The sequence below is a fragment of the Tachyglossus aculeatus genome, chromosome 1 (genome assembly GCF_015852505.1).
Source record: "Tachyglossus aculeatus isolate mTacAcu1 chromosome 1, mTacAcu1.pri, whole genome shotgun sequence".
Classification (NCBI taxonomy): Eukaryota; Metazoa; Chordata; class Mammalia; order Monotremata; family Tachyglossidae; genus Tachyglossus; species Tachyglossus aculeatus.
Genome location: NC_052066.1, coordinates 27,766,732 through 27,838,820, shown reverse-complemented (window position 1 = coordinate 27,838,820; position 72,089 = coordinate 27,766,732). Strand labels below are relative to the sequence as shown.

Genomic DNA, 72,089 nt, shown 5'->3' with positions numbered 1-72,089 from the left:
AGTCAAGTGACTTGCCCAAAGTCACACAGCTTGACAACTGGTGGAGCCGGCATTTGAACCCATGACCACTGACTCCAAAGCCCGGGCTCTTTCCACTGAGGCATGCTGCTTCTCTATGATTGTTGTTACTACAGTGTGGCTCAATGGAAAGAGCCCGGGCTTTGGAGTCAGAGATCATGGGTTCAAATCCCAGCTCCGCCAATTGTCAGCTGTGTGACTTTTGGCAAGTCACTTGACTTCTCTGTGCCTCAGTTACCTCATCTGTAAAATGGGGATTAAGACTGTGAGGCCCACGTGGGACAACCTCATCACCTTGTAACGTCCCCAGCGCTTAGAACAGTGCTTTGCGCATAGTAAGCGCTTAATAAATGCCATTATTATTATTATTATTAATATTACAGAGCTCTGCATACAGTAAGTGCTTGGTATGATTGAATGAATGAATTATTATTCTTACCTGATGTCTACCCCAGAGCTTAGAACAGTGCCTGACACATAGTAGGGGTTTAACAAATAACTGCGAATGAATGAATGAATGAAATACCATAAAAAATAGTGTAGACCATGGAATGCAGTACCTACAGGGTGGGTGACAGTGCTGAGCCCTGCCATCAGTAGGACTACCACCTGTAGGCTCCTGGGCCTTTCCTAGTGGCTCAGTGGGGTAGTCTCAGAAGTCCATCTTGATCAGGTCGTCATCATCATCATCATCAATCATATTTATTGAGCGTTTACTGTGTGCAGAGAACTGTACTAAGCGCTTGGGAAGTACAAATTGGCAACATATAAAGACAGTCCCTACCCAACAGTGGGCTCACAGTCTAAAAGGGGGAGACAGAGAACAAAACCAAACATACTAACAGAATAAAATAAATAGAATAGATATGTCTATTGAAACATAATAATCTTTCTCACTAAACCCTTGGCTCTATCTTTCACTCAGCTCATTCACTCATTCATTCAATCGCATTTATTGAGCACTTACTGCGTGCAGAGCACTGTACTAAGGGCTTGGGAGAGTGCAACAAGAAACAGACGCATTCTCTGTCCACAATGAGCGGACAGTCTAGAGGAGGGTAGACAGACATTAATGGAAACAATTTACAGATGCGTATAATAAGTGCTGTGGGACTGGGAGGAGGGATGAAAAAGGGAGCAAGTCAGGGAGATGCAGAGGGGAGCGGGAGAAGAGGAAAGAGGGGGTTTAGTCAGGGAAGGCTTCTTGGAGGTGATGTGCCCTCGATAAGGCTTTGAAGAGGAGAGGGTTCCTTTCATCTCACCTTTCTCCATCTTTCGAACCCCACGTGGAAGCCGAGGATTGAACAAGATGGCCTGTGGAGCCCACTGTTGGGTAGGGACTGTCTCTATATGTTGCCAATTTGTACTTCCCAAGAGCTTAGTACAGTGCTCTGCACATAGTAAGCGCTCAATAAATACGATTGATGATGATTGATGATGGAGGGCCTTGGCTCTCTTATAGAGCAGGGGCATAGGTTCATTGAGCTGGGCAGCAGCCTGCAGGAACTCCATAAATTCTTGTGGCGTGACTTGCTGAATTGCAGCTCTACCAGAGCAGCAGGCACAGTTAATGATCAGCCGGAGAGAGCCGTGTCCCTTGGGCTCCAACCATCTCCAGGAAGCAGGAAACCTTAATAAGCCTCCAAATGGCTTGTTGGAAAATACCACTTCAGCGGGTGGGGACTCTGGCTTGCTTATGGCAAAGGTGGCATTTTCATTTTCCTCACCCGTGCAGCTGTTGCCCACGCCGAAGGGAAAAATGCCTTCTTCTGGTGGGGAAGTTAACGATTGTCAGCTGGGCATTCCCACTGCTCCGAAGGAAAATGGGAGATTGAACCATTCATTCATTCAGTCGTATTCAAGCGCTTAGTACAGTGCTCTGCACACAGTAAGTGCTCAATAAATATGATTGAGCGCTAACTGTGTGCAGAGCACTGTACTAAGCAATTGAGAAGGACAAGTCAGCAACACATAGAGATGGTCCCTACCCAACAACGGGCTCACAGTCTAGAAGGGGGAGACAGACGACAAAACAAAACATGTAGACAGGTGTCAAAATCGTCAGAACAAATAGAATTATAACTATATGCACAATCAGGAAATGGGCGGTAATCAAAGTGAATGAGTAGGGCCACACAGGCTGATAAACTCTGGTTGAGAGACAGGGGTGCACAAGGCCTCATTTCATTAAGTCCTGAACAAGAAGAAATGGATCGAAACTGTTGCCAGAGATATTTGGGTTATTATGAATCGATCAATCCTATTTATTGAGCACTTACCATGTGCAGAGCATTAATAACCATAGCAATTGTGGTATTTGTGCTCCGCACACGGTAAGCTTTCAATAAATATGATTGAATGAATGAATGAATTTGTTAAGCACTTGGTGTGTGCATATAGCTATTATTCTATTTGTTCTGACGATTTTGACACCTGTCTACGTGTTTTGTTTTGTTGTCTGTCTCCCACTTCTAGACTGTAATCCCATTGTTGGGTAGGGACCATCTCTATATGTTGCCGACTTGTACTTCCCGAGCGTTTAGTACAGTGCTCTGCACACAGTAAGCGCTCAATAAATACCATTGAATGAATGAATTTATCAAGAGCCCATTCTGTGCCCAGAACACTGCTAAACACTGGGGAAGTTAAAAACCATCAGGTAAGACACAGTTCCTCTCTCGCATTAGGCTCACAGTCTGAGCAGAAGAAGAGGTATTTAACCCCAATCAATCAATCAACCAATCAATGGCATTTATTGAGCACTGACTGTATGCAGAGCCCTGTACTAAGTTCTTCAGAGGGTAGCGCTTTGCACATAGTAAGTGTTTAATAAATGCCATCATTATCATTATTATTATAATACAGTAGAGTTGGCAGAATCAATCCCTCCCCACCAAGAACTAACAGTCTAGAGAAGAGGTAGACTTTAAAATAAATTACAAATAGGGGAAGCAGCAGAGAATAGCTGTATATCCCCTTCTGGACCATAAGCTCATTGTGGGCAATTATAATAATAATAATAATAATAATAATAACAATAATAATAATAATTAATGTCATTTGTTAAGTGTTTACTAAGTGCCAGATGCTATACTAAGCTCTGGGGTGGATACAAGCAAATTAGATTGGACACAGTCCTTGTCTCATGTGGGGCTTACAATCTTAGTCCCCATTTTACAGATGAGGGAACTGAGGCCCAGAGAATTGAAGTGACTGGGCCAAGGTCACACAGCAGGCAAGTGGGGGAGCAGGGATTAGAACCCATGACCTCCTGACTCCCAACCTATTGCTCTATCCACTCTGCCATGCTGCTTCCCTAGGGAATGGCACTGCCAACTCTGCTATTTTGTACTCTCCCAGGGGCTTGGTACAGTGCTCTGCACACAGTAAGCGCTCAATAAATACAGATTCATTCATTCATTCAATCGTATTTATTGAGTGCTTACTGTGTGCAGAGCACTGTACTAAGCGTTTGGGAAGTATGATTGATTGAACTGAGGCACAGGCAAGATGAAGGATCTGCCTGAAGTCACACAGCAGGCAAATGTGGATTCAGAGGACCTTGGTTCTAATCCCAGCTCAGCCGCTTTTCTTCTGTGTGACCTTGGGCAAGTCATTATCTTTTCTGTGCCTCGGTTACCTCATCTGTAAAATGGGGATTAAATCCTACTCCCTCCTATTTAGACCATGAGCTCCACATGCGACAGGGACTGTATCCAACCCGATTAACTTGTATCTACCCCAGTGCTAAGGACAGTGTTTGACATTTAGTGAGCACCTAACAAATACTGTTATTAATATTATAATTATTAGGAAGGGATATGCATAGATTCATTCATTCAATCGTATTTATTGAGCACTTACTGTGTGCAGAGCACTGTACTAAGTACTTGGGAAGTACAAGTTGGCAACATATAGAGACGGTCCCTACCCAACAGCGGGCTCACGGTCTAGAAGGATTGTCTAGAAGCAGCATGGTGTAGTGAATAGAACAGGGGCATGGGAGTCTGAAGGTCATGGGTTCTAATCCCAGCTCCACCATGTGTCTGCTGTGTGACCTTGGACAAGTAACTTCACTTCTCCGCCTCAGTTACCGAGCTTTGGAGTCAGAGGTCATGTGTTCAAATCCTGACTCTGCCAATTATCAGCTGTGTGACTTTGGGCAAGTCACTTAAATTCTCTGTGCCTCAGTTACCTCATCTGTAAAATGGGGATTAAGACTGTGAGCCCCACTTGGGACAACCTGATCGCCTTGTATACCCCCAGCACTTGGAACAGTGCTTTGCACATAGTGAGCACTTAACAAATACCATCATTATTATTATTGTTATTATTTATTTTACTTGTACATATTTACTATTCTATTTATTTTGTTAATGATGTGCATTTAGCTTTAATTCTATTTATTCTGATGACTTGACACCTGTCCACCTGTTTTGTTTTGTTGTCTGTCTCCCTCTTCTAGACTGTGAGCCCGTTGTTGGGTAGGGACCGTCTCTATATGTCACCAACTTGTACTTCCCAAGTGCTTAGTAGAGTGCTCTGCACACAGTAAGTGCTCAATAAATAATAATAATAATAATAATAATAATAATGGCATTTATTAAGCGCTTACTATGTGCAAAGCACTGTTCTAAGCTTTGGGGAGGTTACAAGGTGATCAGGTTGTCCCACTGGGGCTCACAGTCTTAATCCCCATTTTGCAGATGAGGGAACTGAGGCACAGAGAAGTTAAGTGACTTGCCCAAAGTCACACAGCTGGCAATTGGCGGAACCAGGATTTGAATCCCTGACCATTTCAATAAATCCGATTGAATGAATGAATGAATCTGTAAAATGGAGATTGAGACTGTGAACCCCATGTGGGATAGGGACTGTGTTCAACGTGATTTGCTTGTATCCACCCCAGCACTTACAACAGTGCCTGGTACATAGTAAGTGCTTAACAAATACCACACTTATATAAGCAGCGTGGCTCAGTGGAAAGAGCCCAGGCTTTGGAGTCAGAGGTCATGGGTTCAAATCCCAGCTCTGCCAATTGTCAGCCATGTGACTTTGGGCAAGTCACTTCACTTCTCTGGGCCTCAGTTACCTCATCTGTAAAATGGAGGATGAAGACTGTGAGCTCCCCATGGGACAACTTGATCATCATCATCATCATCAATCATATTTATTGAGCGCTTACTATGTGCAGAGCACTGTACTAAGCGCTTGGGAAGTACAAATTGGCAACATATAGAGACAGTCCCTACCCAACAGCGGGCTCACAGTCTAGAAGGGGGAGACAGAGAACAAAACCAAACATACTAACAAAATAAAATAAATAGAATAGATATGTACAAATAAAATAAATAAATAAATAATCAATCAATCAATCAATCGTATTTATTGAGCGCTTACTATGTGCAGAGGACTGTACTAAGCGCTTGGGAAGTACAAATTGGCAACATCTAGAGACAGTCCCTACCCAACAGTGGGCTCACAGTCTAAAAGGGGGAGACAGAGAACAAAACCAAGCGTACTAACAAAATAAAATAAATAGAATAGATATGTACAAATAAAATAAATAAATAAATAGAGTAATAAATATGTACAAACATATATACATATATACAGGTGCTGTGGGGAAGGGAAGGAGGTAAGATGAGGGGGATGGAGAGGGGTACGAGGGGGAGAGGATCACTTGATCACCTTGTAACCTCCCCAGTGCTTAGAACAGCGCTTTGCATATAGTAAGTGCTTAATAAATGCCATTATTATTATTTATATCATTATTGTTATTATTATAAGAGCGAGCAACAGGTTAGGAGAAGATTGAGGAATCTCTTGAAAGTGAAGTAACTTTCCCAAGGTCACACAGCAGACCAGTAACGGAGCTGAGATTAGAACTCGGGTCATTCGAACTCCCATTTCCATGCTCTATCCACTAAGCCATGCTGCTTCCCTGGCTTGGCCTCTTTTTGTGTATCTAGCAGATTCCGGCTCAGTGGCAAGAGCCCGGGCTTGGGGGACAGAGGTCATGGGTTCAAATCCCAGCTCCGCCACTTGTCTGCTGTGTGACCTTGGGCAAATCACTTCACTTCTCAGCCTCGGTTACCTCATCTGTAAAATGGAGATTGAGACTGTGAGCCCCACGTGGGACAGGGACTGTGTCCAACCTGATTTGCTTGTATCCACCCCAGCGCTTAGAACAGTGCCTGGCACATAGTAAGTGCTTAACAAATACCATAATTATGTAAGACCCTGGAGCAGGAACCCTGGAGTCTGCTTCAGAGCCCTGAGCTCGCTGGCTTCGGCTCTCATCTAGGCCGTGAGAAGCAGCCTGGGCCTGCCAGTTAGTAGGTCCGAGTTCTAACCTGGCTCCATCACTTGCCTGCTGTGTGACCTTCCCAGACTGAGCCCCCTCCTTCCTCTCTCCCTCCTCCCCCTCCCCATCCTCCCCACCTTACCTCCTTCCCCTCCCCACAGCACCTGTATATATGTATATATGTTTGTACGGATTTATTACTCTATTTATTTACTTCACTTGTACATATTTATTCTATTTATTTTATGTTGTTAATATGTTTTGTTTTGTTGTCTGTCTCCCCCTTCTAGACTGTGAGCCCCCTGTTGGGTAGGGACCATCTCTATATGTTGCCAGCTTGTACTTCCCAAGCGCTTAGTACAGTGCTCTGCACACAGTAAGCGCTCAATAAATACAATTGAATGAATGAATGAATGAATGACCTTGGGTGAGTCACTTTACTTCTCTGGGCCTTAGTTCCCTCATCTGTAAAATCTGTCTCTCTATGTTGCCAACTTGTACTTCACAAGCGCTTAGTACAGTGCTCTGCACACAGTAAGCGCTCAATAAATACGATTGATTGATTAAGGCTGTGAGCCCCATGTGGTTCAAGGACTGCATCTGACCCAATTATCTTGTATCCAACCTAGCGCTTAATGTGCTCAGTGGAAAGAGCCCAGGCTTTAGAGTCAGAGATCATGGGTTCAAATCCCGGCACCACCAATTGTCAGCTGTATGACTTTGGGCAAGTCACTTCACTTCTCTGGGCCTCAGTTACCTCATCTGTAAAATAGGGATGAAGACTGTGAGCCCCCCATGGGACAACCTGATCACCTTGTAACCTCCCCAGCACTTAGAACAGTGCTTTGCACATAGTGAGCACCTTAATAAATGCCATCATTATTATTATTATTACACAGTAAACGCTTAACAAATATCACAGTTATCTCCTCCAAGAGGCCTTCCCTGACTAAGCCCGCCTTTCCTCTTCTCCCCTTCCTGCCCCACAGCATTTGAGTATATATGCACATATCTATAATTCAATTTATTTATATTGATGCCCATTTACTTGTTTTGTTGTGTATATATCTATAATTCCATTTATTTATATTGATGCATGTTTAGTTGTTTTGATGTCTGTCTCCCCCCTTCTAGACTATGGGAAGGGATTATCTCTATTGCTGAATTGTACTTTCTAAGCACTTAGTACAGTGCTCTGCACACAGTAAGCACTCAATAAATATGATTGAATGAATGAATAAAAGCGTGGGTGAGTGGGGATTGGAAATGGGGTGTGGAGGGAGAGAGGTGTGGAGGTTGTGGGAGTTTGGGTGTGTAGGGTTGAGGGTGTGTGGATGTTGTTGGGGGATGGAGAGTTGTGAGAGTGTAGGGTGCGAGGGTGTAGGGGAGGTGTGGAAATAAGGGCGAGGGTTACCTAATCTGTAAAGAAAGGGGATTAAGAGTGTGAGCCCAGTGTGGGACAGACATGATGTCCAACCTGATTAACTTGAATCTATCCCAGTGCTTAGAACAGCGCTTAATAAATACCTTAATAAATACCCTGATTATTTATTATTATCATTTAGTAAATATGGCACCCAAAGTGGATAGACAGAATAATAATAATGCGAGTCAGAATAACAATAATAATAATAATGATGGTATTTGTTAAGCGCTTACTATGTACAGAGCACTGTTCTAAGCACTGGGGAGGTTACAAGGTGATCAGGTTGTCCCCCGGGGGGCTCACAGTTTTAATCCTCATTTTACAGATGAGGTAACTGAGGCACAGAGAAGTGAAGTGACTTGCCCAAAGTCACACAGCTGACAGTTGGGGACTTCTGAAAGTTTCAGGTGAGGATATCATCCTTTGTGTAGACAGTGATTGGCTCAGAATAAGCATTTGATGAATACTGTTTTTTATGGTATTTGCTAAGTGCTTACTAGGTTCATTCATTCATTCAATCATATTTATTGAGTGCTTACTGTGTGCAGAGCACTGTACTAAGCCCTTGGGAAGTACAAGTTGGCAACATATAGAAACGGTCTCCATCCAACAGTGGGCTCACAGTCTAGAAGGGGGAGACAGACAACAAAACAAAACATATTAACAAAATAAAATAAATAGAATAAATATGTACAAGTAAAATAAATTAATAGAGCAATAAATACGTACAAACATATATACATATATAGAGGTGCTGTGGGGAGGGGAAGGAGGTAAGATGGGGGGATGAGGAGGAGGAGGAGGAGGGGGAGAGGAAGGAGGGAGCTCAGTGTGGGAAGGCCTCCTGGAGGAGGTGAGCTCTCAGTAGGGCTTTGAAGGGAGGAAGAAAGCTAGCTTGGCGGATGTGCGGAGGGAGGGCATTCCAGGCCAGGGGGAGGACATGGGCACTGTACTAAATGCTGGGATAGATATGAGTTAATCATGTTGGACACTGTTCATGTCCCATTGGGGCTCACAGTAATAATAATAATAATAATAATGGCATTTATTAAGCACTTACTATGTGCAAAGCACTGTTCTAAGCACTGGGGAGGTTACAAGGTGATCAGGTTGTCCCACAGGAGGCTCACAGTTTTAATCCCCATTTTCCAGATGAGGTAACTGAGGCACAGAGAAGTTAAGTGACTTGCCCAAAGTCACACCGCTGACAATTGGCAGAGCTGGGATTTGAAGGATTTGAACCCATGACCTCTGACTCCAAAGCCCGTGCTCTTTCCACTGAGCCACGCTGCTTCTCATTAGTAATCCCCATTTTACAGATGAAATAACTGAGGCCCAGAGAATAATAATAATAATTATAATAATAATAATAATAATAATGGCATTTATTAAGTGCTTACTATGTGCAAAGTACTGTTCTGAGTGCTGAGAAGTGAAGTAACTTGCCCAGGGTCACACAGCAGACACGTCTTGGAGCCAGGATTAGAACCCTGGTCCTTCTAACTCCCAGGCCCATTCTGCAGTGGTATTTGCCAAATGCAGAAATAAGCACTGGGGTAGATGCAAGCTAGTCAGATTAGAGACAGTCCCTGTCCCTCATGGGGTTCTCAGTCTTAATCCCCATTTTGCTGACGAGGGAACTGAGGCCCAGAGAAGTGAAGTGACTTGGCCAGGGTCACACAACAGACACTTGGCAGAGCCAGGATTAGAACCCTGGTCCTCCTGACTCCCAAGCCCAGGTTTTATCCACCAGGCCATGCTGTTGTCTGTCTCCCCCTTCTAGACTGTGAGCCCGTTGTTGGGTAGGGACCGTCTCTGTGTGTTGCCGACTTGTACTTCCCAAGCGCTTAGTACAGTGCTCTGCACACAGTAAGCACTCAATAAATATTATTGAATGAGTGAATGCTGCTTCTGCTACCTTTGATTGGTGGGATGTGTACCCTAGTTACTGTATTGTACTCTCCCAAGAGCTTAGTACAATGCTCTGCACAGTGTATGTGTTCAATAAATACAACGAATGAATGAATGAATGACTACTACTTCTTAGGCTGGTGGATAGACAGAGTGAGTGCTAGTTCTGATGGTATTGACACCTGTCTACATGTTTTGTTTTGTTGTCTGTCTCCCACTTCTAGACTACGAGCCTGTCGTTGGGTAGGGACCATCTCTATATGTTGCCGACTTGTACTTCCCAAGTGCTTAGTACAGTGTTCTGCACACAGTAAGTGCTCAATAAATACGATTGAAAGAATGAATGGTTCTGAGTACTGAGCACTCTAACAATAATAATAATAATAATTATGGTGCTTGTTAAGTGCTTACTGTGTGCCAAGCACTGTTCTAAGCTCTGGGGTTCATACAAGACAGGTTGGACTCAGTCCCTGTTCCACATAGGACTCACATTCTTAATCCCCATTTTACAGATGAGGTAACTGAGGCTCAGAGAAGTGAAGTAACTTGCCCAAGATCACACAGCAGACATGTGGCAGAGCTGGGGTTAGAGCCTGTGACCTTCTGACTCCTAGGCCTGGGCTCTATCCATTAAGCCACTGATTCCCAGTAAGCAAAGGACAGGTGACAGGATTCATTCATTCATTCACACAGTCGTATTTATTTATTTTTAATTTTTATGGCATTTATTAAGCACTTACTATGTGCAAAGAACTGCTCTAAGCACTGGGGAGTTTACAAAGTGATCAGGTTGTCCCATGGGGGGCTCACAGTCTTCATCCCCATTTTACAGATGAGGTAACTGAGGCCCAGAGAAGTGAAGTGACTTGCCCAAAGTCATACAGCTGACAATTGGCAGAGCCGGGATTTGAACCCATGACCTCTGACTCCGAAGCCTGGGTTCTTTCCACTGAGCCATGCTGCTTCTCTGAGCACTACTGTGTGCAGAGCACTGTACTAAGCACTTGGGAGTGTACACTATAACAATAAGCAGACAGAATGGCCAGTTCAATCTGTTCACTTACACACTTATCCAAGTCCATAAGCCCACAACACCCTCCCTTGAATTGGTACCAAGGCTGGATAAGGAAATTGTAGTCCTTCCTCCTCCGGGCAGTGGGGATTTACAGCCGCAGCAACATGACCCTTGACCTCTGACTGAGCCATTCCCAGACCTTCCCAGACTGAGCCCCTTCCTTCCTCTCCCCCTCGTCCCCCTCTCCATCCCCCCATCTTACCTCCTTCTCTTCCCCACAGCACCTGTATATATGTATATATGTTTGTACATATTTATTACTCTATTTATTTATTTATTTTATTTGTACATATCTATTCTATTTATTTTATTTTGTTAGTACGCTTGGTTTTGTTCTCTGTCTCCCCCTTTTAGACTGTGAGCCCACTGTTGGGTAGGGACTGTCTCTATATGTTGCCAATTTGTACTTCCCAAGCGCTTAGTACAGTGCTCTGCACATAGTAAGCGCTCAATAAATACGATTGATGATGATGATGATGATGACCCTTGACCTCTCTCTCCACTCGGTGAACAGATGGACTCACTCGTGCCTGCTGACCCTCCATTAGGGCCTTTGGTGTCCCCCTCTACCTTCCCACCATGCCGCCACCCCTTGGGATCTCATCATCATCATCATCATCATCTATCTTATTTATTGAGCGCTTACTATGTGCAGAGCACTGTACTAAGCGCCTGGGAAGTACAAATTGGCAACATATAGAGACAGTCCCTACCCAACAGTGGGCTCACAGTCTAAAAGGGGGAGACAGAGAACAAAACCAAACATACTAACAAAATAAAATAAATAGAATAGATATGTACAAGTAAAATAAATAAATAAATAAATAAATAGAGTAATAAATATGTACAAACATATATACATATATCCAGGTGCTGTGGGGAAGGGAAGGAGGTAAGATAAAGGGATGGAGAGGGGGACAAGGGGGAGAGGAAGGAAGGGGCTCAGTCTGGGAAGGGCTCCTGATTCTGTCCTCTCCTGGCTCTCCTCCTATCTCCTATTTCCTTAGAGAAGCAGCGTGGCTCAGTGGAAAGAGCCCGGGCTTTGGAGTCAGAGGTCATGGGTTCAAATCCCAGCTCTGCCACTTGTCAGCTGTGTGACTTTGGGCAAGTCACTTCTCTGGGCCTCAGTTACCTCATCTGTAAAATGGGGATGAAGACTGTGAGCCGCCCATGGGACAACCTGATCACCTTGTAACCTCCCCAGCGCTTAGAACAGTGCTTTGCACATAGTAAGCACTTAATAAAAAATGCCATCAAAAAAAGTGTCATCATCTCTCTGGCCACTCATTCTCAGTCTTTTTCATAGGCCCCTCCTGACTGCCTCCCACGCACTAGCTGTGGGGGTTCCTCAAGGCTCATTTCTGGGTCCCCTTCTATTCTCCATCTAAACCCACTCCCTTGGAGGACTCATTCACTCTCATGGTTTCAATTACCATGCCTACGCGGGTGATTCCCTAATCTACATCTCCAGACTTGATCTCTCTCCCTCTCTGCAGTCTCGCATTTCCTCCTGCCTTCAAGACATCCCTACTTGGCTGTCCTCCCGTCACTTCAAACTTAATATGGCTAAAGCTGAACTTCCTATCTTCCCACCCAAACCCTGTTCTCCCGCTCACTTTCCCATCACTGTACACAGCAGCACCATCCTTTGTGCCTCATAAGCCTGTAACCTTGGTGTTATCCTTGACTCCTCTCTCTCATTCACTCCATGTATTCAATCTTTCACTAAATTCTGTTGGTTCAATCTTCACAACGTGCTAAAATCCACCCTATCCTCTCTATCCAAATTGCTACCATGTTAATATCCTTGACTCCTCTCTCTCATTCATTCCATATATTCAATCTTTCACTAAATTCTGTTGGTTCAATCTTCACAACATGCTAAAATCCACCCTATCCTCTCTATCCAAATTGCTACCATGTTAGTCCAATCACTTAATCCAAGGAGGCTGATGCGGTAATCTGCCTTGATTACTGCATCAGCCTCCTTGTTAACCTCCTTGCCTCCTGTCTCTCCCTAGTCCAGTACAAACTCCACTGTGCTACCCAGGTCATTTTTAATAATAATAATAATAATAATAATGACATTTATTAAGCACTTACTATGTACAAAGCAGTGTACTAAGCACTGGGGAGGTTACAAGGTGATCACGTTGTCCCAAGGGCGGGCTCACAGTCTTAATCCCTATTTTACAGATGTGGTAACTGAGGCCCAGAAAAGCGAAGTGATTTGCCCAAAGTCACACAACTGACAGTTGGTGGAGCTGGGATTTGAACCCATGACCTCTGACTCCAAAGCCCAAGCTCTTTCCACTGCGCCACGCTGCTTCTCTTATTTTTCTACATAAAACATTCAGGTCATGTTTCCCCACTCCTCAAGAACCTCCAGTGGTTGCCCATCTACCTCCGCTTCAAACAGAAACTCCTCACCACAGGTTTTAAAGCACTCAATCCCCTTGCCCCCTCCTATCTCACCTCGCTACTCTTCTACTACAACCCAGCCCAAAAAAGTTCGCTCCTCTAATGCCAACCTACTCACTGTACCTCGATGTTGTCTATCTCGCTTCCCAGTCTCTCACCCATGTCCTGACTCTGGCATGGAATGCCTTCCCATTTCATATCTGACAGACACATACTCTCCCCACATTCAAAGTCTTTTTGAAGGCACATCTTCTCCTAACTAAGCCCTCATTTCCTTTTTCCCCAATCTGTTCTGTGTCACCTTTGAGGGATTATCTCTATTTGTTGCCAAATTGTACTTTCCAAGTGCTTAGTACAGTGCTCTGCACACAGAAAGTGCTCAATAAATATGATTGAATGAATGAATTCACCACCCCCACCAGCCCTACAGCTGTAAGGTTATGTACATATCCACAATTTATTTATTTATATTAATGTCTGTCTCCTCCTCTGGACTGTAAACTCTCTGTGGGCAGGAAATATGTCTGTTATATTGTTGTGTTGTACTCTCCCAAGCGCTTAGTACAGTGCGCTGCACACAGTAAGCACTTAAGAGAAGCAATGAGGCTCAGTGGAAAGAGCCCGGGCTTGGGAGTCAGAAGTCGTGGGTTCTAATCCCGCCTCCACCACTTGTCAGCTGTGTGATTTTGGGCAAGTCGCTTAACTTCTCTGTGTCTGTTCCCTCATCTGTAAAATGGGGATTGACTGTGAGCCCCACATGGGACAAGCTGATTGCCATGTATCTACCCCAGCACTTAGAATAGTGCTTGGCACATAGTAAACACTTAACAAATACCATCCTCATTATTATTATTAATAAATACAATTGATAGCTTGATTGTTCCCTCCCTCACCCTCCTCCACATCACGGAGGGGCCTCCATCCCATCTGCCTCACACTATCCTGGCGGAATGGAGAGAAGCAGCCGCAACCTGGTGCCACCCCTAACAGCATCTTATGAAGGTTTTGGCCACAGGTGTGACTGTGGACTCTTTAGTCACGTGGAGCCTGAAATTCTGCTCCACTATACCGAAGATTAATGTTAGGAAGGCTTGCTATGAAGAGCCTGGAAAAAGTCATGAAATGTGCTGATGTAACAATTGCCACAACAATACAAATTGTCAACTCTTTGGTGTTTCTAGTGACAATGTAGGGATCCGTAAGTTGGACAGCAAAAAAACCAGGATAGAAAGAACATCGATTCTTTTGAAATGTGGCGGTGGAGAAGGCTTTTGCGAATGCCACGGACTGCCCAAAAGACAAACAGATGGATTTTGGAGCAAATTAAACCAATGTGATCTTTGGAAGGCCAAATGACTCGACATAGATTAACTTATTTTGGACACGTAATCGGGAGAACTAATACTCTGGAGAAGACACTAAGGCTAGGAAAAGTTCAGGGAAAATGTGGAAGAGGCAGACCGGCAGCTAGATGGACGACGATAACGGAAAAAACATTAGAAAGGTTGTGGATTATGGCAGGACAGGACGTTCTGGAGAAAGTATATCCATGGAATCGCTTTGATTCGGAAACAACTCAACGGCACTTAATAATAACAGCCGCTGCAACCTATTGTTTTAATTTCTGAGTGCCTGTCTTTGTCTTTTATGTTTTAGTGTTTTATTTCATCTCTTCTTCTGTGTCTGTGTTCAGTTTTAGATTGTGAGCCTCCTGGGGGCCAGGGACTTTGTCTAATTTCCACCTCTGTAGTCTTTCCCGGCACTTCATCTAACACTTTATTAAATAAGTGTTTAATAAATATTACTATTACTAATATATTACTATTATTAATGTTCAATGCAAAGGTTTTGCCTCAATTAGATCTTATTATAGTAATGATTATGGTAGCTGTTGAGGGCTTACTATGTGCCAAGCACCATTCTAAGTGCTGGAGTGGAAATGAGCAACTCGGGTTGGACACGCTCCCTGTCCCAAATGGGGTTCACATTCTTAACCCTCATTTTACAGATAAACAGGCCCAGAGAAGTGAAATGACTTGCCCAAGGTCACACAGCAGACATGTGGCAGAGGTTGCATTAGAACTCACCCTCCACTCCTCTGGCACTAACCTCCTCACCGTACTTCGTTCTCGCCTGTCCCACTGTCGACCCCTGGTCCATGTCATCCCCCTGGCCTGTAATGCCATCCCTCCACATATCCACCAAGCTAGCTCTCTTCCTCGCGTCAAAGCCCTACTGAGAGCTCACCTCCTCCAAGAGGCCTTCCCAGACTGAGCCCCCTTTTTCCTCTCCTCCTCCCCATCCCCCCTGCCCTACCTCCTTCCCCTCCCCACATCACTTGCATATATGCAACTATATCTCAACTATCATCTCTATGCTGATGACACCCAAATCTACATCTCTGCTCCTGCTCTCTCTTCCTCCCTCCAGGCTCACATCTCCTCCTGCCTTCAGGACATCTCCATCTGGATGTCTGCCCGCCATCTAAAACTCAACATGTCCAAGACTGAACTCCTTGTCATCCCTCCCAAACCCTGCCCTCTCCCTGACTTTGCCACCACTGTTGACGGCACCACCATCCTTCCCGTCTCACAAGCCCACAACCTTGGTGTCATCCTCGACTCTGCTCTCCCGTTCACCCCTCACATCCAATCCGTCACCAAAACCTGCCGGTCCCACCTCCACAACATTGCCAGGATCCACCCTTTCCTCTCCATCCAAACTGCTACCTGCTCGTTCATGCTCTCATCCTATCCCCTCTGGATTACTGCATCAGCCTCCTCTCCTACCTCCCATCCTCCTGTCTCTCCCCACTTCAATCCATACTTCACGCCACTGCCCGGATCGTCCTTTTGAAGAAACACTCTGGGCATGCCATGTTACTCCCCTCCTCAAAAATCTCCAGTGGCTACCAATCAGTCTGCGCATCAGGCAGAAACTCCTCACCCTGGGCTTCAAGGCTGTCCATCCCCTCGCCCCCTCCTACCTCACCTCCCTTCTGTACTTCTCCAGCCCAGCCGGCACCCTCCGCTCCTCTGCCACCACTAACCTCCTCACCGTGCCTCGTTCTTGCCTGTCCCGCCATCGACCCCCGGCCCACGTCCTCCCCCTGGCCCGGAATGCCCTCCCTCCACACATCTGCCAAGCTAGCTCTCTTCCTCCCTTCGAGGCCCTACTGAGAGCTCACCTCTTCCAGGGGGCCTTCCCAGACTGACCCCCCTCCTTCCTCTTCCCCTCCTCCCCCTCCCCATCCGCCTGCCTTACCTCCTTCCCTTCCCCACAGCACCTGTATATATGTATAATATGTTTGTGCTTATTTATTACTCTATTTTATTTGTACATATTTATTCTATTTATTTTATTTTGTTAATATGTTTTGTTTTGTTCTCTGTCTCCCCCTTTTAGACTGTGAGCCCACTGTTGGGTAGGGACTGTCTCTATATGTTGCCAACTTGTACTTCCCAAGCGCTTAGTACAGTGCTCTGCACACAGTAAGCGTTCAATAAATACAATTGAATGAATGAATGAATGAATGTATTTGTACAGATTTATTACTCTATTTTACTTGTACATATTTACTATTTATTTTGTTAATGATGTGCATATACATGCACATCACAGAAAGAGCACGGGCTTTGGAGTCAGAGGTTATGGGTTCAAATCCCAGCTCTTCCAAGTGTCAGCTGTGTGACTTCGGGCTAGTCACTTAACTTATCTGTGCCTCAGTTACCTCATCTGTAAAATGGGGAGGAAGACTGTGAGCCCCCCGTGGGACAACCTGATCACCTTGTAACCTCCTGATTGCTTAGAATAGGGCTTTGCGTATAGTAAGCGCTTAATAAATGCCATTATTAGTAGTATTATTATTATGTAGCTTTAATTCTATTTATTCTGACGACTTTGACACCTGTCTACATGTTTTGTTTTGTTGTCTGTCTCCCCCTTATAGACCGTGAGCCCGTTGTTGGGTAGGGACCGTCTTTATATGTTGCCAACTTGTACTTCCCTAGTGCTTAGTACAGTGCTCTGCGCATAGTAAGTGCTCAATAAATACAATTGAATGAATGAGTGAATGAACCCAAGTTCTTCTGGACTCCCAAGCCCCTGCTTTATCCGCTGGGCCACACTGCTTCTGCACATAAAGCCGATGTTGCTAAATATCTTCGATTGCCCGTTAGTAACTCTTTTCAAAGTTGCTGTATTTGCTGCAGTATTCTGGGCCAGGAGCTAAAGGCACGGGATAAGATTAAGACTGAACTTTCTGAAGAGCTATCACTGACAATTCCAGGAATTAAGTCACCACATCTGCTCTCATCCTCCTTTCTCCATGGGGTGACTAGAGTGTGTGATTCCACCACACCGAAAGCTTCTTGAGGGCAGGGATCTTGTCCACTTACCATACTGCACTCTTCCAAACCCTTCATATGCCTCTAGACTGTATGCTCATTGCGGGCCGGCAATGTGTCTGTTTCTAGTTATACTGTATTCTCCCAAGCACTTAATACAGTTCTTTGCCCCAGGTAAGTGGTCAATAAATACAATTGAATGAATGAATGAATCGGTGTGGTAAATTCAAACACACGGTAATCGCTCAATAAATAGCACTGATCAATAGAGGTGAGAACTACATTTGTTCAACATTTTTTTTTTATTAAAATACTGTTATACCGAGTGGAATGCTACAGCAATCCTGGTACAGGGTGGCATAACAAAATAGCCCAGTTTACATTTAAATATGTATGATAATTTAAACATACAAACGAAAAAAACTCATTGTCTTTGGCAGAAAGTTTCACAGCACGAAAAAAAATACTTTAAAAAGAAATACCAATATTAATCCAAAATATATTAAGTTGTTTTTTCCTCTTTCACGATATTTTTTGCTTTTTGTTTTTTTTTTTTCTGCTTTGTAAACAATGCACAGGAACTAAATGCATTTTTAATGGTCTGTGGGAGGGGTGGAAGGGGAGAACTAGAAAGTGCATTTTGTCCGGCAAATGCACTGATGTCTAAGGAAGTAAATTAAAGGAATCAGAAAAAAATATATATATATCATCTAAAAATGAGGCAAAGAACAAAAAGGAGACAACTGAAAACAAAGCACTACGGCACGCCATCTGTTCTGTAGAATGAACAGGGTGACTTTTATTAAAGTCAAAATCCACTACTGCCAGAAGCCAGCTGCCAGTAGCCAGGAGAATTCCAACTAAAATACATCCTTGTCTTTTGCTCTTCCTCCCAGGTGAGGGGCAAAACCTGCAGCCAGCTAACAAAATCGATATATTGCTTGCAAAAATACTGCTTCTATTTAGAGGCGGGTTCTTTTAGCCTCACTCACCTGAACCCAAACCTCTACTCCATTCTCCTTTATGTTGTCAGCGGAGTCTCTCTTCCCTGACGCCACCACGCCGGGAAAAAAACACGTCCATACGAACAAAGTGCTTCTCGTGTCTCACTGGAGAAGCTGGAGGAGGAGGGGATAAGCCACACCCCATTTGGCTCATGGTTTGCCACCAAACGGACAGAAGGGAAATTCCAGGGAGAGAAATCGTGGGAGACCGTCCAAAAGGCGATGGAATCCGGAGGGCTCTCCAGGCGGATATTTCAAGTTTAAGACAAACAGGATACAAAATGGAGGAAGAGAACAGAAGGCAAACACTCGGAACAGAGTTAACAGAGAACACTAGGGAGTCAGGGCATTGAAGGGAGAGTCCCGGAAAATTACACCGGCAATGGAGTCGGAGTCAGGAGAGACGATGCAGACTGGAAAGGAATTGAAATGGCCAATGTCCATTTTGTCTCTGTCTCATAAAACATAGAATTATGTACAAATAAAATAACAGGCCGCGGTCTGAACCTAACCTACAGGTACACACGCAACCCGACTGGGGTGTGGGAGTGGGTTAAGGGACACATTCCCAGGGTTTCAGCCACAGGGCAGGAGAGTGTGTGGGAGAGGAATGAGGAGGAAAGGGGAATTAAACTCTGGCACAGTCAGCGGATCCATGGTTGACTTCGGCAATGGGAACTTGAGGCCTTGGGAACAAAGGGGTGATCTCCATGGGAAATGACCAGCCGCTTCTTCCAGTCACATCTCCGTCCTCCGGCCCCGCACCTGACCCCCCTCTCCTAACACTCTCCCCGGCCCCCCAAGTCGCAGGCTGAGAATCCCGTGGGGACTCGGCCTCTTGGCTGGGCTCTCGGCATCTCCGTTCACACCAGAGGGACGCCGCGCCCTCCTGGCGGGCGGGACTAAAGGTCCTCAGCCCTCACCGGCGACTTGGAGGTCCGTCTCGGCTGCGACGGAGGCATCGTCGGAGGTCGGGGGTGGCAGTAGCTCTGCTCCAGTGCCTGGCCGGGATGGCCGAAGACTGCCGCTTCACCACGCTTCTGGGCCCAGTATTCCCCAAGAAGTGGCCCAGGCCTCAACCATCCTTTGGGGGCTCCAGTGGACGATGCCTCGGGGGAAGGGGACAGGATTTCAGGGAAGAGAGCGGGAGTCGTCTAGCCCGAGCCCCTCTCAGATCAGAATCTCCACCATGTCAGAAAGATCCCGGATCCTAGGGGCGGCTGAAGATTCTGAAGAGACACAAAAATGTCACACAGTGAGGAAATGCTGTGCTCTCTCTCTCTCTCCATCCCTCTCTCCTCCAGAGGACTCACACATTGGAGGAAAAACAAATTCCCGACAAGTTCCCTCTCCTTGCCACAGCCTGCCCCTGCAGTTGGCGATACAACTGTTCAAACCCCAGGCAGAGTTGGGTCCCGGCTGGCTCTTGGACTTAGATCCTTGAAAGCCAGCCCTTTGCCCTCTTTCCCGCCTCCTCCCAGCTCCCCTCCTCTCCCTGCCAAGGAGAGTCAGGTGTTTATCTACTGCAATTGGTTGGGGTGGAGGGTGGGGGGTAGGGAGATGGGAAGGGAGGGCAGCTGGGAAATTCTTCTCATGTTTGTGGTTTATGCGCAGATCGTGAAACCTGAATAGAGAAATGAGAATCTGCTACGGGTCGGCGGGGAGGGGGAATAAATGGCATCTTCTCAAATTTCTCCACAACAGCCCCCTTCTGAAACAAATTCCCAATGACCGAGAGAGGCAGAGAGACAGGGCCAGGGAGAGACAAGGAAGCAAGGAAAGACAGAAACAGAGAAAAGGAGATGGAGGCAGAGAGAAAGAGAGACAGATAAAAAAGACACAGAGAATCAGAGAGAGACAAAGAGAGGCAGAGAGACAGGGCCAGGGAGAGACAAGGAAGCAAGGAAAGACAGAAACAGAGAATAGGAGATGGAGGCAGAGAGAAAGATAGACAGATAAAAAAGACACAGAGAATCAAAGAGAGACAAAGAGAGGCAGAGACAGAGAAGAAGAGAGACAGAGAGAGATAGAGAGTTGGGGAAGTGTCTCGTGAGGCAAGCTTGTCTCTCTTGGCTCTTTATTCTCTCTGGGAACATGGAGAGAAGACCTCTAGAAAGGGTCATTGTCCTCATCCCATGCTGGCCTCCACTTTATTTCTTTTCTCTTCTCGACTTGATCTTTTTTTACGATATTTGTTAAGCGCTTACTCTGTGTGAAGCACTTACTATGTGTCAAGCACTGTTCAGGTTGGACACAGTCCCTGTCCCACAAGGGGCTCACAGTCTAAGTAGGAGGGAGAACAGGTGTGGAATATGTATTTAAAGGATGAGGCACGGAGAGGTTAAATTACTTGTCCAAGGTAACACAGCGTGGTGGGGCTGGGATTAGGTCCGTGCTCCTTCTACTAGGCTGTGATGCTTTTTATTTCTGGGTTATGCTGGGTTTGTCCAAGCATTTAGGGAAGGGAGCAAGGGTGGTGGGGAAGTTGAGAAGGAGAAGAAGGAAGAGGAGAGAAGGAAGAGGAAGAAAAGGAGGGAAAGGCGGAGGAAGAAGAGGAGGAAGAAGGGGGGAGGAGAAGGAAGAAGGGGAGAAGGAGGAGGGAAGGAGTAGAAGAAAAGGGGAAGGAGAAAAGGAGGAGAAGAGAAGAGGAGGAAGAGGAGGAGGAACAGAAGAAGAGGAACAGAAGAGGAGGAGGAGAAATAGCAGACAAGAAGGAGGAGGAGGAGAATAATAATAATAATGGTATTTGTTAAGCGCTTACTAAGTGCTGGGGAGGTTACAAGGTGATCAGGTTGTCCCACAGGGGGCTCACAGCCTTAACCCCCATTTTACAGATGAGGTAACTGAGGCCCAGAGAAGTGAAGTGACTTGCCCAAAGTCACACAGCTGACAGATGGCAGAGCCGGGATTTGAACCCATGACCTCTGATTCCAAAGCCCGTGCTCTTTCCACTGAGCCATGCCAGCCCTTCTTCCGAGAAGGCTCAGCCGTGTTTTCTGCCTGGTTCCCGCATGTCCAACAACAGGACTGCCCGAATCAGTGGGAAGCAGAGGTACTTACCAAGCGAGGCGATTCCCGGGCCGCTGCCATTCGGGAGCGTCTGGGGCTCAGCCTCCTGCGGGCCGCCGGGGCCTTCGCCAAGGCCATCTGTCTGAGTGCTGCCATCTTTGCTCCCGTGTTTGGTGTGGGAGGGGAGGGGGCCTCCAGGCATCTCCTCTGTCGGGACCCTCGCTGTGGGGAGAAACATCTGGTCTAAGTCTAAATTCTCAGGCTGGAGTCTCCATAGGGGCCGGAGACCCCTCCCGGGAGTCTCTAACTGTCCACCTGTCTCTCAGACAGAGGGGCATTCAAACCCTACTTTTTTTGTTCACAGGTAAGGGAGGGACATCCCCCAGCCCCGTCCCTGCCTCATCCCTCCAATCAGTAAACTTCAGAGAAGTTGTGTGGCTCAGTGGAAAGAGCATAGGCTTGGGAGTCATCATCATCATCATCATCAATCGTATTTATTGAGCGCTTACTGTGTGCAGAGCACTGTACTAAGCGCCTGGGAAGTACAAGTTGGCAACATATAGAGTCGTGGGTTCAAATCCCGGCTCCACCACTTAGCTGTGTGACTTTGGGCAAGTCACTTAACTTCTCTATGCTTCAGTTACCTCATCTGTAAAATGGGGATTAAGACTGTGAGCCCCACATGGGACAACCCGATCACCTTATATCCTCCCCAGCACTTAGAACAGTGCTTTGCACATAGTAAGCGCTTAACAAATACCAAAAATTAAAATTAATTAATTAATTAGAACTGGACTGGTAGCCTCACTTCATAGCCCGGAAGAGACTGGGCTTTTTCGGGGGCTTTCGGCATCACTGAAGGTCGCGCTTTTCGGTTCTCCACGAGAGGACAAGAGTATGGGAGACGCTCCGTCGTAATCTCTTGGGCTAAAACCTCAGAGGAAGCCACTGCCTGCTGGCAGTCCCAAGCCCTCCTGAGCACCATCAGTGATATTTATTGAGCGCTTACTGTGCGTAGAGCACCGTACTAAGTGCTTGGGAGAGTCAGTAGACCCGTTCACCGCCCACAACAAATTGCAGCAGGGCAGAATGTGAGCATGTAAGCTTCCCCAGCCTGGTCCTTAGGAGGCCTTCCCAAATTGAGCCCATTTTTCCTCTCCTCCTCCCCATTCCCCCTGCCCTACCTCCTTCCCCTCCCCACGGCACTTGTATATATTTGTACAGATTTATTACTCTATTTTACTTGTACATATTTCCTATTCTATTTATTTTATTAATGATGTGCATACAGCTTTAATTCTATTTGTTGTGACTATCTTGACACCTGTCTACGTGTTTTTTGTTTTGTCGTCTGTCTCCCCCTTCTAGGCTGTGAGCCGTTGTTGGGTAGGGACCGTCTCTAGATGTCGCCGACTTGTACTTCCCAGCGCTCAGTACAGTGCTCTGCACACAGTAAGCGCTCAATAAATACGATTGAATGCATGAATGGTCCTCCTCACCTGCCATCGCCGGGGGCGATGCTCCATCCGCCGACCGCTCCCCGGAAGGGGAGCTTTGCCAACCTGGGGCCACCGAGGCCGCAAAGATGGAAGGCACGGACTTGGCTGGGCGCAGGGAGCCTTGAGCCACCTTGCCTGGGTCCCTTCGGGAGCGCTGCTGCAGCACTTTGATCACAGCGTCTTTTTCCAGGATCTGAGCGTGAAGAGCTTTTAACCTGGCGGGAGAGGCGACAGTCGTGGGTCAGGATGGGGTTTGCTCATTCATTCAATCATATTGACCGAGCGCTTACTGTGTGCAGAGCACTGCATGAAGCGCTTGTTGGTGGAGTACAATATAACAATAAACAGACACATTCCCTGCTCACAACAAGCTCGCAGCCTAGAAGGGTTACGAGAAGCAGCGTGGCTCAGTGGAAAGAGCGTGGGCTTTGGAGTCAGAGGTTCAAATCCCGGCTCGGCCAAGTGTCAGCTGTGGGCCAGTCACTTCACTTCTCTGTGACTCAGTTCCCTCATCTGTAAAATGGGGATGAAGACTGTGAGTCCCCCGTGGGACAACTGGATCACTTTGTAACCTCCCCAGCGCTTAGAACAGTGCTTTGCACATAGTAAGTGCTTAATAAATGCCATCATTATTATTATTATTAGAAACAGACATTAATATAAATAAATAAAAGACAAATCTGGACATAAGGGCTGTGGGGGTGAGGGGGGAATGATTAAAGGGAGCAAGTCAGGGTGAAGCAGAAAGAAACGGGAGAAGAGGAAAGGGGGGCTTCGTCCGGGAAGGCCTCTTGAAGGCGAGGGAATGTCTCTTGGAGGAGAAGAGGTTCTCAGAGCCCAGCCTGAGAGCAGCCACCTGCCAGACATCCGGGCCACGGCTCACCTGTGGCCCTTCAGGATGTCTATTACAGTGGAACATATGAGTGGTGATTTAATTCCCTCCATTCCCAAGTGACACTTGCCATCTCACAGCCCAAATCGCCCTCTTGATTTTAGATTGCCTAGCAGAGCAGGGCAAAGGAAGCAAGCAGAGGGCAAATAATCTGGATCTTTTATTTGAATGGTATTTGTTAAGCGCTATGTGCCAGGCACTGTACTAAGCGCTGTACAGATTTATTACTCTATTTTACTTGTACATATTTATTTTGTTAATAATGTGCATCTAGCTTTACTTCTATTTATTCTGATGTCTTGACACCTGTCCACATGTTTTGTTTTGTTGTCTGTCTCCCCCCTCTAGACTGTGAGCCCGTTGTTGGGGAGGGACCACCTCTATATATTCCAACTTGTACTTCCCAAGTGCTTAGTACAGTGCTCTGCACACAGTAAGCACTCAATAAATACAATTGAATGAATGAATGAATGAAGCACTGGGGAAGATACAAGCCAGTCAAGTTGGACACAGTCCCTGTCCCGCATGGGTCTCACAGTCTTAATCCCCATTTTACAGATAAGGTAACTGATGCACAGAGAAGCGAAGTGACTGGCTCAGTAGACAAGCGGTTGAGGCAGAATTAGAACCCAGGCCCTTCTGGCTCCCAGGCCTATCCACTAGACCACGCTGTCCAGACAACTGAGCAGGGCGGGGAAAAAGAAGCAAACAGGGGGCAAAGAATCTGGATCCTTTTATAATGGTATTTGTTAAGTGTTTACTATGTGCCAGGCACTGTACTAAGCACTGGGGTAGATACAAGATAGGTTGGACGTGTCCATGGCGCACGTGGAGCTCATAGTACTAGTCCCCATTTTACTGAGGCTCAGAGAAGTGAATTGACTTGCCCAAGGTCACACAACCAACAAGGGACAGAGTCGGAATTAGAAACCAGGTCTTCCAGACCCGTGCTCTAGCGACATTCATTCATTCAATCGTATTTATTGAGCGCTTACTTTGTGCAGAGCACTGTACTAAGCACTTAACATGCTGCTAACGAGAAGCAGCAGGCTTCACTTGCTTCCTTTGCCTATCCTGGCCCTGGAATTCATTTCCAAGTCAAGTTTTCCTTTGAACAGGAGCAACTCAAAGTTCTGCGCTCAGCTATTTCTCAGGCCTCCAGACCACTACACTCCAGGGCAGGTGGGACTCAGATAATCTAAATTCTTTTGTGGTCCACATTCAGCCTTAAAAGCCCACTCAAACTGGTGGAGAAACTAAAGCATGGGGAGGTGAATTGGCTCACCAAAGGCCGCAGAGCAAAGTAAAGGGGAATCCAGGGGAAATTAATCTTTGACGATTGGAAATCCTTGTGGATACCAATCAATCAATCAATCAATCAGTCATATTTATTGAGTGCTTACTGTGTGCAGAGCACTGTACTAAGCGCTTGGGAAGTACAAATTGGCAACATATAGAGACAGTCCCTACCCAACAGTGGGCTCACAGTCTAAACCATGTTGAACCAGTAAATACTGAGGGTCTCAATGGACAAAACAGGACTATGGGGCCTATTTCTAGGTATGAGGGTGTCTTATTTTAGGCCCCATGGATTCATTCATTCATTCAATCGTATTTATTGAGCGCTTACTGTGTGCAGAGCACTGTACTAAGAGCTTAAGAATTAGTAATTAGTAATTAAGAATTAGAGTAGAATGGATCTTTATTCTAGGCACTCGGGTGTTTTATTCTAGGCCCCATGGAGTTTTACCCCAGCACTTAATATAGTAAGCGCTTAACAAATACCGAAAAAAAAGGGTTTCCACTACCAACCACCAAGCACACGAGAGCCAAAGCAAGGCCACAGCCGTGGGCCCCATGTGTGTTGGCCAGTACTCTCAGTGGAGGCTCAGAGGAATGATGAGATGGATTCCCGCACACCAAAATGAGAGCACCTCAGGGCAGAGGTTGTTCTTTTTTTTCCTCCCATGGCTCCCCATGACATCCTAGTGGATGGAAGACAGGCCTGGGAATTGGAAGGACCTGGGTTCTAATCCCAGATCCACCACATGCCTGCTGTGTGACCTCGGGCAAGTCGCTTCACTGCTCTAGGCCTCAGTTACCTCAACCACAAAATGGGGATAAGAGTGGGAGCCCCTTGTGGGACAGGGACTGTGTCCAATCTGATTAACTTGCATCTACCCTGGCACAAAGATCAGTGCTTGGCACAGGGTACGCGTGAAATAAGTGCCATCATTATTATCATTATCATCATGCAGCCAGGACTTGGCAGTCTGTGGGGGGTTTTGAGAACGGAAGTTGACCGACTGGCTCAGGGGATCGTAAGGATTCGAAGAATCTTCCCACGCCCGTTCTCCATCACTACGGCCCTGACGACCGTGTCTTAAGAATCCCACCCTACCTGTTCTCCATCTCTTGGTGTTTGTGGTTGGCCAGGAGCAGCTCTTCGTGCAAGCTACTGTTGGGGGAATGGTGCGGAGAGCGGGTGATCAGGGTCGTGTCCCGCTGAGCAGCGGCCGTGGCGGCCGCGTCCATGACGAACTGCTTCATGGTGCACTCCTCCAGGTACTTCTGCTCCCACTTGGTCATGTCAGCCTCCAGGGCCAAGATCTTCTCCTCCTTTTCCCTCAGCTGCTCACGCAGCCTCGGGGTGCTGAGCTCAGGGGACCCGCTGCTAGGTGCCCCCATCTGCCTCTGCAATGACACGGAATGACAAATTCACAAAACGCGTCAAGCGGCCGAAGGACCTAAAAGATCTTCCGGCTCCTCCCGGGGGCAGGGCACCAGCAGAGAAGCAGCGTGGCTCAGTGGAAAGAGCCCGGGCTTGGAAGTCAGAGGTCATGAGTTCTAATCCCGGCTCCGCCACCTGTCTGCTGTGTGACTTTGGACAAGTCACTTCACTTCTCTGGGCCTCAGTTACCTTATCTGTAAAGTGGGGATTAATAATAATAATGATGGTATTTAAGTGCTTACTATGAGCAAAGCACTGTTCTAAGCGCTGGGGGGATACAAGGTGATCAGGTTGTCCCACGTGGGGCACACAGTCTTAATCTCCATTTTACAGATGAGGGAACTGAGGCCCAGAGAAGCGAAGTGACTTGCCCAAAGTCACACAGCTGACAATTGGCGGAGCCGGGACTTGAACCCACGACCTCTGACTCCAAAGCCCGGGCTCTTTCCACTGAGCCACGCTGCTTCTCTGATTAAGACTGTGAGCCCAACATGGGACAACCTAATCACCTTGTATCTCCCCCTCAGCGTTTAGAACAGTGCTTTGTACATAGTAAGCACTTAACAAATGCCATTATTATTATTATTATTATTACTAAGAGCTTGGGAGAATGCTGTGGAGATGAAAGAGATGGTCCCTGCCCTCAAGGAGCTTTCGGTCTAATAGGGGAGGCAGGCGGAAGTGGATTATTTATTTACAAGTCGGTGGAGAAAGCAGAGGGACAAAGAGAGTAGGGAGAGGTGGATAAATAAGTCAATTAGAGTGCAGAAGTGCTAAAGATAATAGTGATGATGATGATGATGCCAGGGGAGTGAGTGATCTGTGAGGGGTAAGAGGAGTCACACACGCACTCCTTCCTCTAACATGCTCTGGCCAGGCCAGTTTCTCTCTAGTCTGTGAATCCACCCTGGAAAAGTTTCTGTGCTTCCGACATTTAGACCACCTTTTATGGTGTAAGCCTCTCTCCTGTACGCTGTCTCTGTCTCGCTACTTTTATGTTTGATTGGTCTGCTAGATTCGAAGCTCCCCTAGGGCAAAATGTAGAAGAATAGCAGCGTGTACGCACACAGATACACACTCCCTCAAGGGAACTCACTATCACCACACTCCCACATGCACACATACATACCCACAAGGGAATTTTATGATGCCATTTATTAAGTGCTTACTATGTGCAAAGCACTGTTCTAAGCACTGGGGAAGTTACAAGGTGATCAGGTTGTCCCACGGGGGGGCTCACAGACTTCATCCCCATTTTACAGATGAGGTCACTGAGGCCCAGAGAAGTGAAGTGACTTGCCCAAAGTCACACAGCTGACAAGTGGCAGAGCTGGGATTTGACTGTAAATGGTACCTATACACACACACACACTCACGCACTCACACATACACTTTCCCAGGGGAAGGCACTGTCAGCAATGTCTACACATGTGCACACACGCACATAAATACACATATTCATTCATTCATTCAATCATGTTTATTGAGCGCTTACTCTGTGCAGGGCACTGTACTAAGCACTTGGGAAGTACAAGTCGGCAACATACAGAGACGGTCCCTACCCAACAACGGGCTCACAGTCTAGAAGGGGGAGACGGACAACAAAACAAAACAATGCGCACACACACACATAAATACACACAATCACACTTCCACATACACACACACTTCCCCCAAGGGAACTCACCATCAATGGTGTCTACACATGCTTGCACACACGCACACACACACACACACACACACACACACACACACACACGGGAACTCACCATCACTGGGGTCTACACACACACACACACACCCCAAGGGAATTCACTGTCATTGGTGTCTACACACACATATTTTCCTAAGGGAATTCATCATCAGTGTTGTCTACACTCATTCATTTGATTGTACTTACTGAGCACTTACTGTGCTAGATTCGAAGCTCCCGTAGGGCTGAAGGTAGAAGAATAGCAGTGCGTACACACACAGATACACACATATACACACTCCCTCAAGGGCACTCACTATCACCACACTCCCACATGCACACATACACACCCACAAGGGAAAGCACCGTACTAAGGGCTCGGGGGAGTACAACACAACAACAAACAGACACATCCCTGCCCACAGTGAGCTCACAGTCTAGAGGGGGGGGTCTACACATATGCACACCCACACACGGACCCACACACCCCCACACGCAGGAACTCCGGAAATACTAACACCGAGCTGATGTGAGGAGGGTTTATTTAGAGACTTCGGTGATGGGTTCAGCTCGGGATCGTCCTGCACCTTTTCTGAGCCTCAGCCACGCAAACTGATCACAAGTCAGAGCTTAAAGAAGTCAGGCTATGGGCAGGTTCCAACGGAAAAATAAAAAAAAGAAGAGGAAAAGGCATCTCCCCACCTCCCCAGCCACGGGGCCGGCCTAACACCGAGGGGCTCAGATCTCTGTTGGCTCAGTGCTGGGAACAAATTCTTCCCCTCAAAGTAAACTGGGACAAGGGTAGAGTCTGTCCAGACGAGGCGAAAAGTCAAGGCCGGGATTTCGCCACAGCCGTTGGCAAACCGACACCTGATGGTACCATATACCATACCTGTATATATGTATATATGTTTGTACGTATTTGTTACTCTATTTATTTATTTATTTTACTTGTACGTATCTATTCTATTTACTTTGTTTTATTTTAGAGAAGCAGCGTGGCTCAGTGGAAATGAGCATGGGCTTTGGAGTCAGAGGTCATGGGCTCAAACCCCGGCTCTGCCAATTGTCAGCTGTGTGACTTTGGGCATGTCACTTTACTTCTCTGTGCCTCAGTCACCTCATCTGTAAAATGGGGATTGAAGACTGTGAGCCCCACGTGGGACAACCTGACCACCTTGTAACCTCCCCAGTGCTTAGAACAGTGCTTTGCACATAGTGAGTGCTTAATAAATACCATTATTATTATTATTATTATTGTTAGTATGTTTGGTTTTGTTCTGTCTCCCCCTTTTAGACTGTGAGCCCACTGTTGGGTAGGGACTGTCTCTATAGGTTGCCAACTTGGACTTCCCAAGTGCTTAGTACAGCACTCTGCACACAGTAAGCGCTCAATAAATACGATTGATGATGATGATGATGATCAGTTGGCAGCAGCGGCTTTTTGTCCTTAAGAACAGAAAAAACTCTTGACGCCTGACAGCCATTCCTCAACGCAGCCTGAGGGGCCAGACCCCGCCGGCCCCCCACACCTTCCCCACGAAACAGTGTGGCTCAGTGGAAAGAGCCCGAGCTTGGGAGTCAGAGGTCATGGGTTCTAATCCCGGCTTCTCCACTTATCAGCTGTATGACTTTGGGTGAGTCACTTCTCAGGGCCTCAGTCACCCCATCTGTAAAATGGGGATTAAGACTGTGAGCCCCATGTGGGGCAACCTGATTACCTTGTATCCCCCCCAGCGCTTAGAACACTGCTTGCCACATAGTAAGCGCTTAATAAATACCATTATTATTATTATTATTTTTCCCCAGTGCCACAAAATGGACTCCTCAACCCAGGAAGAAGAAACAACACCTTGAATTTGCAGAATACTTTGTTTTTCACATGACTGATTGTTCTGGAGAGGCAGTTATTCCTCTTTCACAGATGAGGACTCTACTGTGGTCCAGAAGGGTTAAATAATAATGATAATAATAATAATGACATTTATTAAACACTTACTATGTGCAAAGCACTGTTCTAAGTGCTGGGGAGGTTACAAGATGATCAGGTTGTCCCATCTTCATCAATCGTATTTATTGAGCGCTTACTGTGTGCAGAGCACTGTACTAAGCGCTTGGGAAGTACAAGTTGGCAACATATAGAGACAGTCCCTACCCAACAGTGGGCTCCCCTGGCAGGGGCTCACAGTCTCCATCCCCATTTTACAGATGAGGTCACTGAGGCACAGAGAAGTGAAGTGACTTGCCCAAAGTCACACAGCTGACAAGTGGCAGAGCCGGGGTTTGAACCCATGACCTCTGACTCCCAAGCCCGCATTCTTTGCACTGAGCCACACTGTTATATGACTTGCCCGAGGTCACCTATCAAGGCCAGTGGCAGGACTTGTTGCCAACTTGTACTTCCCAAGCGCTTAGTACAGTGCTCTGCACACAGTAAGCAATCAATAAATACGATTGATTGATTGATTGATTGATTGACTTGTGCTCCAGTCCAGGTTCACTGATTCCCTGTCCCTTGCATTTCCTTTCTAGTAGACCACACTGTCTCCATGGAGGAGGGAAAATGGGAGAACCCCCTGGAGGAGGGGAAGATCTACTTTCTGAGAAGCAGCATGGTCTAATATAAAGAGTATTTGCTTGGGAGCCGGAGAACCTGGGTTCTAATCCCAGCTCCGCCCCTTGTCTGCAGTGTGACCTTGGACAAGTCACTTCACTTCTCTGGGCCTCAGTTCCCTCTTCTCTAAAATGGGGATTAAGACTGTGAGCCCCCCGTGGGACAACCTGATAATAATAATGGCATTTATTAAGCGCTTACTACATGCAAATCACTGTTCTAAGTGCGGGGGAGGTCACAAGGTGATCAGCTTGTCCCACGGGGTTGCTCACAGTCTTAATCCCCATTTTACAGAGGAGAGAACGGAGGCTCAGAGAAGTGAAGTGACTTGCCCAAAGTCACACAGCTGGCAATTGATGGAGCCGGGATTTGAACCCATGACCCCTGACTCTAAGGCCCGTGTTCTTTCCACTGAGCCACGCTGCTCCGGATTTTTCCCGAGAAAACTCTACGGGCCAGAACGACTGCAGACGGAGGTGGGAGAGCTGCGTCAACGGAGTCGCTGTGGGTCGGAGAGGACTCGATGGCATAAGACAAGCTCTTAGTACAGTGCTCTGCACACAGTCAGCGCTCAGTAAATAGGAGTGAGAGAAAGACTGAATTGTCAGCTGTGTGACTTTGGGCAAGTCACTTAACTTCTCTGGGCCTCAGTTACCTCATCTGTAACATGGGGATTAAGACTGTGAGTCCGCCCCCCACGGGACAACCTGATCACCTTGTAAACTTCCCAGCGCTTAGAACAGTGCTTTGCACGTAGTAAGTGCTTAATAAATGCCGTTATTATTATTATTATTAAGTACCAGAATTATTATCTATCATCCAATCCTGCCGGTTCTAGACAAGTAGCGTGGCTCAGTGGAAAGAGCCCGGGCTTTGGAGTCAGAGGTCATGGGTTCAAATCCCAGCTCCGCCAATTGTCAGCTGTGTGACTTTGGGCACATCACTTCTCCGGGCCTCAGTTACCTCATCTGTAAAACGGGGATCAAGATCAGCTGTGTGACTTTGGGCACACCACTTCTCCGGGCCTCAGTTACCTCATCTGGAAAATGGGGATCAAGACCGTGAGCCCCCCCCGCGGGACAGCCTGATCACCTTGTAACCTCCCCAGTGCTCTTTGCACTACGTGCTCCCCCTTCTAGACTCTCCCCCTTCCAGACCGTGAGCCCGCTGTTGGGTAGGGACCGTCTCTATACGTTGCCAACTTGTACTTCCCAAGCACTTAGGCCGGTGCTCTGCACACAGTAAGCGCTCAAGAAATACGATTGGATGAATGAATGAATGAACGAATGAATGAATGCTAACCTGTTGAGCCCTCAGGGTCTTCAGCTCCTGCTCCAGGCGGGTGCGAAGCCGTAGTTCCAGCTGCTCCCGCTTCTCGCAGGCGGCCTGGAGCTGGGCCAGGGCCTGCTGAAGGCGCTCCACCTTCTCCACGTAGGCCCTCTTCTTGCGCAGCTCGTCTTCGGCCCTGGCCGCCCGGCTCTGGGAGTTGCCCAGCGCCTGTTCCAGCAGCTCTGCCCGCCGCCGCTGGTCTTCGTTGGACCCCCGCAGCAAGGAGATCTCCCGCTCCAGCTTCTCCTGCTCCTGCTGATGCTCGTAGTCTGCGGCGGGAGAGAGGCACGGGAAGGGGACGTGAAGCCGGCTGAGTTTCTCCGGAGCCAGGGAGGAACGGGGACCAGTCAATCAGTGGTACTGACTGAGCGCTTACTGTGTGCAGAGCACTTGGGAGAGGACAGTATATAGAGTTGGTAGACCCACTTTGGAATGCACCCCCAAACCGCCCTACACACCCACCCCCTCACAAATCCCACAGCTTGACTTAATGGAAAGAGCCCGGGTTTAGGAGTCAGAGGTTCTAATCCAGCCTCCGCCATTCAATCGGATTTATTGAGAGCTTGCTGTGTGCGGAGCACTGTACTAAGAGCTTCTGCCACTTGTCAGCTGTGTGACCTTGGGCAAGTCACTTAATAATAATAATAATAATAATAATAATAATGTTGGTATTTGTTAAGTGCTTACTATGTGCAAAGCACTGTTCTAAGCGCTGGGGTAGATACAAGGTAATCAGGTTGTCCCACGTGGGGCTCACAGTCTTCACCCCCATTTTCCAGATGAGGGAACTGAGGCCCAGAGAAGTTAAGTGACTTGCCCAAGGTCACACAGCTGGTGGCGGAGCCGGGATTTGAACCCACGACCTCTTGACTCCAAAGCCCAGGCTCTTTCCACTGAGCCACGCTGCTTAACTTCTCTGGGCCTCGGTTCCCTCATCTGGAAAATGGGGATGAAGACGGTGAGCCCCACGTGGGACAACCTGATTACCTTGTATCTACCCCAGTGCTTAGAACAGTGCTTGGCACATAGTAAGTGCTTAACAAATACCAACATTAATTAATTAATTAATTACTGCAGCTCCAGAGCGCAGTTCTGACCCCAAAATATAGGCTGCAGGCCCTGCTTCTTAATAATTCATAGCAATTATCGTTCTTGTTAAGCTCTTACTCTGTGCCAACTTGTACTTCCCAAGCGCTTAGTACAGTGCTCTGCACACAGTAAGCACTCAATAAATATGATTGAATGAATGAATGAATGCCAAGCACAGTTCTAAACACTGGGGTAGACACAAGGTAATCAGGTTGGACACAGTCCCTTTCCCACATGGGGCTCACAGTCTTAATCCCCATTTTACAGATGAGGTCACTGAGGCCCAAAAGGTCAGTGACTTGCCCAAGGTCACACAGCAGACAAGTGGTTCTAATAATAATAATAATAATGCTCTTTGTTAAGCGCTTACTATGTGCCAAGCACTGTTCTAAGCACTCCCCAGGTCCTTCTGACTCCTAGGCCTGGGTTCTATCCACTGAGCCATCTTCAAATCCAAAGATTCATTCGTTCATTCAATCATATTTATTGAGCGCTTACTGTGTGCAGAGCACTGTACTAAGCGCTTGGGAAGTACAAGTTGGCAACGTATAGATGAATTCCAGTCAATCAATCATATTTATTGAGCACTTAGTGCAGCGTGCTTTACTAAGAGCTCAGGAGAGTACAACACAACTGTTTAATAGACACCCCTTGCCCACAGCAAGCTTCAGTCAAGGATGAAAGCCCTGGCCCTTAGAAGCCTAGGTAGGAAAGAGAGTGGGCTTGTTCCAAAACAGGTCTACCAACTCTATTATACTGTCCTCTCCCAAGTGCTTAGTACAGTGCTCTGCACGTGGTAAGTGCTCAATCAATACCATTTATTGACTGACTGATTGATTAATCCCAAAGGAAACCAGGCAGCAAGTTCCACAAAAAAAAAAATGATGGCATTTATTAAGCGCTTACTATATGCAAAGCACTGGGGAGGTTACAAGGTGGTCAGGTTGTCATCATCATCATCATCAATCGTATTTATTGAGTGCTTACTGTGTGCAGAGCACTGTACTAAGCACTTGGGAAGTACAAATTGGCAACATGTAGAGACAGTCCCTACCCAACAGTGGGCTCACAGTCTAAAAGGGGGAGACAGAGAACAAAACCAAACATACTAACAAACTAATAATAAAGTAAATAATAGTAATAATAATAATAAATAATAATAATAATAAAAAATAAATAATAATAATAATAATAAAAAGGTTGTCCCATGAAGGCTCACAGTCTTAATCCCCATTTTACAGATGAGGGAACTGAGGCCCAGAGAAGTAAAGTGACTTGCCCAAAGTCACACAGCTGACAATTGGCGGAGCCGGGATTTGAACCCATGGCCTCTGACTCCAAAGCCCGGGCTCTTTCCACTGAGCCACGCTGCTTCTCTCGGAGGCAGAAATGCTGCCTCTGTTTCTTTCTAGCCCTTTGAATGAGAGTTCCACTGAAGGGGAACGGTGAAAGGTTAACCCGCTGCAGGGAGGTGTTTGAGGGGATTCGGGGGTGGGAAGGGGGGAGCATAGGGTCCCTGGGAGAGCTGAAGCCCCTGAGATTGATCAGAGCCTATTTCTGGGGTTACTGGGGACAAAGTCCTATTTTCCTGGCTCCCACTAGAATTTTATTTTAGAGAACTGGTTATAGAGGAGAGCAGCGTGGTCTACTGGCTAGAGCACAGGCCTGGGTGTCAAAGGACCTAAATTCTAATCTCAGCTTCGCCATTCATCTGCTTTGTGACCTTGGGCAAGTCACTTCACTTCTCTGGGCCTCGGTTACCTCATCTGTAAAACGGGGATTAAGACCGTGTGTCCATGTAGGACAGGGACGGTGTCCGATCTGATTTGCTTGTATTCACCCCAGCACTTAGTGCAGTGCTTGGCACATAGTAAGTGCTTAACAAATACTACAATTATTAGGTCTCTCCTATGTCAAGATGCCTCTGACCGCTGACCAATGGGGCAAATATCTCCACCAGACATCTGAGGGACGGATCCCACAGCACCTAGAATGCTCTTTAAAATGCAACGATCGCTTCTCTGGGGATTGCAGGGCGGTGAGGGGGTGGAGGGCAGGGAGGGAGAGGGAGAGGGGTACAGCCCCTTCTCTCCTAAATCCTCCCTCCACCCCAATAACCGGCAAATCCCTGATCCTAAGCTTGCTTGTTGGCAGCTCTCTTTAAAGCACTTAATCATCTTGCCCCCTCCTACCTCACCGCACTATTCTCCTACAACAACCCAGCCCGCGCACTTTTTCCTCAAACTTTCACCTTCTCACTGTACCTCAAACTCGTCTCTCTCGCCGCCGACCTCTCGCTCACGTCCTATCTCTGACTTGGAAGACCCTCCTTCCTCATATCAGACAGACGATTTCTCTCCCCCACTCCGAAGCCTTACTGAAGGCACGTCTCTTCCAAGAAGCCTTCCCTGACTAAGTCCTCCTCCTCTCCTCTTCTCCCACTCCCTTCTGCCTCACGCTGACTTGCTCCCTTTATTCATTCTCCCTCCCATCCCCACAGCACCTATGTGTATATAATAATAATAATAATGGCATTTACTAAGCGCTTACTATATGCAAAGCACTGTTCTAAGCACTGGGGAGGTTACAAGGTGATCAGGTTGTCCCACATGGGGCTCACAGTCTTCATTCCCATTTTACAGATGAGGGAACTGAGGTACAGAGAAGTTAAGTGACTTGCCCAAAGTCACACAGCTGACAGTTGGTGGAACAGGGATTTGAACCCATGATCTCTGACTCCAAAGCCCGGGCTCTTTCCACTGAGCCACGCTCTTCTGCATACTTCTGTCATTTACTTATTTATTTCAATGTCTGCCTCCCCTTTCTAGACTGTGAGTTTGTTGTGGGCATGGACTCTGTCTGTTTGTTGTTATATCGTACTCTCCCGAGTGCGTTTGCACACAGTAAGTGCTCAATAAATACGATCGAATGAATGCATGAATGAAAGCGCTCTCCAGCAGACTTCAAGCAGCAGAGAGAATTTAGATCATGTGAACAAGCAATGACCAGGAGCTCAGCGTGGAGCCTGCCAGACTCACTCGACTGGTTGCCTCATTAAACTCTAAAAGCAGGTTTGCAAGTCAAAATGCCACAAAGGAAGGATTGCTCTACACCACCCTGGGAGGGGAACTCCTGGATATTGGGAAAGGAAAGAGTCTTGGGAAACATTTCCCTCCTCCCAATTCCAGCCTCTCCCTCGCTCCCCTCCACCAAATGATTAGTTTAGTTAAGGTTTGGAGGAGGAATGAATCAATCAATCAATCACTGGGTTTTATGGAGTGCTTACTAGGTGCAGAACACTGTAATAACAATAATAATGTTGGCATTTGTTAAGCACTTACTATGTGCAAAGCACTGTTCTAAGCACTTGGGGGGATACAAAGTGATCAGGTTGTCCCACGTGGGGCTCACAGTCTTAATCCCCATTTTACAGATGAGGTAACTGAGGCTCAGAGAAGTTAAGTGACTTGCCCAAGGTCACACAGCAGACATGTGGCGGAGCAGAGATTCGAACCCATGACCTCTGACTCCAAAGCCCGGGCTCTTTCCACTGAGCCACACTGCTTCTCTTTAACTGTACTAAGCTCATGGGAGAGTACCATACAACAGAGTTGGTAGATGTGTTCCCTGCCCACAACAAGCTTACAGGTAAGGGGGAAGCCAGAAGACCTCTAGACCGTAAGCCCCTTGTGGGCAGGAAACACATCTACCAACTCTCCAAAGTGCTTGGTGCTCTGCACACAGTAAGCATTCAATAAATGTAATTCACTGATTGATGACTGATTAAATGAATGATTGATCGAATGAAGAGGTAGGGGTCAGTTCCGGATTCATTCTGTGTTCTGTTTTGCTTTTCTAAAAAGCAGCCTGGCTCAGTGGAAAGAGCCCGGGCTTTGGAGTCAGAGGTCATGGGTTCAAATCCCAGCTCCACCACTTAGCTTTGTGACTTTGGGCAAGTCACTTCACTTCTCTGGGCCTCAGTTACCTCATCTGTAAAACGGGGATGAAGACTGTGAGCCCCCGTGGGACAATCTATCACCCTGTAATCTCCCTAGCGCTTAGAACAGTGCTTTGCACATAGTAAGCGCTTAATAAATGCTATCATTATTACTATTATTAAATGGAACCAGGGGCACAAAGAGATTTTTGGCAGGGTGGTCTTTCATGAGAACTGTTTGGGATGAAGCTTCAAATTGCCTTGACTTGAGTTCTTCATGACATGAGGATCAACATGACATGCATGCGATTCAAGAATGGGATGGGCTAGTGCAGAAACTAGGGTCAGGGGATGCCAATGGGAAGACTGGGGAAGGACCGGGCCATCTCTGATCGTTTCCTATCTACCCCCAGCTCTTAGCACAACTTACTGTTGTAGAGTAAGTGCTTAATAAATACCACAGTTGCTATCATCAGTATTAAATGTCTGCCTCCCCCTCTAGACGGTAAACTCATTATGGGCAGGGTCGGCTAATTCCGTTTTAAATGTATTCACCCCAGTGCTTAGTACAGTGCCAGGCACATACTATGCACTTGACAAAGACCATAATTACTATTATTATACTGTACCCTCCCAAATACTCTGTACAGTGCTCTGCACATAGTAAGTGCTCAATAAAAATGATTGAAAGTGCCTGTAATAATAATAATAATAATAAGAATAATGGCATTTATTAAGTGCTTACTATGTGCAAAGCACTGTTCTAAGCGCGGTGGAGGTTACAAGGTGATCAGGTAGTCCCACAGGGGCTCACAGTCTTAATCCCCATTTTACAGATGAGGTAACTGAGGCCCAGAGAAGTGAAGTGACTTGCCCAAAGTCACCCAGCTGACAAGCGGTAGAGCCGGGATTTGAACCCCTGACCTCTGACTCCAAACTCTGGGCTCTTTCCACTGAGCCATGCTGCTTCCCCTAATATACTGAGTAAAGAGAATATACTGAATATGCTGAGTGCTTAACAAATATTATAATTACCATTATTATTGTACTGTATCCTGCCAAGTGCGCAGTATAGTTGTTGACACATAGTAAGCGCTTAATAAATACAACAGTTATTATTCCTGACTGACTATTATTGTTCTGGAGAAGTTTAGGATGGTAGAGGGGAAGAGCTGAGGTCATTTTTAGGAAGTGAATGAGGAAAAAGAGAGGGCAGGATGATTGGCTGTGTCAGTCTTCTAGACTGTGAGCCTGTTGTTGGGTAGGGACCGTCTCTATATGTTGCCAACTTGGACTTCCCAAGTGCTTAGTACAGTGCTCTGCACACAGTAAGCGCTCAATAATTATGATTGAATGAATGAATGAATGGCTGGGGTGTCCCAGACAAAGAGAGAAGGCAGGGGATTCAAGGGTGGGGGGATCTATAGTAATGGGGAGCCCCACCTTGCCCTCCCCACAACCCCTCTTCCCAGCTGTGCCCGGATACGCCCGGGCACCGGGAAGCTGCCCCTCCCTGGCTCCACGCCTTTCTCCAGGCTCCAGAATGTGAGCAGTCTCTGCCAAGCCGGGCGGTTTCTGCCAAGTCCCAAACACGCCTCGCGTACTGCGCGGGTAGGAAGAGCACAGTAGCCATGTGGATGGCATCCAGATCCCACTAAACAATCTCAGGTCCACAGCTCATTCTCAAAGAAGTCAGTTCCCAGGACACCCTCCACGTGGGGGGGGGTGTGGGTGTGTGTGAGCACATGTGTGGGTACGTGTGAGCACATGTGCGGGTTTGGGTGACGAGCCTGGGCCTGTGCTTGGGGTTTTGGGGGAGGGGGCGCTTGGGCATGAAATGGATCTGGTCTTCAGATTTTTTCCCCTCTGCACCCTGGAAGGGACCTTTAAAGTCCCCTGGGGGGATGACATGCCAAAATCTGTCACAGGAAGCAGGGGATCAGGGCTATTTTGGCCTTGGGACCCTTTCCGCTGATGGGCCCCAAAATGCTCTGCCAATCAGGTCAAATCCCATCCGATTTGTGCCATGGTCCGACAGGCCACGAAGCCCAGTAGGATCCTGCGGACCACCTAGGAAAGGATCCCCTAGAAGCGCAGGCCAGGTTCAGCACAATGGCAGCTTGGAAGTGGTGACTGTTTAATGCCATTTGAAAGGGGGCTGAGATAAGTACTGCATTCTGACCTGGAGGCAGGGGGGTGGCTCCTATGACCTCTGAAATTCTAAAGGCGAGGTCCCATATTGGCCGGCTTTTTTTATGTCCAGGGCTTTCAAGGGCAAAGGGCAGAGGCAGCAATTATGCCACGCATTCTGAAGGTGAAAGTGGAGATATTTCAATCCCGCAGCCCAGGTGCAGCCCACTAAGCAAGACGCTTGTTTCTGAATTCTCTTCCAAAGCAGTGCATTGTCAACATTCCCTCTGCACACACTGAGGGCTTCCTTCCAAAAATTCCCCACCTCTCTATCTTTAAAGGGCCTTTCCTGGAACAGAGTTTTTCCAGGACGCTTCCTTCTTCCTGTGCACCTGAGAGGGAGGGGAAACGAGCAGGATGTGTCCTTTGTTTTCTCTCAGCTGGCCAAAGAGGACATTTTGGCTTTTCTGGAAATCAGATCCCCTAACAATACGATTAAATGTTAAGCGCTCTCCTACGTGTCAAGCGCTGTTCTAAGCACTGGGGTAGATACAAGCTAATCAGATTGGACACAGTCCCTGTCCCACATGGGGCTCACAGTCTCAATCCCCATTTTCCAGATGAGATCACTGTGGCCCAGAGAAGTGAGGTGCTTGCCTGAAGTCACAGAGCAGACAAGTGGCGGAGCCGGGATTAGGACCCACGTCCTTCTGGCTCCCAGGCCCGTGCTCTAGAAACTAGAAACGAGGGTATACCTTCAAAGACTGATCTGAGTGGGAGGGGGAGAGAAAGGGGAGAGAAAGAACTAGGCTAGTTCAAGGATCTGCCATTTGTGAGCACATCTCTCTGGAAAGGAAATACCAGGGGCAGAAAATGAAAGCGATGCAGCATGGCCCTAAAGAGAGAAAATACTTTCGCTAATAAAGTCGTTTTGTTCGAAGAATATTGAAGAGATGATGAAATGGGAGATCGAATCCAACTCCCCCATGCCACAGTTTCTCTTTACAATTCAAAAAAATCTAAACACCGAGGGAGAGGAGCTAAATGGGACTTGGGCAGGGGCTGGAAAGGAAGGAGGGAGGGAGGGAGGGAGGGAGGCTGGTTGGGGAGTGGAACAGCCAGAAGAGCCACTGGAATGTGAAGAATCCAGGTCACTCTGATGGCTGTGGTGATTAATGACTCTAGTCTGAGTGCCAAGAACAGCTTAGTTCTCCCTGGGGAAGGCAAAAACTTCCAAGAGGAGACTGGCCTTTTCTACCGCCTTAAAGGAACCTTGTCCTCTTTCCCTCCCTCTCCTTATCTCCTTCCCAACATTCCATAGCCCGAATAACCCGATAGAGAGGTCCAAAAAAAAAAAAGGCATTCTGGACTCCCAGCACAAGTCTGGATGTCCCCAGCTCCTAGAATCGCACCCCTAGCACCGCTCTGAATGCCCCTGGCCTCCGGAACGGGGCTCCCTGCACTGGTGTGGACACCTCCAGCCCCTGGAATTGGTACACCACTTGACGCCAAGATCCGGCCCTCTGGGATTGGGTTCCCAGTACTGCTCTGGATGCCCCTAGCCCCCGGGATTGGGCTTCCAGCACCACTGTGGACTCCCCCCGGCCCCCTGGGATCACTCTCCGAGCCGGCACTTACTCTGAGCAAGAAGCTTGGCTATTAGGCTCTGACCGCCCTCCGGAGCCTCTGGCGCTTTGCTGGCCAGGCGTCTGTTGGCTGATTCCAGTCGTTCTGGGGCAAACAGGGAGAGGAAAGACATATGGATTTTTTTTTTGAAGGCTTCCCCCTTCCCTCCCCAGAATTCAGGAGAACAACGTTCACCACGCAAGCATTTTCTGGGAAATTGAGTCAGAGACCCACGCAACCAGGCAGGGTGGTGGGGTGGGGAGGGCGAGGACCGGTAAAGGGCACCAAACAATTAATGGTATTTATTGAGCGCTTCCTTTGAGTGGAGCACTATACTATGCACTTGAGAGAGTGCAATATGGCAGAGTTGGTAGAGACAATCCCTGCCCACATGAGCTTACAAGATTCCAGGCCTCAGAGGGCAGTCCAGCCAATGTAGTGATGGTCTTGAGCCATACGAAGAAACTCCAAAGCCCATCTGGAAGAGGAGGAATTCAGCTAGGGCTCAACTATGAATATTTGGTCGTGTCTGCTTGAGTTGGAGTTCCAGAGCTTCTCGGCTCCGAACTCCAAAGGGACGTGTCTGCCTAGTCTTGGTCTCCAGGCATAATAATAATAATAATAATTGTGGTATTAACTAAGCGCTTACAATGTGTCAAGCACTGTTCTAAGTGCTGGGGTAGGTAAGCATGTCCCACTTGAGCCTCACAGTCTAAGTAGGAGGGAGAACAGATATTGATTCCCCATTTTGCAGATGAGGGAGATGAGGTATAGAGAAGTTAAGAGACTTGCCCAAGGTCACACAGCAGGCAAGTGGTGGAGCCAGGGTCAGAACCCAGGTTACCTGGCTCCCAAGGACTCCCAGGACTGTGTTCTTTCATTCATTCATTCATTCATTCAATCGTATTTATTGAGCACTTACTGTGTGCAGAGCACTGTACTAAGCGCTTGGGAAGTACAAGTTGACAACATATAGAGACGGTCCCTACCCAACAGTGGGCTCACAGTCTAGAAGACTATGACTATGCTAGACTATGCTACATCTCGCAGAAGCTCAGCTCCCAAGCCTAACTCCTGTCAGATCTAGTTCACATCTTTGGAGGCCACAGAGATTTAGAGATTCTCCCATGGAGGGGCAGGCTATCGGGCTCCCTAATTCTGGGTGGGCGGGGTTTGGGCTCCATTCAGCCTCCCTTCCACTTTCCCCTGGGCCCTCCGTCTTCCTCCAGGCACGTTTTCTCACCTCTCAGGTCCCGATTGAAATCCTGCAGCCGCCTCATCTCCCCATCCATCTTGTTCCTCATCGTCTTCTCCAGAGTCTCCCGCTTGGTGGACGCCTTCATCAGGTTCTCATAAGCCTCTGAGATGCGCTGGATTTCCGTTTCCAGCTGGAGAGAGCAAAGAGAGGCAGTGGGATGAGTCAAGACCTCTCCCCGGGCAAAGGAACCTCCAGCACAGGTCTGCCAGAGCTCTATTTCCGAGTGAATCTAGCCCAAGATTCTTCAGGAGGCAGGTACCTCTCAGCCCCTTCCATCAAGGGGACGTCAGCCATTTCCTTCACGTATATACGTTTTATTTATTTATTTATTTCGACCCCTCGAGTTTTAAGTATTTATCAGTCTGCCCGTACTATTAGAGTATAAGCTCCCTGTGGGCAGGAAATGTGTCACTTCATCATTTTCTATTTCCTAAGCACCTAATACAGGGCATTGCACCCAGTGAGCGCTTGATAACCGCTATTCACGCTGCTACTACTATTACATCACTGCATTATAATCTGCTCTTGATTTCTGATGATCTGTGGCAAATTTTTAACCACCACCTAGCCGCTAGCCAGTCAGTTCTCTGCTCTCGCCCCGGCCAGATCCAAACTTGTTCTTGTTCCTGCCCTGACTATGTATCTTCCTCACCTCTCCCATTAGATTGTAAACTCTTTGAAGGTAGGGGCCTCAGCGATTGCTACAGTCCTCTACATTATAGGTGCTCAAGAACTATGATTGGTTGATTGATTTACTGAATAGTTCCAAAAATGGTAGCCTTTTCTCCACTTCCATCACCCCTTAAATCCTCTGCCCAGCTGGACCTCAATTCTACCCCTTCTGCCCCGTCACCGGGTTAAGCGATCTGTTGCTTTTCATATTCTCCCCAGCACTGGAGAAAAATAATGGAAAATTGACTTTAATTGTAATTATAATTGTGGTATTTGTTAACCGCTCATTATTCATTCAATCATATTATTGAGTGCTTACTGTTCTAAGCACTTGGGAAGTACAAGTTGGCAACATATAGAGATGGTCCCTACCCAACAACGGGCTCACAGTCTAGGAGGGGGAGACAGACAACAAAACAAAACATGCAAACAAGTGTCAAACCATTAGAATAAATAGAATTATAGCTATATGCACATCATTAATAAAATAAGTAGAGTAGCAAATATGTGCAAGTAAAATAAATAGAGTAATAAATATGTACAAATATATACAAGTGCTGTGGGGAGGGGAAGGAGGTAGGGCGGGAGGGGCAGTGGGGAGGAGGAGAGGAAAAGGGGGGCTCAGTCTGGGAAGGTCTTTTGGAGGAGGTGAGCTCTCAGTAGGGCTAACAATAAGAAACCGTGGATGGCAGAATATGAACCTGCATGGGGAAACCCCAGTGGATTTCCAGTCCATCGCCTTAGCCACTCTCGGCCACGACTACAAAGTGCATTCTGTGCCAGGCTCTGTTCTAAGCGCTGGGGTGGACATAATCCTATCAGGTTGGACACAGTCTCTGTTCCACTTGGGGCTCAGTCTTAATCTCCACTTTACAGATGAGGTAGCAGAGGCCCAGAGAAGTTAAGTGACTTGCCAAACAGACATGTGGTGATGCCCGGATTAGAACCCAGATCCTTCAGATTTCCAGGCCCTTGCTCTAACCGCTATGCAACACTGGTCATTTAGTATCATTTTAGCATCATTCCTGCCAGTAGCAGCCACACTGTTATCTGGGCTGGACATTATGGTTGTGGCCATGGCTTTGGTTGTGGAAATACACCTCACTTTGGGACCAAAGACACGTGTGCCTTGGCTTAAGGAGGGTCTTAAATAGCTTCCAGATTGCCCAGGGCTCGATGGAGAGACCTGGGATTAGAAAGTTTGGTGGATTTAAGCTAGATCCAGAGGACCCTACTTGTGCCACGCTCACACAATCTTTGAAGCCACCCCTCTTTTCCTGGTACCTTCCCAAGCACAGTGCATTGAATGAGGAAGTGGTTGGGTGAGTGGAAATCCCCACATATACACATATACGTTACATATATGCAGGAGTTCTAATCCTGGCTCCTCCATTTATCTGCTGTGTGGCCTTGATCAAGTCACTTCACTTCTCTGGGCCTCAGTTACCTCATCAGTAAAATAGGGATTGAGACTGTGAGCCCCACGTGGGACAGGGGCTGTCCATCCCGTGTTGTTTGTATCCATCCCAGAGCTTAGTACAGTGTCTGGCACATAGAAGCACTTAACAAATACCATAATTATCATTATTACTATTATTGTTATTAGTATTATTCTCTTCAAGGCTGCCTTCATTATGGAAAGGGAACTTGCCCATTAATTCTGTCATACTCTTCCAAGCGCTTAGTATAGTGGCCTGCAAGTAGTAAGCACTCAACAGATACTATCGATTAATTGATTTCCCTGTTCGGAGAGCTGATCTGCAATTCCCAGAGGCTGTGCGGGGATGGGGGAGGCTCACGCAGTCCAGCTAGGAGACTTCCCATCTCACAGAGGCTTGGGAATTTCATTTTTCCCCACATTCTCCCTTCATAAGGCCTTTGGATATCTCACAGGGGATAGCCCATCAAGGGAGAAACCTCCCTTTCTGATGCAACTTTCCCAAAGTATCAAAGCCAAGAGCTCCGCTGGCTACAGACTCCGCTCTGAAGCAGAGGGTATGTGCAGAAATGTGTCTTTCTTCCTCTCTCTAACCACGACATGGCTTCTTTGGAAATGAATCACCTAACCTTTCTGCTTTTAATCACAGAAAGTTTCCCGAGAGAGGCCTGCATCTTCAGCACTTTTAGAGAACACGTGCACAAAGAAGGGAGGTGTTTCAAAGATTGCAAAGGGTATGGGATTTGTTTGTTTGTTTGCTTAATGGTACTTGTTAAGCGCTTACTGTGTGTCAAACACTGTTCTAAACCCTGGGGGAGGTACAAGTTAATTAGGTCAGACACAGTCTCTGTCCCGCATGGGGGCACATAGTCTTAAATAGGGGGGAGAACACGTACTGAATCTCCATTATACAGTTGAGGAAAGTGAGGCACAGAGAAGTTAACGGACTGGACCAAGGTCACATGGCAGAGAGACTGTCAGATCGGGGATTAGAATCCAGGTCCTCCGACTCTCACGCCCATTCTCTTTCCACTAGGCCATGCTGCCTCTTGGCTGTCCTGTTTTGGGCAGGGATGAGAATATCCCCTTCCCTTCTTATTTTTCCTAGGGCATGTCATGGCAACAAGTCTACCATCTCTGTCAAATGGTACTCTCCCAGGCGCTTAGTACAGACTCTCTGCACACAGTAAGTGCTCAATAAATACAACTGATTGATTAACTACGAAGAACCACAGACCAGCTCTCAGCCACATCAATATAACTGAAAAATTCATAACAGAAGCCCTAGGTCAATAGCGCAGTTCTAAATCTGATTGGCATTATCAATCATGCCAGGTCTGGCTTCCCTCACCCCAGGGACCTCTCGATCAATCAATCGACTGTATTTTTGAGCGCTCACTATGTGCAGAGCACTGTACTAAGCGCTTGGCCTCTCCGTGCCAATCAGTGGGAAGCGAGTAGGTGATCTCGAAGCGGCGTGGCTCAGTGGAAAGAGCACGGGCTTTGGAGTCAAGGTTCATGGGTTCAAATCCCGGCTCTACCAATTGTCAGCTGTGTGACTTTGGGCAAGGCACTTAACGTCTCTGTGCCTCAGTTACCTCATCTGGAAAATGGGGGTTAAGACTGTGAGCCCCCCGTGGGACAACCTGATCACGTTGTAATCTCCCCCAGCGCTTAGAACAGTGCTTTGCACATAGTAAGTGCTTAATAAATGCCATTATTATTATTATCCCGTGAAATGTGCCGTTTCCCTCCCGCCCACGGCAGGCGTAGCACGTGCCCTGTCTTTCTCCCGGCTTCCCAGCCCCGAGATTCCGACAAGTCACCCATTGGGTCTGAGGGGAGGGACGCTCTCCCGGGTTGGAGTGGCTTGGAACAGGCTTCCCGTTGTACGCCTCGGGACAAAGGCCTCTCTGTGGGAGTCCGGCCCGATCCACGGAGAAGGGAATGGGAGGGAGAGGGAGGGCCCGAGGGAGCGTGAAAATGTGCGGAGAGATGGTGAATGGAATCTTTCTGATCAACCCAACTGTCTCGGCCCCAAATCTGTTTAGTTGTTGGCTTCAGGTCCTCAGCTGTTTAAGGACAGGGAGAAGAGGGGGGAGAGAGAGGCGGGGTGGAAGAGGGAGGAGGGGAGGGAAACCACAGTAGGACAGAGCAAAGAGAAGTAGCTTGGCCTAGTGGAAAGAGCACGGGCCTGTGAGTCTGAGGAATCTGGGTTCTAATTTCCGCTCTGCCAGTTGCCTGCTGGGTGACCTTGGGAAAGTCACCTAACTTATCTGTGCCTCAGTTTCCTCGACTGTAAATTGGGGTTTCAATGCCTGTTCTCCCTCCTGTTTGGACTGTGTACCTGTTGTGGGACAGGGATTGTGTCCAACCTGATTAACTTGGATCTATGCCAGCATTTAGAATACTGCTAAGTACATCTAGATGGTGAGCCCGTTGTTGGGTAGGGACCGTCTCTATATGTCGCCAACTTGTACTTCCCAAGCGCTTAGTACAGTGCTCTGCACACAGTAAGCGCTCAATAAATACAATTGAATAAATACGATTGAATGAATTAATGAATGAATGAAGAAACAGCAGTGTGGCTTAATGGAAAGAGTATGGGCTGGGAGTCAGAGGTCATGGGTTCTAATCCCGGCTCCGCCACTTGTCAGCTGTGTGACCTTGGGCAAGCCACTTAACTTCTCTGCGCCTCAGTTACCTCATCTGTAAAATGGGGATTAAGATTGTGAGCCCCACGTGGGACAACCTGATCACCTTGTATCCCCCTCAGTGCTTAGAACAGTGCTTTGCACATAGTACATACTTAATAAATGTCATCATTATTATTATTTTTCTCTGTGCCTCAGTTACCTCATCTGTAAAATGGGATTAAGACTGTGAGCCCCAGGTGGGACAATCTGATAACCTTGTAGCTATCCCAGTGCTTAGAACAGTGCTTGACACATAGTAAGCACTTAACAAATACCATCATTATTATTTTTATTATTAAATAGGCGGTGAAGGAGAAGAAGGAGAAGGGGAAAGAGGAGAAGAAGGAGAAGGAGAAGGAGAATCAATCAATCAATCAATCATATTTATTGAGCGCTTACTGTGTGCAGAGCACTGTACTAAGTGCTGGGGAAGTACAAACGGGCAACATATAGAGATGGTCCCTACCCAACAGTGGGCTCACAGTCTAGAAGGAAGAAGGAAGAGAAGAGGAAAAAGGAGAAGAAGTTGTTTTTGATGAGTCTGATCCTGTTCAACATTATACTTGTTATCTTTCAAAGAGATCATGTGAGAAACAAGATGCAATCCAAGGCAAGACACTTGGTCAACAACCAATCAAGAGTATTTACTGAGCAGTTTACTCTGGGCAGAGCACTGTACTAAGTGCTCAGGAGGGAGAGGAAGGAGCTGGGCCTGCACCTCCTGTTATAAGCAGGAATGAGTAAGTAAAAGTAAGTGAAAGTAATGAGTACCAGGAGCATCGTATTTAGTGAGCACTTACTATGTGCAGAGCACTGTTCTAAGCGCTTGGGAAGTACAATTTGGCAACACATAGAGACGGTCCCTACCCAACAGTGGGCTCACAGTCTAGAAGGGGGAGACAGAGAACAAAACAAAACATATTAACAAAATAAAATAGAATACGTACAAGTAAAATAAATAGAGTAATAAATACATGCAAACATATATACATATATACAGGTGCTGTGGGGAAAGGAAGGAGGTAAGGTGGTGGGGGGTGGAGAGGAGGAGGAGGAGGGGGAGAGGAAGGAGGGGGCTCAGTCTGGGAAGGCCTCCTGGAGGAAGTGAGCTCTCAGTAGGGCCTTGAAGGGAGGAAGAGAGCTAGCTTGGCAGATGTGCGGAGGGAGGGCATTCCAGGCCAGGGGGATGACGTGGGCCGGGGGTTGACAGCCTAGGCCTGTGCTCTATCCACTGGGCAATACTTCTCAATTCAAAGCCAGGGTGTGGAAGCCAGGGGAAGATGCAGGGAGGCTCAGCCTGTATTCTCTCCCCTGGATCCCTGCTGCTTTCTGACAAGACCACAGACCTTGAGTCTGATCACCCTGATCCAAGAGCCAGGGGAATCAGTCAATCAGTCAATGCTATCGTTTTAGCACTTACAGAGTATGGAGCACTGTACTATGTGGTTGGAAGAGTCCAATACAGCATAAAGACAGACAATCCCTGGACACAATGGGCTTACAGTCTACAGGTCGGGCAGGGAGCCCCCCTGCCTCAACTCAGGGCTGCAGGACTGAAGAAAATTCTAGTCATGCCTCTAGACTGTAAGCTTGTTGTGGGCAGGGAACATGTCTGTTAATTCTGTTTTATCGTGCTCTCTCAAGTGCCTCATCAGTGCCAGTGCTTGGTGCTTAGAACAGTGCTGGCACATAGTAAGCGCTTAACAAATACCATCATTATTAGTAGTAGTAGTAGTACAGTGCTCTGCACATAGTATGTGCTCAGTAAATACCATTGATTGATTGACTGATTGATACCCACGCCTGGCCGAGGGACCACTCTCCTGAGTTTTGAAACTGTTTTGGTCCTTCACTTGTGAAGGACATGTAAATGCCATGTAAATGACACCTAAATGAGCCAGTCCCCCAGCTTCCAGTCAAGGACAGGTCACTTCCAAATTCCAACTGTACTCCAGACACAATCCCATTATCCCCTCCCACACTGCCATAACTCCTATCCAGACTGCTGCAAACCCCCTCCCATTCTGGACCACTCCCTTCTCTTGACCACTTTCCTTCTCCTGCTGTTCTCCTGGATGTCTGCTCAGGGGAGTCAGAGAAGACGGGTTATTTGTGAAAATTCTGCATGGTCCATTACAAATAGTCCAGCAGTCAGTCAGTCGTATGTATTGAACGCTTTCTGTATGCACAGCGGTTTACTATGTGCAAAGCACTGTTCTAAGCGCTGGGGAGATTACAACATGATCAGGTTGTCCCACGGGGGGCTCACAGTCTTAATCCCCAGTTTCCAGAAGAGGTAACTGAGGCACAGAGATGTTAAGTTACTTGCCCAAAGTCACACAGTCTTTTAGACTGTGAGCCCACTGTTGGGTAGGGACTGTTTCTATATGTTGCCAACTTGTACTTCCCAAGCACTTAGTACAGTGCTCTGCACACAGTAAGCGCTCAATAAATACGATTGATTGATTGATTAAGCGCTTGGGAAAGCAGTGTGGCTCAGTGGAAAGAGCCTGGACTTGGGAGTCAGAGGATGTGGGTTCTAATTCCGGCTCCACCACTTGTCAGCTGTGTGACTTTAAGCAAGTCACTTAACTTCTCTGTGCCTCAGTTCCCTCATCCGTGAAATGGGGATGAAGACTGTGAGCCCCATGTGGGACAACCTGATCACCTTGTATCCCTCCAGTGCTTAGAACAGTACTTCTCACATAGTAAGCGCTTAACAAATGCCACTATCATTATTATTATTATTATTATTGTCGGCTGTGTGACCTTGGGCAAATCACTTAATCTCTCTGTGCCTCAGTTACCTCATCTGCATTAAGCGCTTAGTACAGTGCTCTGCACACAGTAAGTGCTCAATAAAAACGATTGAATGAATCTGCAAAATGGGGATGAAGACTGTGAGCCCCACGTGGGACAACCTGCTTACCTTGCATCCCCCCCAGCGCTTGGCACATAGTAACGCTTAACAAATACCCTTATTATTATTATTACAAAACAATACTACAGCCATCCCCCGGCACCTTGCTTTATGCAATTAGTATTATCACTATTTACCTTCTGGATCCGGCTTGCCTTCTCGTTGAAGTTCTCCAGCTCCCTGAGCAGCTTCTCATTCTCTCTCTGCAGGCTCTCGTTCTCCCGCACCAGGTGGGCCAGGCGGCTATTAGCCGCCGCCGCCTGTGCCGTCATCAGAGCCTCGACCCCGGCTGGAGTCAGAGAGCCCAAGGAACTGTTGGACACGGCTGCCTGATGGGGCTGCGGCGGCGGATGCTGTAAAAAGACCTGGGGCATCTGGGACTGAAGGATCCTAAAGAAGAACGGCAGACAATTGGAGAAAACGCTCAGTAGCCACACTAACATCCCAGCTTCCGTCCTCAGCCTGCCTTGGTGGGAAATATTCAATTTGCACATCCTTCTCCGCTTCTTAGTAAGGTTCCCCTGGCATGCACTCAATCAATCAATCAATCAATCAATCGTATTTATTGAGCGCTTACTGTGTACAGAGCACTGTACTCAGCACTTGGGAAGTCCAAGTTGGCAACATATAGAGACGGTCCCGACCCAAAAGTGGGCTCACAGTCTAGAAGGGGGAGACAGACAAGAAGACAAAACATATTAACAAAATAAAATAAATAGAATAGATATGTACAAGTAAAATAAATAAATAAATAGAATACTAAATATGTACAAACATATATACATATATACAGGTGCTGTGGGGAAAGGAAGGAGGTAAGTCAGGGGGGATGGAGAGGGGAAGGTGGGGGGGATAACACTATCATCGTCAATGATACTTATTCAGCACTTTCTGTGTGCATTCATTCAATTCATTCAATCGTATTTATTGAGCGCTTACTGTGTACAGAGCACTGTACTAAGTGCTTGGGAAGTACAAGTTGGCAACATATAGAGATGGTTCCTACCCAACAGCTGGCTTGCAGTCTAAAAGAACATTGTAGAACATTGTGTGCAGAACATTGTACAAGCACTTGGGAGAGTACAACAGAGAAGCAGCATGGCTCAGTGGAAAGAGCATGGGTTTTGGAGTCATGGGTCATGGGTTCATTCATTCATTCAATCATATTTATTGAGCGCTTACTGTGTGCAGAGCACTGTACATGGCAGAGTAGGTTCAAATCCTGGCTCTGCCAATTGTCAGCTGTGTGACTGGGCAAATCACTTAACTTCTCTGTGTTTCAGTTACCTCATCTGTAAAATGGGGATTAAGACTGTGAGCCCCCCGTGGGACAACCTGATCACCTTGTAACCTCCCCAGAGCTTAGAACAGTGCTTTGCACATAGTCAGTGCTTAATAAATGCCATTATTATTAATACTAATAGTGTCTGATACATATCAAGCGCCGTACTAAGCGATAGGGTACAGAAAGCTAATTAGGTCGGACACGGTCGCTGCCCCACACAGGAGGGAGGACGGGTATTGAATCCCCATTTTACAGCTGGGGAAACTAAGGTGCAGAAATTAAGTGACTCGCCTGAGGTCATACAGCAAGCAATTGGTTGGGATTAGAACCTATGTCCTCTGGCTCCTAGGCCCATGTTCAGTCCACTAGGCCACGCTGCCTCTTCCTTGTTCAAGATCCCTGCTGTCTGTGCAGGTTTTGTTTTGTTGTCTGTCCTCCCCTTCTAGACTGTAAGCCTGTTGTTGGGTAGGGACCATCTCTATATGTTGCCAACTTGTACTTCCCAAGCACTTAGTACAGTGCTCTGCACACAGTAAGCGCTCAATAAATGGGACTGAATGAATGAAGCTTTCATGCATTGCCTAGGTTAGTTGGTAGTAATAATAATAATGGTATTTGTTAAACACTTACTATGTGCAAAGCACTGTTCTAAGAGCTGGAGGGGGGGATATAAAGTGATCAGGTTGTCCCACGTGGGGCTCACAGTCTTAGTCCCCATTTTACAGAGGAGGGAACTGAGGCACAGAGAAGTGAACTGACTTGCCCAAAGTCACAAAGTTGACAAGTGGTGGAGTCGGGATTAGAACCCATGACCTCTGACTCCCAAGCCCGGGCTCTTTCCACTGAGCCACGCTGCTTCTTGGTAAGATCCTGAAGGGAAAGACCAGACCCGTTTTACTCACTTTGGACGGTCCTTTGCAAAGCACTCTTTGCCACCTGGCAGAAACTAGGTTGGTGGGGACAGTGGTAAAGATAACGATGACGCTGATGAAGAAGCAGTCACCAAAATCCGTGAGGTAGAACCACTGGTATCAGGTTATTAGTAAAACCGATTGACTTCGTTTCTTTCATTCCCTTGTCAGAGTGGGAGCTGGGGGGCTTGGGTTAAACTTGGCAAGTCATTTTTGGAACTCGATCAGGGAAACTTACCCGCTTCGAATTATACAGAGTTCAGTTCTTCTCTTAAAAGAATTCTCCTGGAGGGCCTGGGCACCAAGTGTGAACCTGGGTGCTTTTACAACTTAAATGACTCACTATTTACCTTCCCCGGCATCCCAGGCAGGACCACGGCACTGAGGTTCTCTGGACGCAAATGGGGCCACTTAGGAAGTTGGCAAAGGACAGGAGACCCGTAACCCTAGCTGGACCCAGCCCTTCTGGGGTAGTGAGTTGCTCAAATGAAGGTCATCTTTAAAAAAAGCCACAATCTACCTTTCGACAATGACGGACCCCTCTTTTTAGGTCTGGATGCCAATCCGGTTATTATCACCGCCCACGCCCCTTCCTGCTTTTTCTAGCTCTCTCAGTGGGCTGGTATGTGCTGGTCTGGCGCTGGGGAAGCTGCTACCCTGGCCTTATAAACGCGGGCTTCCACCAGAACCTGTGTCATCTTTCTATCTAGCAGTGATCCAGATCTCTATGGCCTTTCCAAAACACACAGACTCAACCCCCAATTAGGGGTGAATTCTCCCACACACCCTGAACCCTGAGGTGTGTGGAGAACAGGAGGACTGTGCTCGGCTTGAGGCTAGCTCCGGGGTCCTAGCTCCCTAATGTAGGGTGATGAATCGAAAGGAAGACTGCGGGGGGTGGGGGGAGGCATCTCCTTCCCCAAGACAGGCTAGGTAATGACTGAGGCTTAAAGAGGGAAAGGAAATGACCATGAAAGTGACATTCCCAGAGCCCCAGCCTTGCAATTACATTTTCAAAACTCGGAAAGCCACAAAGACCCACAAAATCGGCCCTGCCCTTGCCCACATTTAATCATTCCCTCTCAGCCATCATCTCCTTTTCCTTCTTTCCCCTCCCTTCCCTTCCCAGAGTCACAGGATACGCTCCCAAGCATTTAGGACAGTGTTCTACATACAGTGAGCACTAGATGAACACAACTGATTGATTCTCTTGGCCACCTCTTCCTCCACTTACCGCTCCCTGTCTCCTCAAGCCAATGCCCCTCAACGCTTCCATTCATTCAATCGTATTTATTGAGCGCTTACTTTGTGTAGAGCACAAGTGCTTAAACTAAATGCTTTCTGTTTGGGCTGCATTTGAGCACAGTAGACATGGTATGTGCACATTCTGTTCCTTTCCCCCTTGGAGAGGTCCCCGGGGTGGGGGTGGGGATATATATATATATATATATATATATATATATATATATATATATATATATATATATATGTGTGTGTGTGTGTGTGTGTGTGTGTGTGTGTGTGTGTGTGTGTGTGTGTGTGTGTGTGAATGTGAGTGTGTTAACAGTCCATGGCCCAGTCCCCGCTTGGTGACTACCTACATCAGACTGGGCAGAGGACCTGTAGCCAGGCCCCTATGTGAAATTACAGTTGATGGCTCCCCAAAACTTAGAGGCGATTCTCCAGAAGGAGGCCTAAAAGCACATAAGCAGAGACACGGATCTCCATGAAAGCCAAGCAAACAGGGAAGAGACAAGAGGGACCCATCGTGCTGAATTTATCTCAGGCCTGTGGCACAATTTTCTAATTTCTTTTGGTCCCTGGGCACGTGGACCATTCATTCAATCGTATTTATTGAGCATTTACTGTGTGCAGAGCACTGTACTAAGCCTTGGGAAGTACAAGTTGGCAACATATAGAGACGGTCCCTACCCAACAGTGGGCTCACAGTCTAGAAGGGGGAGACAGACAACAAAACAAAACATATTAACAAAATAAAATAAATAGAATAAATATGTACAAATAAAATAAATAGAATAACAAATACAAACATATATACATATATACAGGTGCTGTGGAGAGGGGAAGGAGGTAAGGCGGGGGGAATGGAGAGAAGGAGGGGGAGAGGAAGGAGGGGGCTCAGTGTGGGAAGGCCTCCTGGAGGAGGTGAGCTCTCAGTAGGGCCTTGAAGGGAGGAAGAGAGCTAGCTTGGCGGATGGGCAGAGGGAGGGCATTCCAGGCCCGGGGGATGATGTGGGCCGGGGGTCGATGGCGGGACAGGCGAGAACGAGGCACGGTGAGGAGATTAGCGGCAGAGGAGCGGAGGGTGCGGGCTGGGCTGGAGAAGGAGAGGAGGGAGGTGGGGTAGGAGGGGGCGAGGTGATGGACAGCCTTGAAGCCGAGGGTGAGGAGTTTCTGCCTGATGTGTAGGTTGATTGGTAGCCACTGGAGATTTTTGAGGAAAATCTCAAAACCAACCAATGGTTGGTTTTAGGGCTGAGAGAGGGGATAAGGGCATATAAACCCTGGAGAGTATTGGATGGCCCTTTCTCCCCTTTCTCTTATGCCAAAGGCCATTTCCACCCTCCCCACTGCCACTCATCACACACACACCTTTTTCCTTTCTCACCTCCCCCCTCCTCTTCCCCGCCAGCCAGTGAATTCAGTATGGCTGCTCTCCTGGGGCCTGACTGCCAGACACTTCCTGTGGGTCTCACACCTCCATTTAGCTGTGGTCTGGCTACAGAAGGTTTAAATACAGCCCACATTCTTCTGCGATGACTTGGCTCCAAGAAAGAATAAAGACATCTCCCCTTCTGTTCTTTCGTACCCCCCTTCCCTCCTCCTGCCCATCGCCCCCAGCCCCCACCGCCATCCCCCTTGCCTTTTTGTGCTCCTGGAAACAGTCCACTTCCTGTCCGTGACATTATCTTTTCCTGCCAGGGTCCGCTAAGGCTAGGCCAAGAGGAGAACCCTCGACTCAGTTTCCGCCACCCTTCCCAAACAGGCCCCTGAGAAGCCAGAGATAAGGTGGGTAATTGTAGAAGAAGAGCGAGGGGAGGGGTGGGGGGGAGTGAGGGGACGGGAACAGCAACAAGGTTAACTCTGGGCTTCTCTTCCTCCTCCATTCCAACTGCGTTAAGTCATTCATACCAAGCCACCGAGTCTTCATTACTAGAGCAAAATTCCAGACAAAGTGTATTACTTAGTGGTGTACTGAATGCACACAAGGAAATCCTCAATTGGTGGGCTTACGGAAAACCAGGGTGTGGTCTTAAAAGAAAGTGAATAGACTCTGCCTCTCCTTCATACTACCTTTTCGTCTGGTTTATTACGGGCGTCTGCGTCTGTGGGAGTTGAGGGTTCCTTCAGATTCTCTAAGGCTGGGGAGAATTCCTGGACCCCAGAGAGATGGAGGCACGGCACAATGGTTGGGAGACAAACAGAATAGTCTCAAGATTAATGTATTTGGGGGGAGGAAAACTTTTGGCCTCAGTTTCCTTATCTGTCAAACGGGTTCTCCCTGCCTCTCAGACTATGAGCCCTGTGTGGAACAGGGACTGGGTTTGATCTACCCCAGGGTGCTTGGCTACCCCAAGTAAGTGCTGAACACACACTTACTGGTGATATCATTTTTAGCCAGGATAAAGGAGGGAGGTGGAGAAGCAGCGTGGCCTCATGGATAAAGCACGGGCCTGGGAATCTGCAGGACCTGGGTTCTAATTCCGATTCCGCCACCTGCCTGCTGTGCGACCTTGGGCAAGTCGCTTCACTTCTCTGTGCCTCAGTCACCTCATCTGTAAAATGGGGGTGAAGACTGTGAGCCCCATGTGGGGCACGGACGGTGCCCAACCTGATTACCTTGTATTTACCCCAGTGCTTAATACGGTGCTTGGCGCATAGTAAGCGCTTACAAAAGACCATTAAAATCGTGGGAAAATGGGGTCTCAGTGTAGATAGTTCTGGCCACAGTGCTAAGAGAAGGGGCGGGAGACTTGATGAAGAATCTCATCTGCTGAATTAACAGAAGCCAGCCTCTGGCTTTCGCCAACTCCTCGGCCAGGAAAGGAGAAGCGGGCAAAGAGCAAAAAAGAGGCCTCAAGGAAGTAGGACCATGAGACAGTTTCAGTGTATTATCAGTCAATCAATCAACCAATCAATTAATATTATTTCTAAAAGTGCTCAGGCCTGCATTTCTGTAAAACCTTTATTTCCCCTTTCTCTAAAGGGAGATGAAAACTCTTCAGACAGTTAACTCTCAATTATTCAGTTTGCAGATTTTCTAGGCTGGTCCTCCTTGCTCCTCCCTTTCACTGCTTATTAGCATCTCCAGGAGAGGTGGGGATGGGTAGGGAGAAGAGAAGAAACTCAAACCAGTTTGGGTGAAAGTTTGGGTGGAGGGGGAAGGTACTGGATTCCAATCTTCTGGACTGCACCTAACCCCACCAATCAGGAGTTGGAAGTAGAAGGTGGCAGCCACGGGTTCGAATCCTGGGCTCTGGGTCTGGTTTAGTGGGTACCTTGGGTAGACACCATTTCCTCTCTTGGGGCCTCCAAGGCCTGGCCAGGGGAGCCATAATCTCTGGGAACACGGGCCTGGTAATTTCCACCCCTCTCAACCTCCCAGGGATGATAGAGAAGGAAAATATTCCAACTGCCTTACTTTCCCTACAATCAGCTTTAGAAATAAATTCATCATTCTAGAATGGCTTCCGGGAGACTGAATTTTCATTCATTCATTCAAGAGCACTACACTAAGCACTTGGGAGAGTGCAGCTTTCTTCCACAAAAATGATTCCCTCTGGGATCCAAAGCTTCCACATGAAACAGCCACATCAGTGAGGGTGACCACTAAACAGAGACATCTTGATCATCGTTCCCAACACAAGGAGGATGCGGAGAGGATGGAGGGAGGGAGATGGACTAGAAGAGGCAGGCTGAGGCGACAACAGGGAGTAGAGGGGGACTGGTTTGCACCTTTTCAATAGGGCTGACACTGATAAAGCCGACTAAGGTACCCAAAGCCCAGTACCTGTCCTGTTTCTAATGCTGACTGAATTTTGGAATCAAGGGTTGATTAATAATAACTGAACCCAGTGCTTGACACACAATAAGTGCTTAACAAACACCCCAGTGGTAACAATAATTGTCTATGGATCTCAGTGCTTAATATGGTGTTAGGCATATTGTAAACGCTTAACAAATACTATTGTTATTAGCGTTAAGGAAGGCAAATCAACTCTGTAAAAAGGGGATTAAATACCTGTTCTCCCTCTTCCATAGGTTGTCCACGCTGTGTGGAACAGGGACTATGTTCAACCTGATTAACTTGTATAGCTACCCCAGTGCTTAGAAGAGCACTTGACAAATAGCAAGCGCTTAACAAATACCATAATAACAGCATTCTTGAATCTATCCCAGTGCTTAGAACGGTGCTTGACACATAGTAAGCGCTTAATATATACAGTACTCTTATTACTCCTCCTCCTCCTCCTATTACTACTACTAATAATAATTATAATGATAATAAGGGACAGAAAAGGACCCTCGGGAGGTCATCGAGCCCACCTGCTCAACTCCCTACCTTGGGCTTCTGCAGACCATTCCAGAAAGAACATCCATTCCCATCCTTAAAGAGCTCTGGTGAAGACTGCCCCCGTCTCCACGTCCCTCCACCCTCCCTGGGTTTTCAGTGTCAGCAAGAGGGATGGGGGAAAGACCCCATCCCATCAGAGATCTGGACAGGCGATGCCGCTGCCGGTTACCTGATTTCGGGATACTGGAATTCCGGACCTCCCCGGGAGCAGAGCCTGGGGTCGCCCAGGTAGCCGAGGGAGGAGGACTCGTGGGGCGGCGTGCCGTAGGGGTAATCTGGGGGGGGTCCGCGCGGCTCCGGGCCTTCGGGTTGGGGGCCCCTGGGGGTCGCAGCTTGGTGGTGGCGAGATAGCTGCGGGAAGCTGTGGGAAGAAGTCATGTGGTTGGGCGCCTTGGCCCCGTTCCTCTCCAAAGTCATCTGCATGAGGCGCTCACTCAGAGACCTGACGTGCCCGTGCTTCAGTTCCTTCAGGGACTCGTCCTGGCGTCGGCCGCTGTCGGGCCCACAGGCCCTCCGCTGTCCCCGCTCGGAGAGGGGGCCGGGGCAGGCCGGCCCGGGCGGGGGCCCCCGCTGGGAGGCATAGTACTGCGAGTGGGCCTTGGCCTCTTCGTAGGTGGGCAGCTCCTCGCCCTTGTTCGACGGCGGGTAGAGCCGGTAAAGGGCATTCTCTCGGTAGACGTGGTCGCCGTGGTGCTCCTGGCCCTGGGGCTCCTGCCTCGCCGACTGGGCCACCATCTGGCTCTCTTCCTGGGTGAGGCTCTCCAGGGAGGAGCGGGGACCGCCGCCGCCGCCCCCGCCGCCGCGCAGGGCCTGCTGCTGGATGGCCAGCAGCGTGCGGTTCTCCGTCAGGTTGCCGTACCTCAGCTGCTCCTGGATGAGGCGGTGGAGGACGTTGCCCGACGACTCCTCCACGGTCCTCATCCTTCGCCGCTCGGCCCGCGGCCCGGGCTCTAGACGCGGGGGGAGCCTGGAGATCAGCGGCGGCCGGACGCCCGTGGGCACCTGCGAGACAGGAGGACAGGGGTGAGGGAACGGCTCCCGCGGCCGGAGGGGGAAAGGCAAGATGAGGAGGGGTGCAGCCCGATGGAAAGAGCACGGACCTCTGGGATTCGGGCTGTCATCCCGACTCTGCCGCTTGCCTGCTGTGTGACCTTGCGAGAGTCGCCCAACTTTTCTGGGCCTCCGTTTCCTCTTCTGTAAATGGGGATTCGGTACCGGTTCGTAATAGGAACTTTGGTATTTGTTAACTCCTTACTATATGCCAAACACCATAATAATAATAATAATGATGGCATTTGTTAATAATAATAATGATGGCATTTGTTAAGCGCTTACTATGTGCAAAGCACTGTTCTAAGCGCTGGGGGGATACAAGGTGATCAGGTTGTCCCACGTGGGGCTCACAGTCTTAATCCCCATTTGACAGATGAGGGAACTGGGGCTCAGAGAAGTTAAGTGACTTGCCCATGGTCACACAGCTGACGTGGTGGAGCCGGGATTAGAACCCATGACCTTTGACTCCAAAGCCCGAGCTCTTTCCATTGAGCCACGCTGGTTCTCTAAGCGCTTACTATGTTAAGCGCTTACTATGTGCAAAGCTCTGCTCTAAACATTGGGGAGGATACAAGGTGATCAGATTGTCCCAAGCGGGGCTCACAGTATTCAATCCCATTTTACAGATGAGGTCACTGAGGCACAGAGAAGTTAAGTGACTTGCCCAAAGTCACACAGCTCACAATTGGTGGAGCCGGGATTTGAACCCATGACCTCTGACTCCCAAGCCCGGGCTCTTTCCATGGAGCCACGCTGCTTGGGACAACTGGGTCCCACGTGGGGCTCACATTGAAGTAGGAGGGAGAACAGGTTTTATAGATGAGGGAATCGAAGAGAAGTTCTTGTCCAGGGTCACACGGCAGGCAAGTTGCAGAGACAGGAGTAGAAGAATCAACATAATTATGGTATTTGTTAAGAGCTTACTAACTACCAAGCACTGTTCTAAGCACTGGGGTAGATACAAGGTAATCAGGTTGCCCCAGGTGAGGCTCACAGTCTTAATCCCCAATTTACAGATGAGGCAACCGAGGCACAGAAGTGAAATGACTTGCCCAAGGTCATACAGCAGACAAGTTTAGAACCCAGGTCCTCTGACTCCTAGGCCTGTGCTCTCTCCACTAGGCCACACTGTTCTCCCTCCCTCTTAGACTGAGAAGCAGCGTGGCTCAGTGGAAAGAGCGCGGGCTTTGGAGTCAGAGATCGTGGGTTCAAATCCCGGCTCTGCCAACTGTCAGCTGTGTGGCTTTGGGCAAGTCACTTAACTTCTCTGCGCCTCAGTTCCCTCATCTGTAAAATGGGGATTAAGACTGTGAGGCCCCCCATGGGACAACCGGATCACTTTGTAACCTCCCCAGTGCTTAGAACAGTGCTTTGCACATAGTAAGCACTTAATAAATGTCATCATCATTATTATTATTAGACTGCAAACCCCATATGGGCTAGATGCTGTGTCTGCCCTGATTATCTTTTATCTACCCCAGCACTTAGTACAGTGTTTGGCACATAGTAAGCATTTAACAAATACTACTACCCTTAATATTATTTTATTATTGTTATTATTATTATTATTATTATCATTATTATTATTAGAAAGAGGAGAAGGAGGCCTGTGGCTTTCCACAAATCACTTTCTAATGGGGCTTCCTCTCCACCTCATCCTACTGCGTCATTCTGACATGAGAAAGTCGCATCCATTAGAACGAGGAAGGCTAGGGCTTATTTGGTCAATAAGTCCATTGTGGCTACTGCCTTATAGCCAAAGTCAAGTGCTTTGTTCAGGGACCAGTATAGAGCAAATGTACTCATTGCATTGTCCGGTCGAACTTATCCAATTTAGTTCAATAAAAGGTGGACGGCACTTGGGCAAATATTTCAGTCCCCCAGAATGAGTCCCTTAAGGCAAATCAGCCTCAGCAGAGGGAGATATCCAGTGGACTCCTCTTTCTGCACTACTCAGCATCTTTGAGGAGGTTAGGGTTTTTCCAAGACAGCCAGCATCTAAGAGAAGGAAGGAAGGGGAAGAGGGATTTGGAGAAAATGGGATTGACGAAGACGGGAGGACAGAGGATGTGGCAGAGGAGAGAAACTGTGAGTACATTAAAAGTGGGTGAAATAAGCCACCACGGAGAAAAAATATTTTACCAGAGAAAACAATTTGTACTCTTCAAGAGGTCTGTGAGAGCTGACAATTAAATATTCTTTCACCTGGCCCAATTTATCATGTCTCTGTGTGTGGATCTGTAGAGGATTAGGTGTTGGTGGGTGCTAGCTAAGTAGAAGCAAAGGAAAGAAAGTCAGCTTGTCATAATAATAATAATAATGATGGCATTTATTAGGCACTCACTATATGCAAAGCACTGTTCTAAGTGCTGGGGAGGTTACAAGGTGATCAAGTTGTCCCATGGGGGGCTCACAGTCTTAATCCCCATTTTACAGATGAGGGAACCGAGGCGCAGAGAAGTTAAGTGACTTGCTGACAATTGGCAGAGCTGGGATTTGAACCCATGACCTCTGACTCCAAAGCCCGTGCTCTTTCCACTGAGCCACGCTGCTTCTCTGTCATAATATTAGAGTCCCAAGTTTTCCCATCAGTTCTGTTCACAGAGCACATGAGTAGCGGTCAACAAATGGTCGGTAACAGTGATAATTATTTTTATTCCAATAAGTACTCTCGATGCCGAGAGGCAGTTCTAAGGGTGGCACCTAGACAGTGGAAAGCAACGTGGCCAAGTGGAAAGAGCTCGGCCCTGGGAGCCAGGCCCTGGGATCTAATATCGACTCTGCCAATTGCCTGTGTGACCTTGGGCAAGTCACTTCACTTCTCTTTGCTTCGGTTCTTTCAAATGCAAACTGAGGATTCAGTACCCATGCTCCCTTCTACTCAGAATAGGAGCCTCATGTAGGCCAGGGACTCTATCCGTCCTGATTAACTGGAATCCACCCCAGCACTCAGAACAGTGCTTGATACATAGTAAGTGCTCAACAAATACCATAAAAAGAAGAAAAAAACTGTGCATGAAACAGGGGTCTGTGGCAGCAACAAGCCTGAGGTTACCTGGAAGAATGTACTAGAAAAACAGACTCTCCAAGGCTCTCCCTTCCAGGAGAGTTTAAGAGAAAAGTTTCCAGGTTTCCCAGGCCGTCAAGGACTTCAACTTTCCACTTCACCCCAGCTTGTGAAAACCCATCGACCCAAGGCAACACAGAGATGTCTTTTTTCAGTGCCGCCGAGGGGCAACTCGCCTGACCTACCCTGCTGAGATTATCTCTGGAAATTCCTCTTAAAGCAAGAGTTGCAAAGAATCCCTCATCCCTCACCTTGCAGTCTTGACTTCCTGCCTTCACATTCTTTCCCTTGAAGCAGACTTTGACTAGAGGCTTTTAACATAGCCAGGTCATATGTCAAGTCCTAATGGACTAGTTCGGTTACGGTGATGTGTGTGTGTGTGTATTTATATGTGTGTGTGTATGTATATACGTGTGCAAGCATGCAAACTCTGTCCCTAGCCAGCCCAAAGCGGCCTGCATTCCTTCAGTGCTGATGCTGCAGGGTCCTTTCTCCAGGGAGAGAGTGGAAAATACTGTCACCCACTTTCTGCCCATCCCTCTCTCCCTTCCGAATTCACCCCACTCCAAGGCTCCAGGTGGGGATTCACACATCAGAAATCTCAGAGGGCTCAGAACCAAAAGTTAGTCCAGTGCTCTGCACACAGTAAGCGCTCAATAAATACGACTGATTGAAAAGACAGTCCAAGAGTCTGGGCACCCTTTTGTTTCATAACCTCTGGGGCATTTCCAGAGTTAATCACAGTCTGATGAAGGGTTGGCTCACGAATTAATGGGAACAAGGAGTTACAAAATACAGGTCCCCCCCCCCCCACACACACACACACACAAACACACACATAACCATAACCGAACTAGTCCATTAGGGACTTGACAGATAACCTGGCTATGTTCAAAGCAGATACACACCTTCGATCGATTCCGATCCCCAATGGCTAGACTGACCACGGCAGGATCACTCTACGTGAATCTTTTCCACTAATCACGCATCCAAATCTCCAGCACCAGATTTCTGCTACCGGGCGCTGTTCCCTTTAGAATAAACTGCTCTCCGGCCTTTCGGTGGGAGGACATTAACTAGCTGGCAGAGAAAGCCCAACGCTGTAAAACTCTTTACAGCATTCTTGGAGATTCCGAAGACACCGTGTTGTTAATCCAAATAAAGCCTTTCCAACAATGTAAGCAGGGAGCTCTAAAACTGGAAAAGCTACCAGAACCCAGAGTCCGGGTGTGGCAAGCCCCCGCCCCCCAAACCCTTCAACTCTTTCCCTCCCACCCCCCAGAAAAGTTCTTGAGCTCGGCAAACAATCTGGACATTAATCCATCTCAAACGTGTCCAGCCGATTGCCATCTGAAAAGTATTTCTATTTCCCTTGCTTCCCCGCTCCCTCTTTGTTTTCCAAATATTTCTGCCCTGACATCATCCGGGTTTGCATTGCAATTAACATTCTTTCTAACTGAGAACCAGCTCATGGCTCCGGAGAGCATTTTTCCAAAGAAGACAAAGAGAATTCTTCGTTACAGGCACACCTGTAACTCAGATACAACTTTTCTTCAATCACTTGGGTCCCTCCCCCTCAACCACCATGCGGTCCCTGCCCTGCCCCCCAGATCTTAATAATAATAATAATAATAATAATAATAATAATAATAATAGCATTTGTTAAGCGCTTACTATGTGCAAATCACTGTTCTAAGCTGGGGAGGATACAAGGTAATCAGGTTGCCCCACATGGGGCTCACAGTCTTAATCCCCAGGTTACAGATGAGGGAACTGAGGACCAGAGAAGTGAAGTGACTTGCCCAAAGTCACACAGCTGACAATTGGCGGAGCCGGGATTTGATCCACGTTCAGGCATGGCGTAGTGGCTAGAGCCCGGGCCTGGGAATCAGAAGGTCATGGGTTCTAATCCCCGCTCCACCGCTCGTCTGCTGTGTGACCTTGGGCAAGTCACTTCTCTGGGCCTCAGTTTCCGCATCTGTAAAATGGGGATTGAGACTGTGAGCCCCACGTGGGACAGGGACCAGGCCCAACCCGATTGGCTTGGATCCACCCCAGCGCTTAGTACAGTGCCTGGCACATAGCAATGATGATGGTATTTGTTCATTCATTCATTCCATATATTTACTGAGCGGTTACTGTATGCAGAGCACTGTACTAAGCGCTTGGGAAGTACAAATCGGCGACATTTAGAGACGATCCCTACCCAACAACAGGCTCACAGTCTGTGCCAAGCACTGTTCTAAGCGCTGCGCTTAACAGGTATCACAATTATTATTGTGATTATTTGGGTGGGGGGGTCGGAGCCACAAGCCCCGACCGTGAGCTCAGAGTGAGGAGTCGGGTGGTGGGGGTCTCCCCCCCCTCACCCAGATAATAATAATAATAATAATAATAATAACAGTGGTATTTATGGCGCTTATTACGTGCCAGGTACTGTACTAAGAGCTGCGGTGGACACAAGCAAATCAGGTTGGACACAATCCCTGTCCCACATAACAATAATAATAATAATAATGGCATTTGTTAAGCGCTTACTATGTGTGAGGCACTGTTCTAAGCACTGGGGGGGGATACAAGGTGATCAGGTTGTCCCACGTGGGGCTCACAGTCTTCATCCCCATTTTCCAGATGAGAGAACTGAGGCCCAGAGAAGTGAAGTGATTTGCCCAAGGCCACACAGCAGAATGTGGCGGAGCAGGGATTAGAACCCACGACCTGTAACTCCCAAACCCGGGCTCTTTCCACTGAGCCACGCATGTGGGGCTCACAGTCTCAATCCCCATTTTCCAGATGAGGGCACTGAGGCACAGATAATAGTAAATTTTGGTATTTGTTAAGCGCTTACTCTGTGCCGAGCACAGTCTCAATCCCCATTTTCCAGATTCATTCGATCGTATTTATTGAGCGCTTACTGTGTGCAGAGCACTGTTCTAAGCGCTGGGGGGGGGGGGGGATACAAGGTAATCAGGTTGCCCCACGTGGGGCTCACCGTCTTTATCCCCATTTTCCAGATGAGGGCACTGAGGCCCAGAGAAGTGACTCGCCCAGAGCCACCCAGCGGATGCATAATTCGAACCCACGACCTGTGACTCCCAAACCCGGGCTCTTTCCACTGAGCCGCGCGTGTGGGGCTCACAGTCTCAATCCCCATTCTCCAGATGAGGGAACTGAGGCACAGAGAATCATAATTTTGGTATTTTTTAAGCGCTTACTCTGTGCCGAGCACTGTTCTAAGCGCTGGAGGGGATATAAGGTAATCAGGTTGTCCCACGTGGGGCTCACCGTCTTAATCCCCATTTTCCAGATGAGGGCACTGAGGCCCACAGAAGTGACTCGCCCAGGGTCACCCAGCGGACACGGAATTAGAACCCACAACCTATGACTCTCGAGTCATTCATTCATTCATTCGATCGTATTTATTGAGCGCTTACTGTGTGCAGAGCACCGTACTAAGCGCTTGGGAAGTCCAAGTTGGCAACATAGAGAGACGGTCCCTACCCAACAGTGGGTTCACAGTCTAGAAGGGGGAGACAGAGAACAAAACCAAACGCATTAACAAAATAAAATAAATAGAATAAATAGGTACAAGTGAAATAAATAGAGTAATAAATACGTAAGAACATATATACATGTATACAGGTGCTGTGGAGAAGGGAAGGAGGTAAGGCGGGGGGGAGTCCCCAGTTTGGGGTCCGGGGGGTTGCGTCTGCAGGGTGGAGGGGATCCCCACTCCGCGGGACTCGGTCATTCATTCAATCGTATTTATTGAGCGCTTACTGTGTGCAGAGCACTGTACTAAGCGCTTGGGAAGTACAAGGTGGCAACATCTAGAGACGGTCCCTACCCAACAGTGGGCTCACAGTCTAGAAGGGGGAGACAGAGAACAAAACAAAACATATTAACAGAATCAAATAAGTAGAATAAATATGGACAAGCAAAATAAATAAATAAATAGAGTAATAAATACGTACAAACATATCAATCAATCGTATTTATAGAGCGCTTACTGTGTGCAGAGCACTGGACTAAGGGCTTGGGAAGTCCAAGTTGGTAACATACAGAGACGGTCCCTACCCAACAGCGGGCTCACAGTCTAGAAGGGGGAGACAGACAACAAAACAAAACATATTAACAGAATAAAATAAATAGAGTAAATATGGACAGGTAAAATAGAGTAATAAATACGTACAAACATATCAATCAATCGTATTTATTGAGCGCTTACTGTGTGCAGAGCACTGTACTAAGCTCAAGGGAAGGCCAAATTGGCAACATATAGAGACGGTCCCTACCCAACAGTGGGCTCACAGTCTAGAAGGGGGAGACAGAGAACAAAACACATTAACATAGTAAAATAAATACAACAAATATGGACAAATAAAGTAAATAAATAAATCGAGTAATAAATAAATACGTACAAACATATCAATCAATCGTATTTTTGAGCGCCTACTGTGTGCAGAGCACTGTACTAAGCGCTTGGCAAGTCCAAGTTGGCAACGTATAGAGACGGTCCCGACCCAACAGTGGGATCGCACTCTAGAATACACAGTGCTCTGCACACAGTAAGCGCTCAATAAATACGATCGATTGATTGATTCAAGTCGGCAACACATAGAGACAGTCCCTACCCAACAGCGGGCTCAAGCGCTTAGTCCACTGCTCTGCACACAGTAAGCGCTCAATAAATACGACTGATTGATTGATTGGGAAGTCCAAGTTGGCAACATATGGAGACGGTCCCTACCCAACAGTGGGCTCGCAGTCTAGAATATACAGTGCTCTGCACACAGTAAGCGCTCAATAAATACGATTGATTGATTGTATGAGGCCCAGAGAAGTGAAGCGACTTTAAGGTCACAGAGGCGGGATTCGAACCCACGCCCTGCGTCTCCCAAGCCCGGGCTCTTTCCACTGAGCCGCGCGTGTGGGGCTGACAGTCTCAATCCCCATTTTCCAGCTTCATTGGGTCGTATTTATTGAGCGCCTACTGTGTGCGAGATGCCCCCCGGGGCCCCCAGTGCCTTACCCAACCATGGCAGCGTTGATGCCGGGGGTCAGGGCCGGAGGAGAGGGAGGGTGACAGCCTGGGCGCTCCGTTGGGGCTCCTCAAATGCCGCCTGTCCCTCCGTCCGTCGCCTCCAGCCGCGAAGGACCGGTCCTTCTGCTCTCTGCTCTGCTGTGCTGTGCTGCTCTGCTAGGCTTTGCTGTGCTCTGCGAGGCGCTGCGCTGCTCCGGGCCTTTGCTATGCCAGGAATGTGACAGTTTCAGGTTCCCCCTTGGGATCAAAGCGGAGCCACAAATAACCCCGCCGCCGCCGACGACGACGAGCTCCTCCCCCAGACAACGCCTCCCCTCCTCCCCTGCAGCAGCCAAGGCCTCCCCTACAGCCACCAATCCATCAATCGTATTTATTGAGCGCTTACCATGTGCACAGCACTGGACTAAGCGCTTGGGAAGTCCAAGTTGGCAACATAGAGACGGTCCCTACCCCACAGTGGGCTCACAGTCTAGAAGAGAGTATCAATCATCAATCAATCAATTGTATTTATTGAGCGCTGTACTAAGCGCTTGGGAAGTCCGAGCTGGCAACATCTAGAGACGGTCCCTACCCAACAGCGGGCTCACAGTCTAGAAGGGGGGGGGCAGACAACAAAACCAAACATACTAACAAAATAAAATAAATAGAATAGCTATGGAGAAGTAAAATAAATAGAGTAATAAATCTGTACAAACATATCTACATATGTACAGGTGCTGTGAGGAGGGGAAGGAGGTAAGATGATGGGGATGGAGAGGGGGATGAGGGGGAGAGGAAGGAAGGGGCTCAGTCTGGGAAGGCCTCCTTTAGGAGGTGAGCTCTCAGTGGGGCCTTGAAGGGAGGAAGAGAGCGAGCTTGGCGGATGTGTGGAGGGAGGGCATTCCAGGCCAGGGGAAGGGCGTGGGCCGGGGGTCGATGGTGGGACGGGCGAGATGGAGGCCCGGTGAGGGGGTGAGCGGCCGCAGAGGAGCGGAGGGTGCGGGCTGGGCTGGAGAAGCAAAGAAGGGAGGTGAGGTAGGAGGGGGCGAGGGGATGGACAGCCTTGAAGCTGAGCAGCCACTGCCACCCTTGCTGCAGTCACTGCCAATGTTGGGTAAGGACCGTCTCTATATGTTGCCAACTTGTACTTCCCAAGCGCTTAGTACAGTGCTCTGCACACAGTAAGCGCTCAGTAAATACGATTGAAGGAATGAATCAATCAATCAATCGTATTTATTGAGCGCTTACTGTGTGCAGAGCACTGTACTAAGCGCTTGGGAAGTACAAGTTGGCAACATATAGAGACGGTCCCTACCCAACAGTGGGCTCACAGTCTAATGAATGCAGCCAAAGCCTCCTCTGCTGCAGTCACGGCCTTCCCTGTAGCCACCGCCTCCCCTGCTGCAGACACCACCTCCCCTGCAACAATAATAATAATAATGATGATGGCATTTATTAAGCGCTTACTATGCGCAAAGCACTGTTCTAAGTGCTGGGGAGGTTAAAAGGTGAGCAGGTTGTCCCACGGGGGGCTCCCAGTCTTAATCCCCATTTTACAGAGGCAGGAACTGAGGCCCAGAGAAGTGAAGTGACTTGCCCAAAGTCACACAGCTGACAAGTGATGGAGCCAGGATTTGAACCCATGACCTCTGACTCCAAAGCCTCGGCTCTTTCCATTGGGCTCTTTCCATTGAGCTAACCATCGCCTCCCCTACTGCAGTCACCACCTCCCCCCTGCTGCAGGCTGGGGCTGATGAGTCCTGGCCCCCGACCCCCCAGTGGAATCCCTCCCTCTTGACTTCTCCTGGCTCCATCCCCGAGCCCCCTCTCCAAAATGGGATAATAATAATATTGGTACTTGTTAAGCACTATGTGCCAGGCACTGTACTTAGAGCTGGGCCGAGGTGCAAGCGAACAGGGTTGGACACAGTCCCTGCCCCATGGGGGGCTCACAGTCTCCATCCCCATTTTACGGATGAAGTAACTGAGGCCCAGAGAAGGGAAGTGACTTGCCCAGGATCATGCAGCATTAATTCATTTCATTCAATCATATTTATTGAGCGCTTAATGTATGCAGAGCACTGTACACGGAGAAGCAGCGTGGCTCAGTGGAAAAAGCCCACGGGCTTTGGAGTCAGAGGTCAGGGGTTCAAATTCCAGCTCCACCAATTGTCAGCTGTGTGACTTTGGGCAAGTCACTTCACTTCTCTGGGCCTCAGTTACCTCATCTGTAAAATGGGGATTAAGACTGTGAGCACCCCCCCCGCCCCCCCGCCCCCGTGGGACAACATGATCACCTTGTAACCTCCCCAGCACTTAGAACGGTGCTTTGCACATAAATGCCACCATTATTATTATTATTATTATTATTATTATTAAGTGCCTGTACTTCCCAAGCGCTTAGTTGTACTTCCCAAGCGCTTAGTACAGTGCTCTGCACACAGTAAGCACTCAATAAATACGATTGATTGATTGATTGGGAGGTATCTAGCTTTAATTCTATGTGTTCTGACGACTTGACTCCTGTCCACATGTTTTGTTATGTTGTCTGTCTCCCCCTTCTAGACTGTGAGCCCGTTGTTGGGTAGGGATCGTCTCTATATGTTGCCAACCTGTACTTTCCAAGTGCTTAGTACAGCGCTCTGCACACAGTAAGCGCTCAATAAATACGATTGAATGAATGAATGAATGAATACTAGTCGGCAACAGTCCCTACCCAACAACAGGCTCACAGTGTGGAAGGGGGAGACAGACAACAAAACAAAACATGTAGGAAGGTGTCAAAACCGTCAGAATAAATGGAATTATAGCTCTATGCACATCATTAATAAAACAGAGTAGTAAATATGTACAAGTAAGATAGGGTAATAAATATGTACAAATATATGCACAGCAAACAAGTGGCAGAATCCAAATTAGAACCAATGACCTTCTAACTCCCAAGCCCGTCCTCTATCCCGGCACATAGTAATAATAATAATAATAATAATGATGGCATTTATTAAGCGCTTACTATGTGCAAAGCACTGTTCTAAGTGCTGGAGAGGTTACAAAGTGACCTGGTTGTCCCACGTGGGGCTCACAGTCTTAATCTCCATTTTACAGATGAGGTAACTGAGGCCCAGGGAAGTGAAGTGACTTGCCCAAAGTCACACAGCTGACAAGTGAGAAGCAGCGTGGCTCAGTGGAAAGAGCCCTGGCTTTGGAGTCAGAGGTCATGGGTTAAAAGGCTCCGCCAACTGTCAGCTGTGTGACTTTGGGCAGGTCACTTCACTTCTCTGGGCCTCAGTCACCTCATCTGTAAAATGGGGATTAAGACTGCTTACCCTGAGAGACTCGTAGCATTTAGGAGAGGGGCATTCCAACTTAAAGAACTAATACTGTATCTGGCTATCACCTGCATCATCATCATCATAGCAACATGATTTAGTGGATAGTGCATTATAATAATAATAATAATTATTATTATTATTATTATAAATATGTACAAATATATGCACAGCAAACAAGTGGCAGAATCCAAATTAGAACCAATGACCTTCTAACTCCCAAGCCCGTCCTCTATCCCGGCACATAGTAATAATAATAATAATAATAATGGCATTTATTAAGTGCTTACTATGTGCAAAGCACTGTTCTAAGCGCTGGGGAGGTTACAAGGTGACCAGGTTGTCCCACGTGGGGGCTCATAGTCTTAATCCCCATTGTACAGGTGAGGGAACTGAGGCACAGAGAAGTTAAGTGACTTGCCCAAAGTCACACAGCTGACAAGTGGCAAAGCTGGGATTCGAACCCATGACCCCTGACTCCAAAGCCCGAGCTCTTTCCACTGAGCCACGTAGCTCATGAGCCTGGGAGTCAGAAGGATCTGGATTCTAAGTCCCCCGCCTCCACTTGGGCAAGTCATTTCACTTCTCTGAGTCTCGGTTACCGCATCTGTAAAATGGGGATTAAGATTGTGAGCCCCATGTGGGACAGAGTCTGTGTCCAACCTCATTAACTCTTATCTACCCCAGTGTTTAGGACAGTTAAATGCTTACCAAGTACCATAACAATCATCATCCTTAATACCATCATCATAACCCTGGTTTACAGTAGTAATGTTCCAATAAACCTGACATATTTGGGCCCTAAAATCTCCCAATTGAAATAATAATAAAATAATAATAATAATAATAATAATTGAGGTATTTGTTAAGCGCTTACTCTGTGCCAAACACTGTACTAAGCACTGGGGTGGATCAATCAATCAATCAATTGTATTTATTGAGCGCTTACTGTGTGCAGAGCACTGTACTAAGTGCTTGGGAAGTACAAGTTGGCAACATATAGAGACGGACCCTACCCAACATTGGGTTCACTGTCTAGAAGGGGGAGACAGAGAACAAAATAAAACATATTAACAAAATAAAATAAATACAATAGATATGTACAAGTAAAATTAATCAATACATAGAGTAACAAATACGTACAAACATATATACATATATCCAGGTGCTGTGGGGAAGGGAAGGAGGTAAGGCGGGGGGGATGGAGAGGGAGAGGAAGGAGGGGACTCAGTCTGGGAAGGCCTCCTGGAGGAGGTGAGCTGTCAGTAGGGCCTTGAAGGGAGGAAGAGAAATGGGTGGATACAAGTAAGTCGGGTTGGACACAGTTCCTGTCCCACATGGGGCTCACTGTCTCCATCCCCATTTTACAGATGAGGGAACTGAGGCCAAGAAAAGTGAAGCAACTTGCCTAAAGTCACACAGCAGACCAGTGGCAGAGCTGGGATTAGAACCCATGATCTTCTGACTTCGAGGCCCATGCTCTACCCGATATGCCACGCTGCTTCTCCAGTTTCACACTGCTGCCCCACGTGGGACAACCTGATCACCTTGTAACCTCCCCAGCGCTTAGAACAGTGCTTTGTACATAGTAAGTGCTTAATAAATGCCATTATTATTATTATTATTATTATGCAAGAAGACAAACTGACCCTGGAGGGGTTTTCACCTACAAATTAAAGGCTAAAATGCACTCTAGCTTCAATTCAGTTCAACTCAATTCGAGCAACGTGGCTCAGTGGAAACAGCCCGGGCTTTGGAGTCCGAGATCAGGGATTCAAACCCCA

The 72,089-nt window shown here is 47.7% G+C and overlaps 1 protein-coding gene across 1 annotated transcript; it reads right to left on the bottom strand.

The window, feature by feature from the left end:
- Window positions 1-17,796: 17,796 nt before the first annotated feature.
- On the bottom strand, window positions 17,797-67,145 carry AMOTL2 (angiomotin like 2). The gene is made up of 10 exons (XM_038749168.1): window positions 66,986-67,145; window positions 58,003-58,835; window positions 50,179-50,431; window positions 42,301-42,445; window positions 41,070-41,162; window positions 32,249-32,544; window positions 26,310-26,602; window positions 23,017-23,231; window positions 21,569-21,739; window positions 17,797-19,737 (listed from the first exon to the last, which is right to left on the bottom strand). The coding sequence occupies exons 2-10, from the start codon at window positions 58,752-58,754 to the stop codon at window positions 19,679-19,681; spliced, it is 2,277 nt and encodes a 758-aa protein (XP_038605096.1). The 5' UTR covers window positions 58,755-58,835; window positions 66,986-67,145; the 3' UTR covers window positions 17,797-19,678.
- Between the last annotated feature and the right edge of the window lie 4,944 nt (window positions 67,146-72,089).

What these genes read in the sequence shown, in the direction of transcription:
- AMOTL2 (XM_038749168.1), bottom strand. Translation starts at nt 58,754, where the DNA reads ATGAGGACCGTGGAGGAGTCGTCGGGCAACGTCCTCCACCGCCTCATC. An exon ending in AGGCAAGCCGGATCCAGAAG is followed by an intron (nt 42,446 to 50,178) that starts GTAAATAGTGAT and finishes TGCTCTCTCCAG; the next exon opens with CTGGAAACGGAAATCCAGCG. An exon ending in TTTCAATCGGGACCTGAGAG is followed by an intron (nt 41,163 to 42,300) that starts GTGAGAAAACGT and finishes TGTTTGCCCCAG; the next exon opens with AACGACTGGAATCAGCCAAC.